Source organism: Hordeum vulgare, chromosome 6H, assembly GCF_904849725.1.
Source record: "Hordeum vulgare subsp. vulgare chromosome 6H, MorexV3_pseudomolecules_assembly, whole genome shotgun sequence".
NCBI classification, from domain to species: domain Eukaryota; kingdom Viridiplantae; phylum Streptophyta; class Magnoliopsida; order Poales; family Poaceae; genus Hordeum; species Hordeum vulgare.
The window spans coordinates 403,819,122-403,891,210 of NC_058523.1; the positions used below are offsets into that span (position 1 = coordinate 403,819,122).

The window sequence follows — 72,089 nt, forward strand, 5'->3', positions numbered from 1 at the left end:
GAACTACGGGGTCAGAGGGGATGACTGCTCCACCTATACTAAGCATATTAAAGGTACAGGACTGAAAGTACTAGTTCATCAAAAATAGGCTATGCATCAGATATAGGAGCTAACTAAAACAGTAGCAAAATACTAATGCAAGCAGTAGGAAGAAAGACATAGGCGATATAGGAATGATCAAGGGTGGTTTGCTTGCCTTGTTGCTCTGCACATAGATACAGATCCTAAACGTTGAAGTAGTCGATCACCGGATCATCATCGGTCTCGGGGTCTACCGGAAAAGAAGTAACACACGGGAAACACAATAAATAACAGAGCAATCAAGTGCATCACAAAGCAAGACATGGCTAAAGGCAGCGTTAGGCATGAGCTAACGCGGTACTAAACGTTATACACGAAGCGGGGAAACATCTAACGATATTTCCCGGGTCTTTGATTATTACCGAGCAGATAAACCTAATGCAAAATGTCCATATTCAGCATGCTTCGAGCATGTGACAGATGAACGGACACCGTATACGGATTCGTGGGATTTTTCTGAACAAATTTCATGTACAAAATATTTCCATCCGGATTATAAATTATTTTATATGAATTATTCTAAGTTCTACTGTTTTTATGAATTTTGATTTGTTTTAATGTAGGTTGACCAAGTCAATTTGACTAGTCAAAAGGATAAGGGTTGGCCCATATGTCATATATTATACCTAAACAAATAAATATATCTAACTTATTTAATTGGGGGCCCACGTGTCATCTTCTACTAGCTAAATTTGCACTAAAATAATCCTAACTATACTAAACCTAAACATAAAATAGTCTAATCATGAGGGGTTGTTGTAATTAAGGATCAACACCTAATATAAAAAAAAGGAGGCCGTCCACACACCTTGGAGTGGCACGGCCGGGGCACTCACTCACTCTCTCACGCACACCACACAACACACACGCACACATGGCCATGGCCTTGGCCATGGTCACCCACAAGTAGCAGCATAACAACCCAGCAATAGCTTTGGGCACAAGCAGCAGCTCAGCACGAGCAGCAACAGAGCAGCACGAGCAATAGTTTAGCAGGAGTAGCAGCACGCAGTCATCAGCAATGGCGCTAGCGGCAAGTAGCAGGAGCAGCCAGCAGAAACGCAATGAGCACCAGCATCGGCAGCAGAGCAAGGTAGCAGTGGCAAAGCAGCAACACGTGAGCAGTAGCCAGCAGCAGCAACAGTAAATAGCGACAGAGCAGAGCAGAGAGCAGCAGCAGCTAGCGCCCAGGAGCAGCAGTGGCTCGAGGGCCGCAACACAGGCGCAATGGCGGCCAGTGACGCATGGAGCATGGACAGCAACGAGGCGGACGCTCACGGCACGGGGAAGCAACAACCAATAGCAGTAGCAAAGAACAGCAGCCAGCGGCAGCAAACAATGCATCAGGAGCAAACGCGCGCGTACGCGTACGCGGGAGTTCGGGCACGACGGTGATGGCATCCTACGGTGTACAAATCGAAGGGGGAAAAGGGGGAAATCGGAGGAGAATCTCACCCCGGAGCTCGTGGACGAGGTTAGGGGGCGCGGGGGTGGCTGGACGCGATGAACACGACGACGAGGGGCGGCGGCCATGGTGAGTAAGACGGCTCGATCCCGACGCTCGACGGCACCCCGGCTCGAGCTGGTCCCCGGGACAGACGAAGTCAGCCACGACGGACCTCCTGGACATCCTCTCAGGCGACGAGGCGCACGGTGGCCACGACAATGGTGGTGAGGCAGCGGTCGCCGTGGAGCTCCCGAGCTCGAATTCGCGAAGAAGAGGAAGGGAACGATGGGGGAAAGAAGGGGAAATGGACGAGTGCGAGCTAGGGTTTTCAGAGGGCATATTTGTAGGTCGATGGAGGCGACGTGGTGGGCATCCATGGCCATGGTGCCGTGGATGGCTGCCACGCCATGGCTCTGCCTCCTGTAGCGAGGTGGAGGAAGAGATGGAGGTGGGCTGGGCCTAGCTCAGTCCAACTTGGGCCTCCCTCCTCTCACATTTTTTTTCTCTTTTTTTTGTGTGTGTGTGTTTAAATCTGCTTTCTTCTATTTCAGTAGTCTTTATTTCAATTAGTCATTAGTTGACTCTTAGAAAAATACGGGATCTGGTCCAATAATTCTAATGCATTATTCATCATCGGCAGTAAAAGTTTGGCAGGCATTGTAAAATGTTTTTATTTTCTATAATTAAAAAGGCATTTAATTAGTTGTTTTTGGCCGCTATTATAATTATTTCGAAGCACTAAAATGCTTTATAAAATGGTGATTCTAATTTTATAAATACCAGGTGAATATTTGTAACCTGAACATGATTTTTATTTTGAAGTTTGCAAAAACTTTTAATTCCACTTTTCAAATGAATTTGAATTGAAAGAAAATTGGGTTGGAGCTTGGTTCCAACGGTGATCAACAGTTGGATTAGCAAAATGGATTATCTTAATCTTGGCCATCACTGTAGATTAATTACAATGATTACTGTAGCATAATCCGGGGATGTCACAAGGACGCTAAACCTAGGCTAATCAGATGGGTTCTCGTGCTACAGGAATTTGATTTGCACGTTGTTGACCGTAAGGGTGCTGATAATCGTGTAGCAGATAACTTTTCGAGGCTAGAGAGTGTCCTTGATGACCCATGACCTATTGATGACAGCTTTCCTGATGAGCAATTGAATTTCATCCGTACTTCACATAGTGCACCGTGGTATGCCTATTACGCAAATTATATCGTAGCCAAATACATACCACCCAGTTTCACCTACCAGCAAAATAAGAAATTCTTGTTTGATTTGAGACACTACTTTTGGGATGATCCTCACCTTTATAAGGAAGGAGTAGGTGGTGTTATTAGACGTTGTGTGCCTGAACATGAACAAGGACAGATCCTGCAGAAGTGTCATTCTGAAGCCTACGGAGGACACCATGCTGGAGATAGAACTGCTCATAAGGTATTGCAATCAGGTTTCTATTGGCCCACTCTATTCAAGGATGTCCGTAAGTTTGTATTGTCTTGTGACGAATGCCAAAGAATAGGGAACATCAGTAAACGTCATGAAATGCCTATGAACTATTCGCTTGTCATTGAACCATTTGATGTTTGGGGCTTTGATTATATGGGACCCTTCCCGAGTTCCAATGGGTATACTCACATCTTAGTTGTTGTTGATTACATCACTAAGTGGGTAGAAGCTATCCCCACTAGAAATGCTGATCACCACACCTCTATTAAGATGCTTAAAGAAGTCATTTTCCCAAGATTTGGAGTCCCTAGATATCTGATGACTGATGGCGGTTCACACTTCATTCATGGTGTTTTCCGCAAGATGCTCGCTATGTATGATGTCAACCATAGAGTTGCATCTCCTTATCATCCTCAGTCTAGTGGTCAAGTGGAGTTGAGTAATAGGGAGATCAAATTTATCTTACAAAAGACTGTTAATAGATCTCGAAAGAATTGGTCTAGCAAACTTGACGATGCACTATGGGCTTATAGGACTGCTTATAAGAATCCCATGGGCATGTCGCCGTATAAAATTGTTTATGGTAAGGCCTGTCATTTACCTCTTGAGCTAGAACACAAAGCTTATTGGTCAATCAAAGAGCTCAACTTCGATTTCAAACTTGCCGGTGAGAAGCGGTTGTTTGATATCAGCTCATTAGATGAATGGAGGACCCACGCATATGAGAATGCCAAGTTGTTCAAGGAAAAGGTTAAGAGATGGCACGATAAAATAATACCAAAACGTGAGTTCAATGTAGGTGATTATGTCCTGCTATACAATTCTCGCTTAAGATTCTTCGCAGGCAAGCTTCTCTCTAAATGGGAAGGTCCCTACGTTGTCGAGGAAGTATGTCGTTCCGGTGCCATCAAAATCAATAACACGGAAGGTAATTTTCCCAGAGTGGTAAATGGGCAAAGAATCAAGCATTATATCTCTCGTACTCCCATAAATGTTGAGACCAATATCATCAATATCATAACTCCAAAGGAGTACATAAGGGATGTTTATCAGCTTGCTTCAGACTCTGAAAACGAAGAGGTATGTGTTTCGGTAAGTAATTGGACTCCAAAACTTTTCCAGTAGGAATTTTTCTCCGTTTTGGAATTTATGGAAAAATAGAAAAATAAAAAGCAGTCCGGAGAGCGCACGAGGCGGCCACAAGCTTGGTCGCCGCGGCCTACCCCCTGGCCGCGGCGACAGGGCTTGTGGGCACCTCGTGTGCCTCCCGGACTCCATTTTCTTGCGGAGCACTCCTTCTGGTCCAGAAAAAATAATTATATATCCGCCCGAGGGTTTTGATCTCCGTATCGCGCAGTTTTCCTCTGTTTTCGTTTCTAGCCTGTTTTCCGCCGCAGATCTAGGTCAAGATGTCTTCTCAGGATTCAGAGGGGGAGAGCTATGTGGCTGATTACCTTGCTAACCCCAAGGTCTATGGGGACTTGGAACCATATGGTTGGACCACTAACGAGGAAGAGGACTATGATCCCAAGGGGAAGGAACAAACGAGTTCCGATGAAGAGGAGGCTCCTCTACCTCAACCTGGACGCACTCATGTGGAGTTCAAGAAGTCGAGCCTCCCTGACTCAAGGAAGAAGCCTAAGAACTTGTTTATCCCTTCTCGTTTCTTGCAGGAGAGTAATAAGGAACTTTGTCAAAGGGTGTTGAAGCTTGAGGAGGAAAATGATGATCTGAGAGAGCAGAATTTTATGCTGAAGTGGAAATTAGACAAGCTCAAGACCTCTGCAACAACTCCTCCACCACCACCAAAGGAAGACAACTGAGCATTGGTATGGGCAATCCCCTTGGCTTTTGCCAAGCTTGGGGGAGTTGCCCTGGTATCGTATCACTTTTATATCTTTTGCTTTTACCTTTGTTTTAGTTCTTTCTTTTTTAGTTTTTACTTTCTTCTCTTGGTGGAATAAGTCTTTAGTGATTAGTTTGAGTCTTTTGCTTTGTGTCTCCCCCGATGTATTCGAGCTTGCGAGCTATATAATAAAGAGTATCTTAGTCAAGGTCTTTGTTTTGTGCTGTGATCAAAAGTATGAAAAGAACGATAGCATGAAAGATCATGAGATGATATTATGGAAAGTGATAGCTTCACATATAACAAGTATGATGATTTAAACTTGTTGAGAATAGACCAACATAGACCCCAGTCATTGTTGCAATTAATAAGAAGTAATAAGGAAAGAGAGGTTCACATATAGATATATCATCTTAGACACTTTCTATAATTGTGAGCACTCACTAAACTATTACATGCTTAGAAGTAGATGTTGGACAAGGAAGACAATATAATGAATTGTGTTTGCTTGATTCCAAACAATGTTATATGATTAGAGATCCCTTAGCATGTGACGATTGCTTCCACCTCATATTAGCCAAAACTCCCGCACCAGGTAGAGATACTACTTGTGCATCCATAAACCTTCAACCTAGTTCTGCCATGAGAGTCCACCATACCTACCTATGGATTGAATAAGATCCCTCAAGTAAGTTGTCATCGGTGCAAGCAATAAAAATTGCTCTCTAATATGTATGATCTACTAGTGTGTGGAAAATAAGCTTTATACGAACCTGTGGTGAGGAAGACATAAAAGCGACAGACTGCATAATAAAGTTCTTTAACACAGGAGGCAATATAAAGTGACGTTCCTTCGCACTAAGAGGACACGCATCCAAACCTCAAAAGCGCATGACAACCTATGGTTCCCTCTGCGAAGGGCCTACCTTGTACATTTACCTTTTGTCCTTGTGAAAGTCTTGGTGATCAACACCAATTCGCTATTCCGTCTTCATCTTGGTGAACCTCATATGCTAGGGAAAGATCTATATTCATATATCAACTTGGAGATGAGTACTTATGCTTTATTATTGTTGACTTTACCCTTGAGGTAAATGGTTGGGAGGAAAAATTATAAGCCCCTATCTTTCTCTTTGTCCAACTGAAACTTTGATACCATGAGTACCACGTGAGTTGTAACAATTGTGGAAAACAAAAGAGATTATTGAGTATGTGGATTTACTTTACAAGCTCTTACTTGGCTCTTTCTGATGTTATGATAAATTGCAATTGCTTCAATGACTATGGACTGTTGTTGGCTACTTCTCGGTAAGGTTTTTGTTTCATACTTTGCTTTGTGAAGGAATTGTTACTTTCCCATAAGAGTCTTTATGATATATTGATGTTCTATGTGTGATCATGATGCCTTCATGTCCATATTATGTTTTATCGACACCTTCATCCCTAAACATGTGGACGTGTTTATGGATCTTGGTTTTTGCTTGAGGACAAGCGAGGTCTAAGCTTGGGGTAGTTGATACGTCTATTTTGCATCATGCTTTCATGTTGATATTTATCACTTTATTGACTGTTATTATACTTTGTGGTACCATACTTATGCCTTTTCTCTCTTATTTTGCAAGGTTTATTTGAAGAGGGAGAATACCGGCAGCTGGAATTCTGGACTGGAAAAGGAGCAAGTTTGAGTCCTCTATTCTGCGCAACTCCAAATGCCATGAAAATCAACGTGGAATTTTTTGGGAATATATAAAAAATATTGGGCGAAAGAAGTGCCAGAGGGGAGCTTCCAGGGGCCCACAAGCCTGGTGGCCGCGGCCTGTCCCCCTGGCCGCGGCAACAGGGCTTGTGGGCACCCTCGTGGCCCACTAGCCCCCTCTTCTTCTATATGAAGGGTTTCGTCCGGAAAAAAATTAGGGCGGAGCTTTTTCGTGGATTCTCCGCCGCCACGAGGCGGAACTTGAGCAGAACCAATCTAGAGCTCCGGCAGGACGATCCTGCCGGGGAACCTTCCCTCCCGGAGGGGGAAATCATCGCCATCGTCATCACCGACACTCCTCTCATCGGAGGGTACTCGTATCCATCAACATCTTCATCAGCACCATCTCATCTCCAAACCCTAGTTCATCACTTGTAACCAATCTCTGTCTCGCGACTCCTATTGGTACTTGTAAGGTTGCTAGTAGTGTTGATTACTCTTTGTAGTTGATGCTAGTGGGATTACTTGGTGGAAGAGTTTATGTTCAGATCCTTGATGCTACTCATTACACCTCTGATCATGATTATGATTATGCTTTGTGAGTAGTTACTTTTGTTCCTCAGGACATGGGATAAATAATGCTAATAATAGTCATGTGAATTTGGTATTCGTTCGGTATTTTGATATCTTGTATGTTGTTTTTCCTCTAGTGGTGTTATGTGAACGTTGACTACGTAACACTTCACCATTATTTGGGCCTAGAGGAAGGCATTGGGGAGTAGTAAGTAGATGATGGGTTGCTAGAGTGACACAATCTTAAACCCCAGTCTATGTGTTGCTTCGTAAGGGGCTGATTTGGATCCACTAGTTTAATGCTATGGTTAGACGTTGTCTTAATTCTTCTTTCGTAGTTGCGGATGCTTGCGAGAGGGGTTAATCATAAGTGGGATGCTTGTCCAAGTAATGGCAGTACCCAAGCGCCGGTCCACCCACATATCAAACTATCAAAGTAACGAACGCGAATCATATGAACATGATGAAACTAGCATGACAGAAATTCCCGTGTGTCCTCGGGAGCGTTTTTCCTCCTATAAGGCTTTGTTCAGGCTTGTCCCTTACTACAAAAGGGATTGGGCCACTTTGTTGCACCATTGCTACTACTTGTTACTTGTTACTTTTCACCTGCTACATTTCACCTCACTACACCATCACTTGTTACCGCTACTTTCAGTGCTTGCAGTTATTACCTTGGTGAAAACCGTTTATCAGAGCCTTCTACTCCTTGTTGGTTCAACGCTCTTACTTATCGAAAGGACTACGATCGATACCCTATACTTGTGGGTCATCATATGGCTTAGAGCCGGGACTTCAACGTCGCTTTGAGCGTCATGGAGGTTCCAGGAGTTGAAGTTTATCTTTCAGAAGAACGCCCAGATCGAGAGGTATGAGACCTCTGATAAATTCTATGCTTGCAAGATGGAGGAGAATTCGGTTGTTAGTGAACGTGTGCTCAAAATGTCTGGATACTCAAACCATCTAGCTGAGCTAGGGATTGAACTCCCGCAGAGGTTATCACTAACAGAATTCTTCAATCACTGCCACTAAGCTACAAGAGCTTTGTGTTGAACTATAACATGCAAGGGATGAACAAGTCACCCGACGAGTTATTCGCGATGCTGAAAGTCGAAGAGTCAGAACTCTGGAAAGAGCATCAAGTGTTGATGGTGAATAAGACCACTAGTTTCAAGAGAAACGGCAAAGGCAAGAAGGGTAGCTCCAAGAAGAGCGGCAAGCCTGTTGCTAATCCGACGAAGAAACCCAAGGGTGGACCTAAGCCTGAAACAGTGTGTTATTATTGCAAGGGACTGGGTCACTTGAAGCGCAACTGCCCCAAGTATTTGGCTGATGAGAAGCAGGCCAGGAAAAAAATCAGGTATATTCGATATACATGTTATTGATGTGTACTTAACCAGCTCTCGTAGTGGTGCATGTGTATTCGATACCGGTTCTGTTGCTCATATTTGCAACTCAAAACAGGAACTGTGGAATAAACGAAGGCTGGCGAAGGATAAAGTAACGATGTGATACGTCTCCAACGTATCTATAATTTTTGATGGTTTCATGCTATTATCTTGTCAAACTTTGGATGTTTTGTATGGCTTTTATATATTTTTTGGGACTAACTTATTAACTCAGTGCCAACTGTCAGTTCCTATTTTTTCCATGTTTTTGACCCCTTTCAGAGGAGGATTTTGAACGGAGTCCAAACGGAATGAAACTGCCAAAAAGATTTTTTCCGAAACAGAAAAAGATCGAGAAGCCGGAGAATCAGGGCACGGGGCCACCAGGGACCCCACAAGCCCTCATGGCGCGGCCAGGGGGGCCCGCGCCCCCTGGCTTGTGGGCTCCCCGAGGCTCCTTTGCCCTAGGTTTTGCGCCTATATATTCCCTAAAATTCCATAAAAATCAGGAGATCATCGAAAGTACTTTTTCGCCGCCGCAAGCTTCTGTCTCCGCAAGATCCCATCTGGGGCACGTTTTGGAGGGGGATTCGGATATGAAGGGCTTCTTCATCAACAACATGACCTCTCCGATGATGCGTGAGTAGTTCACCATAGACCTACGGGTCCATAGCTAGTAACTAGATGGCTTCTTCTCTCTCTTGGATCTTCAATACAAAGTTCTCCATGATCTTCATGGAGATCTATCCGATGTAATCTTCTTTTGCGGTGTGTTTGCCGAGATCTGATGAATTCTGGATTTATGATCAGATTATCTATGAATTTTATTTGAGTTTCTTCTGATCTCTCTTATGCATGATTTCATATCCTTGTAATTCTCTTCAAGTTGTGGGTTTTGTTTGGCCAACTAGATCTATGATTCTTGCATTGGGAGAAGTGCTTGGTTTTGGGTTCATACCGTGCAGTGACCTCACCTAGTGACAGAAGGGGTAGCAAGGCACGCATCGTGTTGTTGCCATCAAGGGTAAAAAGATGGGGTTTTCATCATTGGTTTGGGATTATCCCTCTACATCATATCATCTTGCTTAAGGCGTTACTCTGTTCGTCATGAACTCAATACACTAGATGTATGTTGGATAGCGGTCGATGTGTGGAGTAATAGTAGTAGATGCCGAAAGTATCGGTCTACATGTCTCGGACATGATGCTTATATGTATGATCATTGCCTTAGATATCGTCATGACTTTGCGCGGTTCTATCAATTGCTCGACAGTAATTTGTTCACCCACCGTAATACTTGTTATTTTGAGAGAAGCCTTTAGTGAACACTATGGCCCCCGGGTCTACTCCACACCATATTTTCAGCCTTACACTTTTTACTTCGTTGCACATTCCGCCTTTAGATCTCACTTTGCAATCAATCTTGAAGGGATTGACAACCCCTTTATAGCGTTGGGTGCAAGCTCTTTTGTGTTTGCGCAGGTACTCTGGACTTGACGAGATTCTCCTACTGGATTGATACCTTGGTTCTCAGACTGAGGGAAATACTTAATGCTCCTGTGCTGCATCACCCTTTCCTCTTCAAGGGAAAAAACCGACGCAAGGAAGAGAAGTAGCAAGAAGAATTCCTGGCGTTGCCAGGGAAGGACTTTTGTTGCTGTAGCTGAAGAATTTCTGGCGCCGTTGCCGGGGAGGATCAAGTCAAGAACTCATCCAAGTAGGTGCCGCAAACTCATCTCTTGCATTTACTTTGTTTGCCAGTTGCCTCTCGTTTTCCTCTCCCCCACTTCACCGTTTGCCTTTTTCGTTTGCCTTTTCCGTTTGCCTTTTCGTTCGCCCTTTTTCTCGCTTGCTCTTTGTTCGCTTGTGTGCTTGCTTGCCTGCTGAAGTCACCATGAAAGAAAACACCAAACTTTATGACTTCTCAAATACAAATAATAATGATTTTATTAGTACTCCAATTGCTCCCACCACTAGTGCGGAGTCATACGAAATTAATGCCGCTTTGCTGAATCTTGTTATGAAAGAGAAATTCTCACGCCTTCCTAGTGAAGATGCCGCATCCCATCTCAATACCTTCATTGAGCTTTGCGATATGAAAAATAAGAAATATGTGGATAATGATGTGATTAAATTGAAGCTTTTTTCCTTTCTCTTTGCGAGATCGCGCAAAAACTTGGTTTTCTTCTTTGCCCAAAAATAGTATCGATTCTTGGGATAAGTGCAAAGATGCTTATATTTCCAAGTATTTTCCGCCAGCTAAGATCATCTCTCTCCATAATGATATCATGAATTTCAAGCAACTTGATCATGAACATGTTGCACAATCTTGGGAGAGAATGAAATTGATGATTAGAAATTGTCCCGCTCATGGATTGAGTCTTTGGATGATTATACAAATCTTTTTACGCTGGCTTGAATTTCGCTTCTAGAAATATCTTGGACTCCAGCTTAGGTGAAACGGTCATGGAAATCACGTTAGGGGAGGCCACAAAGCTGCTAGACAATATCATGACGAACTAGTCTCAGTGGCACAGTGAAAGGTCACCTACTAGTAAGAAGGTACACGCTATAGAAGAAATTAACTCGTTGTGTGCTAAGATGGATGAGTTAATGAATTTGGTTGCTAGTAGAAGTGCTCCTTCAGATCCTAATGATATGCCCTTGTCTTCTTTGGTTGAGAGTAGCAACGCTAGCTTGGACGTTAATTTTGTTGGTAGGAATAATTTTCGCAACAACAATGTTTTTAGAGGAAACTATGTTCGTAGGCCTTTTCCTAGTAACTCCTCTAACAACTTTGGCAACTCCTACAACAATACTCATGGAAATTACAATAGATTACCCTCTGATCTAGAGAGTAATATCAAAGAGTTTATCAACTCGCAAAAATATTTCAATGCGTCCATAGAGGAAAAACTACTCAAAATTGAAGATTTGGCTAAGAGCGTTGGTAGAATGTCTAGTGATGTTGATGCTTTGAATAGATGTGATCCTCCCAAGATCAATATGGATGAAACTTTGAAAGCTATGCGTGTTTCCATGATTGAGAGCAAAGAAAGAACCGCCCAAATTCGTGCTAGACATGAATGGCTTAAAAAGGCGTGTTCTCGTGATAAGAATCACGAAGATCTTAAAGTGCTTGGTGTGACTCCCATTGAATCTTTGTTTTCTTGTGTCAAACCTAATGATTATGGGGCTTGATATGAATCCACTTTGGTTGAAAAGTGCCCCAATGATTCGGAGTCCATCTATCTTGATGCTAAAAGCATTGAAAGTGGAGTAGAAGATATTAAAACTTTGAGTAGTAATGAAATTACTACCTTGGATTTCAAGGAATTCAATTATGATAGTTGCTCCTTGATTGAATGCATCTCCTTGATGTAATCCATGTTAAACTCTCGACACACTTATAGCCAAAACAAGGCCTTTACCGATCATATCGTCGAAGCTATGATAAAATCTCTTGAAGAGAAACTTGAATTGGAAGTCTCTATCCCTAGAAAGCTTCATGATGAGTGGGAACCTACTATCAAAATCAAAATCAAAAACTATGAATGCAATGCTTTGTGTGATTTGGGTGCTAGTGTTTCCGCGATTCCAAAGTCTTTATGTGATGTTCTGGGTTTTAATGAGATTGAAGAGTGTTCTCTTAATTTGCATCTTGCGAATTCTACTGTCAAGAAACCCATGGGAAGGATCAATGATGTTCTTATTATTGCAAATAGGAACTATGTACCTGTATATTTCATTGTGCTTGACATTGATTGCAATCCTACATGCCCTATTATTCTTGGTAGACCTTTCCTAAGGACTATCGGTGCTATCATCGATATGAAGGAAGGAAATATTAGATTTCAATTTCCTTTAAAGAAGGGCATGGAGCACATTCCTAGAAAGAAAATAAGATTGCCTTATGAATCCATGATGAGGGCCACTTATGGTTTGAGCACCAAAGACGACGATACGTGATTCTATCGCTTTTATGCCTAGCTAAGGGCGTTAAACAATAGCGCTTGTTGGGAGGCAACCCAATGAATTTATATTTTTTGTTTCTGTTTTGATGCATCCACACGTTCATAATTCTATTGTGATTGTGTTTTTGTGTTTCCTTTTGTGTTTGTGCCAAGCAAAACCTTTATGATTAGTCTTGGTAATGGTTGTTTGATCCTGCTGGAAAAAGACAGAAACTTTTCGCTCATGAGATGATTTTTCATTTTATTAAGAAAGAGCTTTTGAGTTGATTCTTTTTGCTTCTGGTTGATATTCCTTTTGCCCAGGCAGTCGTAATTTTTCAGAATTTTTGAGGTACCAGAAAGTATAAGAAGTATACAGATTGCTACAGACTAGTCTGTTTTTGACAGATTCTGTTTTGTTGAGTTGGTTGCTTGTTTTGATGAAACTATGGTTAGTATCGGGGGGTAATAGCCATGGAAAAGTGAGAATACAGTAGCCCAACACCTGTTGGGGAACGTCGCATGGGAAACAAAAAATTTCCTACGCGCACGAAGACCTATCATGGTGATGTCCATCTACGAGAGGGGATGAGTGATCTACGTACCCTTGTAGACCATACAGCAGAAGCGTTAGAGAACGCGGTTGATGTAGTGGAACGTCCTCACGTCCCTCGATCCGCCCCGCGAACAATCCCGCGATCAGTCCCACGATCTAGTACCGAACGGACGGCACCTCCGCGTTCAGCACACGTACAGCTCGACGATGATCTCGGCCTTCTTGATCCAGCAAGAGAGACGGAGAGGTAGAAGAGTTCTCCGGCAGCGTGACGGCGCTCCGGAGGTTGGTGATGACCTTGTCTCAGCAGGGCTCCGCCCGAGCTCCGCAGAAACGCGATCTAGAGGAAAAACTGTGGAGGTATGTGGTCGGGCTGTCGTGGAAAAGTCGTCTCAAATCAGCCCTAAAACCTCCGTATATATAGGTGGGAGGGAGGGGACCTTGCCTTGGGGCTCCAGGAGCCCCAAGGGGGTCGGCCGAGTCCAAGGGGGAGGACTCTCCCCCCCCCCCCAAACCGAGTTGGACTAGGTTTGGTGGGAGGGAGTCCCCCTTCCTTCCCACCTCCTCCTTTTTTTTTCTTTCTCTCTTGATTTTCTTCTCCTTGGCGCATAGAGCCTTTTGGGCTGTCCCACCAGCCCACTAAGGGCTGGTGTGCCACCCTCAAGGCCTATGGCTTCCCCGGGGTGGGTTGCCCCCCCCCCCGGTGAACTCCCGGAACCCATTCGTCATTCCCGGTACATTCCCGGTAACTCCGAAAACCTTCCGGTAATCAAATGAGGTCATCCTATATATCAATCTTCGTTTCCGGACCATTCCGGAAACCCTCGTGACGTCTGTGATCTCATCAGGGACTCCGAACAACATTCGGTAACCAACCATATAACTCTAATACGCATAAAACAACGTCGAACCTTAAGTGTGCAGACCCTGCGGGTTTGAGAACTATGTAGACATGACCCGAGAGACTCCTCGGTCAATATCCAATAGTGGGACCTGGATGCCCATATTGGATCCTACATATTCTACGAAGATCTTATCGTTTGAACCTCAGTGCCAAGGATTCATATAATCCCGTATGTCATTCCCTTTGTCCTTCGGTATGTTACTTGCCCGAGATTCGATCGTCAGTATCCGTATACCTATTCCAATCTCGTTTACCGGCAAGTCTCTTTACTCGTTCCGTAATACAAGATCCCGCAACTTACACTAAGTCACATTGCTTGCAAGGCTTGTGTGTGATGTTGTATTACCGAGTGGGCCCCGAGATACCTCTCCATCACACGGAGTGACAAATCCCAGTCTTGATCCATACTAACTCAACTAACACCTTCGGAGATACCTATAGAGCACCTTTATAGTCACCCAGTTACGTTGCGACGTTTAATACACACAAAGCATTCCTCCGGTGTCAGTGAGTTATAGGATCTCATGGTCATAGGAATAAATACTTGACATGCAGAAAACAGTAGCAACAAAATGACACGATCAACATGCTACGTCTATTAGTTTGGGTCTAGTCCATCACGTGATTCTCCTAATGACGTGATCCAGTTATCAATCAACAACACCTTGTTCATAATCAGAAGACACTAACTATCTTTGATCAACTGGCTAGCCAACTAGAGGCTTGCTAGGGACGGTGTTTTGTCTATGTATCCACACATGTAAATGAGTCTTCATTCAATACAATTATAGCATGGATAATAAACGATTATCTTGATACAGGAATTATAACAATAACTATATTTATTATTGCCTCTAGGGCATAATTCCAACAGTCTCCCACTTGCACTAGAGTCAATAATCTAGCCCTCACATCACCATGTGAATTACATTGTAATAAATCTAACACCCATACAGTTCTGGTGTCGATCATGTTTTGGCCGTGGAAGAGGTTTAGTCAGCGGGTCTGCTACATTCAGATCCGTGTGCACTTTGCATATATTTACGTCCTCTTCCTCAACGCAGTCGCGGATGAGGTTGAAGCGTCGTTTGATGTGTCTGGTCTTCTTGTGAAACCGTGGTTCCTTTGCTACGGCAATGGCACCCGTGTTGTCACAGAACAAGGTTATTGGATTTAGTGCGCTTGGCACCACTCCAAGATCCGTCATGAACTGCTTCATCCAGACACCCTCCTTAGCCACCTCCGAGGCAGCCATGTACTCCGCTTCACATGTAGAATCTGCTACGACGCTTTGCTTGGAACTGCACCAGCTTACTGCACCCCCATTAAGAATAAATACGTATCCGGTTTGCGATTTAGAGTCGTCCGGATCTGTGTCAAAGCTTCCATCGACGTAACCTTTTACGGCGAGCTCTTCGTCACCTCCATATATGAGAAACATCTCCTTAGTCCTTTTCAGGTACTTCAGGATATTCTTGACCGCTGTCCAGTGATCCACTCCTGGATTACTGTGGAACCTACCTGCCATACTTATGGCCAGGCTAACATCCGGTCTAGTGCACAACATCGCATACATGATAGAACCTATGGCTGAAGCATAGGGGACGGAGCGCATATGCTCTCTATCTTCATCAGTTGCTGGGCACTGAGTCTTACTCAATCTCGTACCTCGTAAAACTGGCAAGAACCCTTTCTTGACTGTTCCATTTTGAACCTCTTCAAAACTTTATCAATGTATGTGCTTTGTGAAAGTCCTATCAGGCGTTTTGATCTATCCCTATAGATCTTAATGCCTAGAATGTAAGCAGCTTCTCCTAGGTCCTTCATAGAGGAACTTTTATTCAAGTAACCTTTTATGCTCTCCAAAAGCTCTACGTTGTTCCCAATCAGTAATATGTCATCCACATATAATATTAGAAACGCCACAGAGCTCCCACTCACTTTCTTGCAAATACAAGATTCTCCAACCACTTGTATAAACCCAAATGCTTTGATCACCTCATCAAAGCGTTTGTTCCAACTCCGAGATGCTTGCACCAGTCCGTAAATGGATCGCTGGAGCTTGCACACCTTGTTAGCATTCTTAGGATCGACAAAACCTTCGGGTTGCATCATATACAACTCTTCCTTAAGGAAACCGTTAAGGAACGCCGTTTTGACATCCATCTGCCAGATTTCATAATCGAAAAATGCAGCTATTGCTAACATGATTCTGACGGACTTAAGCATTGCTACGGGTGAGAAAGTCTCATCGTAGTCAACTCCTGGAACTTGTGAAAAACCCTTTGCCACAAGTCGAGCTTTATAAACGGTCACATTGCCGTCAGCGTCCGTCTTCTTCTTAAAGATCCATTTGTTCTGAATAGCCTTGCGGCCCTCAGGTAGTATCTCCAAAGTCCACACTTTGTTCTCATACATGGATCCTATCTCGGACTTCATGGCTTCTAACCATTTGTTGGAATCTGGGCCCACCATTGCTTCTTCATAATTTGCAGGTTCGTTGTTGTCTAACAACATGATTGATAAGACGGGATTACCGTACCACTCTGGAGCAGCACGTGATCTCGTCGACCTGCGTGGTTCAACAAAAACTTGAACTGGAGTTTCATGATCATCATCACTAACTTCCTCCTCAACCGGCGTCGCAACGACAGAGGTTTCCCCTTGCCCTGCGCCACCATCCAGAGGGATGAGAGGTTCGACAACCTCGTCAAGTTCTATCTTCCTCCCACTCAATTCTCTCGAGAGAAACTCCTTCTCGAGAAAAGCTCCGTTTTTAGCAACAAACACTTTGCCCTCGGATTTGAGATAGAAGGTGTACCCAACTGTCTCTTTTGGGTAACCTATGAAGACGCACTTTTCCGCTTTGGGTTCCAGCTTTTCAGGCTGAAGCTTTTTGACATAAGCATCACATCCCCAAACTTTAAGAAACGACAACTTTGGCCTTTTTCCATACCACAGTTCGTATGGTGTCGTCTCAACGGATTTTGATGGTGCCCTATTTAAAGTGAATGCAGCTGTTTCTAATGCATAACCCCAAAATGATAACGGCAAATCAGTAAGAGACATCATAGATCGCACCATCTCTAACAAAGTACGATTACGACGTTCGGACACACCATTACGCTGTGGTGTTCCAGGCGGTGTCAACTGTGAAACAATTCCACATTTTCTTAAGTGATCACCAAACTCGAAACTCAGATATTCACCCCCACGATCAGACCATAGGAACTTGATCTTCTTGTTACGATGATTTTCCACTTCACTCTGAAATTGCTTGAACTTTTCAAATGTTTCAGACTTGTGCTTCATCAAGTAGACATAGCCATACCTACTCAAATCGTCAGTGAAGGTGAGAAAATAACGATATCCGCCGCGTGCCTCCACGCTCATCGGACCACACACATCGGTATGTATGATTTCCAATAAGTCACTTGCACGCTCCATTGTTCCGGAGAACGTAGTCTTAGTCATCTTGCCCATGAGGCATGGTTCGCACGTGTCAAGTGAATCAAAGTCAAGTGACTCCAAAAGTCCATCAGCATGGAGTTTCTTCATGCGCTTTACACCAATATGACCTAAGCGGCGGTGCCACAAAAATATGGCGCTATCATTGTTTACTCTAACTCTTTTGGTCTCAATGTTATGTATATGCGTATCGCTATCAAGATTCAATATGAACAATCCTCTCACATTCGGTGCATGACCATAAAAGATGTTACTCATAGAAATAGAACAACCATTATTCTCTGATTTAAAAGAGTAACCGTCTCGCAATAAACAAGATCCAGATATAATGTTCATGCTCAACGCAGGCACTAAATAACAATGATTTAAGTTCATCACTAAGCCCGACGGTAGCTGAAGTGACACAGTGCCGACGGCGATTGCATCAACCTTGGAACCATTTCCTACGTGCATCGTCACTTCATCTTTCGCCAGCCTTCGTCTATTCCGCAGTTCCTGTTTCGAGTTGCAAATATGAGCAACAGAACCGGTATCGAATACCCAGGCACTACTACGAGAGCCGGTTAAGTACACATCAATAACATGTATATCAAATATACCTGATTTTTCTTTGCCCGCCTTCTTATCTGCCAGATACTTGGGGCAATTGCGCTTCCAGTGACCCATACCCTTGCAATAGTAACACTCCGTTTCAGGCTTAGGTCCAGCTTTGGGTTTCTTCGGCGGATTGGCAACAGGCTTGCCGCTCTTCTTCGAATTGCCCTTCTTGCCTTTGCCGTTTCTCTTGAAACTAGTGGTCTTATTCACCATCAACACTTGATGCTCTTTACGGAGTTCAAATTCTGCGACTTTCAGCATCGCAAACAACTAGCCGGGAGACTTGTTCATCCCTTGCATGGTTGTAGTTCAACACAAAGCCTTTATAGCTTGGCGGCAGTGATTGAAGGATTCTGTCAGTGATAGCCTCTTGCGGGAGTTCAATCCCCAGCTCAGCTAGACGGTTTGAGTACCCAGACATTTTGAGCACATGTTCACTGACAGACGAGTTTTCCTCCATCTTGCAAGCATAGAATTTATCGGAGGTCTCATACCTCTCGATCCGGGCGTACTTCTGGAAGATAAACTTCAACTCCTGGAACATCTCAAATGCTTCATGACGCTCAAAGCGACGTTGAAGTCCCGGTTCTAAGCCATACAAGACTGCACATTGAACTATTGAGTAGTCCTCCTTACGTGCTAACCAAGCGTTCTTAACATCCTGATCAGCCGTAGCGGGTGGTTCATCTCCTAGCGCAGCATTAAGGACATAATCCTTCTTCCCAGCTTGTAAGATTAGCTTAAGATTACGAGCCCAGTCTACAAAGTTGCTTCCATCATCTTTCAACTTAGCTTTCTCTAGGAACGTATTAAAATTCACGATGACTGTCGCGTGAGCCAAGATCTACAACACAAATATATTCAAAGTGGACTTTAGACTATGTTCAAGATGATTAGAGTTTAACTTAATCAAATTATATGCTAAACTCCCACTCAAAAAGTACATCTCTCTAGTCATTTGAGTGGTTCATGATCCACTTACACTATCCCAAGTCCGATCATCACGTGAGTTGAGTATAGTTTCAGTGGTAAGCATCCCTATGCTAATCATATCATCTATATGATTCATGATCGACCTTTCGGTCTCATGTGTTCCGAGGCCATGTCTGCACATGCTAGGCTCGTCAAGCTTAACCCGAGTGTTCCACGTGCGCAACTGTTTTGCACCCGTTGTATGTGAACGTTGAGTCTATCACACCCGATCATCACGTGGTGTCTCGAAACGACGAACTGTAGCAACGGTGCACGGTCGGGGAGAACACAATTTCATCTTGAAATTTTAGTGAGAGATCACCTCATAATGCTACCGTCGTTCTAAGCAAAATAAGGTGCATAAAAGGATTAACATCACATGCAATTCATAAGTGACATGATATGGCCATCATCACGTGCTTATTGATCTCCATCACCAAAGCACCGGCACGATCTTCTTGTCACCGGCGCCACACCATGATCATCCATCAACGTGTTGCCATCGGGGTTGTCGTGCTACTCATGCTATTACTACTAAAGCTACATCCTAGCAAAATAGTAAACGCATCTGCAAGCACAAACGTTAGTATAAAGACAACCCTATGGCTCCTACCGGTTGCCGTACCATCGACGTGCAAGTCGATATTTCTATTACAACATGATCATCTCATACATCCAATATATCACATCACATCGTTGGCCATATCACATCACAAGCATACCCTGCAAAAACAAGTTAGACGTCCTCTAATTTTGTTGTTGCATGTTTTACGTGGTGACCAAGGGTATCTAGTAGGATCGCATCTTACTTACGCAAACACCACAACGGAGATATATGAGTTGCTATTTAACCTCATCCAAGGACCTCCTCGGTCAAATCCGATTCAACTAAAGTTGGAGAAACCGACACTTGCCAGTCATCTTTGAGCAAAGGGGGTTACTCGTAACGATGAAACCAGTCTCTCGTAAGCATACGAGTAATGTCGGTCCAAGCCGCTTCAATCCAACAATACCGCGGAATCAAGAAAAGACTAAGGAGGGCAGCAAAACACACATCACCGCCCACAAAAACTTTTGTGATCTACTCGAGAAGACATCTACGCATGAACCTAGCTCTGATACCACTGTTGGGGAACGTCGCATGGGAAACAAAAAATTTCCTACGCGCACGAAGACCTATCATGGTGATGTCCATCTACGAGAGGGGATGAGTGATCTACGTACCCTTGTAGACCGTACAGCAGAAGTGTTAGAGAACGCGGTTGATGTAGTGGAACGTCCTCACGTCCCTCGATCCGCCCCGCGAACAATCCCGCGATCAGTCCCACGATCTAGTACCGAACGGACAGCACCTCCGCGTTCAGCACACGTACAGCTCGACGATGATCTCGGCCTTCTTGATCCATCAAGAGAGACGGAGAGGTAGAAGAGTTCTCCGGCAGCGTGATGGCGCTCCGGAGGTTGGTGATGACCTTGTCTCAGCAGGGCTCCGCCCGAGCTCCGCAGAAACGCGATCTAGAGGAAAAACTGTGGAGGTATGTGGTCGGGCTGTCGTGGAAAAGTCGTCTCAAATCAGCCCTAAAACCTCCGTATATATAGGTGGGAGGGAGGGGACCTTGCCTTGGGGCTCAAGGAGCCCCAAGGGGGTCGGCCGAGTCCAAGGGGGAGGACTCTCCCCCCCCCCCAAACCGAGTTGGACTAGGTTTGGTGGGAGGGAGTCCCCCTTCCTTCCCACCTCCTCCTTTTTTTTCTTTCTCTCTTGATTTTCTTCTCCTTGGCGCACAGAGCCTTTTGGGCTGTCCCACCAGCCCACTAAGGGCTGGTGTGCCACCCTCAAGGCCTATGGCTTCCCCGGGGTGGGTTGCCCCCCCCCCGGTGAACTCCCGGAACCCATTCGTCATTCCCGGTACATTCCCGGTAACTCCGAAAACCTTCCGGTAATCAAATGAGGTCATCCTATATATCAATCTTCGTTTCCGGACCATTTCGAAAACCCTCGTGACGTCCGTGATCTCATCCGGGACTCCGAACAACATTCGGTAACCAACCATATAACTCTAATACGCATAAAACAACGTCGAACCTTAAGTGTGCAGACCCTGCGGGTTCGAGAACTATGTAGACATGACCCGAGAGACTCCTCGGTCAATATCCAATAGCGGGACCTGGATGCCCATATTGGATCCTACATATTCTACGAAGATCTTATCGTTTGAACCTCAGTGCCAAGGATTCATATAATCCCGTATGTCATTCCCTTTGTCCTTCGGTATGTTACTTGCCCGAGATTCGATCGTCCGTATCCGTATACCTATTCCAATCTCGTTTACCGGGAAGTCTCTTTACTCATTCCGTAATACAAGATCCCGCAACTTACACTAAGTTACATTGCTTGCAAGGCTTGTGTGTGATGTTGTATTACCGAGTGGGCCCCGAGATACCTCTCCGTCACACGGAGTGACAAATCCCAGTCTTGATCCATACTAACTCAACTAACACCTTCGGAGATACCTGTAGAGCACCTTTATAGTCACCCAGTTACGTTGCGACGTTTGATACACACAAAGCATTCCTCCGGTGTCAGTGAGTTATAGGATCTCATGGTCATAGGAATAAATACTTGACATGGAGAAAACAGTAGCAACAAAATGACACGATCAACATGCTACGTCTATTAGTTTGGGTCTAGTCCATCACGTGATTCTCCTAATGACGTGATGCAGTTATCAATCAACAACACCTTGTTCACAATCAGAAGACACTAACTATCTTTGATCAACTGGCTAGCCAACTAGAGGCTTGCTAGGGACGGTGTTTTGTCTATGTATCCACACATGTAAATGAGTCTTCATTCAATACAATTATAGCATGGATAATAAACGATTATCTTGATACAGGAATTATAACAATAACTATATTTATTATTGCCTCTAGGGCATAATTCCAACAACACCAATATAGATAGAATTCAAGTTTGCTACAGTACCAAAAGAGGTGGTAGTTTGTTTTCTTGTGCTAATGTTATCACTAGTTTCTCTTTAAGTTTTGTGTTGTGAAGTTTTCGAGTTTTGGGTGATGTTATCATGGACAAAGAGATAAGGAGTGGAAAGAGCTCAAGCTTGGGGATGCCCAAGGCATCCCAAGCCAAATTCAAGGACACCACAAAGCCTAAGCTTGGGGATGCCCCGGGAAGGCATCCCCTCTTTCGTCTTCAATCCATCGGTAACATTACTTGGAGCTATATTTTTATTCACCACATGATATGTGTTTTGCTTGGAGCGTCTTGTATCGTAGGAGTCTTTTCTTTTTGTTATGTCACAATCATCCTTGCTGCACACTTTTTTGAGATAGAGAGAGACATGCACTCATCGTGATTTTGCTAGAATGCTCATAGTGCTTCACTTATATCTTTTGAGCTAGATAATTTTGCTCTACGTGCTTCACTTATATCTTTTAAAGCACGGTGGTGCGTGACTTGGTAGTTGGCTTATGCTATGAAAGTAGTCCCAAAGGTGATATGTACCCCAAGAGAATACAAAAACCTCCATCTTCATGTGCATTGAGTAGAGAGAGAAGTCTTGATTCCTCTCAATTAGTTTTGAGACGTGGATTCGGTAATACTAAGAGTTATGTTAGTAGGGTGTTGTGAATCTAGAAATCCTTGTGTTGAAGTAAGTGATTCCCGTAGCATGCACGTATGGTGAACCGCTATGTTAACAAGTCGGAGCATAATTGATCTATTGATTGTCATCCTTTGTGTTGAGGTCGGGATCGCGCGATGGTTAACACCTACAACCCCTTCCCCTAGGAGTATGCGTTTAGCACTTTGTTTAGATTACTAATAAAAACTTTCGCCAGAAGTATGTGAGTTCTTCATGACTAATGTCAGTCCATGGTATAGATGCACTTTCACCTTTCACCTTTGCTAGCCTCTCTAGTGCCGAGCAACTTTCGCCGGTACGCTAACCCACCATATGCCTTCCTCAAAATAGCCACCATACCTACCTACTATGGCATTTTCATAGCCATTCCGAGATATATTGCCATGCAACTCCCACCGTTCCGTCTCATGACTTGTGCCGTCACTCTCATATTGCCATTGCATGATCGTAAGATAGCTAGCAAGATGTTTCAACGTCATACGCCAAGCTAGATCGTTGCACATCCCGGTACACTACCGGAGGCATTTCCTATAGAGTCATCATCGTTCTAAGCTTTGAGCTGTGAGTAAATAAAAGTGTGATGATCATCATTATTAGAGCTTTGTCCCATGTGAGTAAAAAAAGAGGCCAAAGAGCCCAAAAAAAGGGAAAGAGAAAAGAAAAAAAGAGAGGCCTAAGAGCCCAAATAAAAAAAAGATAGAGAAAAAGAGAGAAGGGACAATGCTACTATCTTTTTACACACTTGTGCTTCATAATATCACCATGTTCTTCATGATTGAGAGCTTCTTGCTTTGTCACTATCATATGCTAGTGGGAATCTTCATTATATAACTTGGCTTGTATATTCCAATGATGGGCTTCCTCAAAATTGCTCTAGGTCTTCGTGAGCAAGCAAGTTGGATGCACACCCACTAGTTCTCCTTTTGAGCTTTCACATACTTATAGCTCTAGTGCATCCCTTGTATGGCAATCCCTACTCATTCACATTGATATCTATTAATGGGCATCTCCATAGCCCTTTGATACGCCGAGTCAATGTGACCATCTCCTCCTTTTTGTCTCACAACCACCACCACACTCTATTCCACCTATAGTGATATATCCATGGCCCACGCTCATGTATTGCGTGATAGTTATAAAAAGTTTGAGAAAGTAAGAGTGCGAAAACAATTACTTGGCTAATACCGGGGTTGTGCATGATTTACATTAGTTGTGGAGGATGATGGAGCATAGCCAGACTATATGATTTTGTAGGGATAACTTTCCTTGGCCTTGTTATTTTGAAAGTTCATGATTACCTTGCTAGTTTGCTTGAAGTATTATTGTTTTCATGTCAATAGCAAACTATTGTTTTGAATCTTACGGATCTGAACATTCATGTCACGTGAAAGAAGTTGCAAAGGACAACTATGCTAGGTAGCATTCCACATCAAAAAGAGGACGAGCAGGAGTTAAGCTTGGGGATGCTTGATACGTCTCCAACATATCCATAATTTTTGATGGTTTCATGCTATTATCTTGTCAAACTTTGGATGTTTTGTATGCCTTTTATATATTTTTTGGGACTAGCTTATTAACTCAGTGCCAAGTGCCAAGTGCCAAATTCCTGTTTTTTCCATGTTTTTGACCCCTTTCAGAGGAGGATTTTGAACGGAGTCCAAACGGAATGAAACTGCCAAAAAGATTTTTTCCGGAACAGAAAAAGATCGGGAAGCCGGAGAATCAGGGCAGGGGATCACTAGCTGAAAAGATAAAATGGATCGAGGCAAACAAGGCTAAAGTCACCTCAATACCAGTCGGTTCCAAACTCCAGACATCACTTCATCGTTCCAACCCCCGATCCATTCGGGGACTAATGATGGGGTTATAGTCCCAGGGTAGGGTCATAGGTCTGCCCCATAGGTCCTACCCAAGGACTACCCTTCATAGGAGACAAGGCCCTTAGACAGTTCCGACTGAACTAAGGGCGCCCCCATCATCCAGTCGGAGACGATCCACTCGAAGCATATCAAACGTACCGACTGGAATCCACTCTGTACATCGTAACCTCCCAGGAGGGCAACGATCATACGTTTTCATACACCATTATTAGCATTTAAAGCTTACGTTACTTGTAACGTAAGCATTTACTCGCCACTATTCCACCCTTGTCCACCGGGCCATTATGAAGGGCAGCGCACTCTATATAAGCCGCCCTTCCCCACCGGTGCAAGGGTTGGCACTTGCTGTAATCCTATAATCCACTTGACACAAAGCTCCCAAGAGCACTGAGACGTAGGGCTTTTACCTCCACCGTAGAGGGGCCTGAACTCATACATCCTCGCCGTAGCTAAGGCTCTGCCCATATACTTTCGTATCCCATACTTCTACTGTCAGACTTATACCCACGACATTGATGTCATTGACTACCTGTTTAGAGTCCGCCAGAAAGAGCGCCTCCCGACACGCGATTGCTTCAACAGTCGCTACATCATAAATTCCAGGATGACTAAGGATGAACTGCCCATGTAATTTCCATTTGCATCACGACAAATGGCTACTTCAGAACCACCTCTGTTTCACCTAGCCATACCGACATCAATGTGGATCTTGGCAAAACCGTCAGGTGGCTCCCGGTGTCTTGCAATAGGGACAACCTGTTGGTTCGTTGTGTTGGTTGTTCCGTTTCTCGGCTTCATCTCGTGCACAATGTCCAATTCCTTTAGATATCTATGAACAAAAGCATGGGTGGCCTATGGGCTCTCGAAATTACCTTCATGAATAGCTTGTCTTTGTGCCCACCAGATCGCCCACAACATCAAAGAGAGCTAAACAAAAGACTCATGCAATAATGCCTCCATCACTGTAAACAACCAGGTTTTGGCCTTGGGCTCCGTCGAGATGCATATTTTTGCAATCACGGCCCCATCCGCTAGGGCCTACACACATATGAAGGATGTGCACTCAAGCAACGAGTGCCGCGAGGAGTCCGGCACATTCAACTATGTGGTTGGAGCTTGTTACCTCGAAATGAGCCGACCATTCGCAATTGGGCACTTATCTGCGACGGCGCGCCGTCTGAAACTTTCGGCCGATCGCAAGCAAGCCGTCAGATCGAATACTGTCTGACTGTTAGATCTGTCCATGCAGCAAAAACCATTGATGGTAGCAAAAACAAGCAACGATGTAGCTAATTTCGGCCACATATGCAGCAAAAACATGGTTGTATCAAAAATATCGACGTGGTTGTAGCAAAAAAACGACACTGATGATGCGTGATTGCAAACCAAAATGTGGGTTGTACCAAAACAATCCGGTAAACTCGGATTGCAACTGTGACTAACGTGTATGCAGCTTTTTTAGTGAATGGTTGTAACAAAAATTGATACCGGTTATAGCAAAAAATGATAACGGTTGTAGCAAAAATCAAACACCAGTTGTAGCGAAAAAATCCGACGAACTCGGATTGCAACCAGACGTGAATGCAATCTTTTTATGAACAAATATAACAATTTAAACGCGGATTGTAGCAAATTTGGACTCCGGCCTAATCAACTGTTGGCTGGATGCAAACGGCCGAAAGTTTCCCTTAGCAGTTTCTTTTAGGTGCCCTTAGCAGTTCGCTGCAGGCGTGCGGCGAGCAGAGGTCTCAGGTCACTCGTAGGCCGCCATTGCGCTCCGTACCCGGCCAGGGGCCTAGTGCTGCCATATGGGCTGTACTGAAAGGGTTATGCACAAATCTGTAGTTTGTTCCAAGCCCAGTTCAAACAAAAAGTTCCGTGTGAGCAGGTAGAAGTGAAATCGCGGCCCACGGCGAAGTATCCGCAGACACGCCGCCACCACCCAGCGCGAACTTCTAATCTAAACCCTAACCCAGATATTCATCCGTATATAACTGCCCGTCCATCCACAGAGATCCCATCATCGCCGCCGGAGCGGAGCTCAAGTTCCAGCCTCCTCCACCAAACCACCCAACCTATTACGGTCAGGGCTGAGAGATCTCGCAATTCGTTCGATTTTCTTTCCGACCAGTTCTTTTTCATTCAGGTGATGGCAGTGACGATTTGCAAATATTCAAGCTCAACAGACCAAATCACAGGTTTTCTCTCAGGAGTTGGTCTGTATGCCGATTATCCCGCTGAACTGAGCCATCCGATTCCTGATTTTTCAATCTGCTGTTCATTGTTCTTTCCCCCGGATTCGCGTCTGTCATGTTTGTTATTTTTGTTTTGTATTGGAGGACGTAGTTGCGATGAGGATAACAAGCTCCCTCTTCTGAAAGCATTGACGACATCGCTGGCAGAATCGAACCAATTAAATATTGCCACCACTGAGTAACTGTGTTGTACCCTCCAATTTTTCTTCACTTCTGATCTTCATTTGCTTGTTCTGTACAAGATCTCTTTGGACCGTGAGGATTTACTGATGCATAATCCAACACTTGATCCGAGGCCGGCCTGTGCCGTCCATTGATGTCATCTTTGCATCTGAGTCCATCAGAGATTAGTTTTTTTCTGTTTCATTTTTTTTGCTGATTTGCTCAGTATCAGGGGATGAAACCATGAAACAATCTTAGGACACCTTCTGACACAGTGCCTATTTTCCTGTGAATGAGAAGGCTTTATATTCTGATGATACGCCTTAACTATTTTTCGATTTTTATCTGTCAATCTGCCTTCGGCATTATATCTACAATGCAATTGACGCCTATGATGATTAGCTTTATGTTGGAATTACCGTCTGATATCAAATGACGATATTTTTGCGGCTTTCTGAGGCTTAATACCACCAGCTTCTATACTGTTTGTAGTATGAAATCTCTCTTGTAGTATCAATTTCGTTTCTTAAATTGTCCCGGTGAAGATTCTCAGACCATAGGAAGTGCCGTATGACACTGTAAACAACAGCTGGTTCTCTCCACTGCAAGTGTCCTCCGTTGACCATAGCCTTTGTGGTTTGGTCTATGCAGGAATCTCCATTTGCAGCTGGTTTGAATCATCTGTGTGCGTGATTTTAAGCGGGTCTCTGAGGGATTTAGTTTAATAGCATAAGTCAGCATTATTTGGTCAACTAGGGAGATAATATGGCAATGATGATAAATTTAAGGCTTGTTTCTCAAAACATTCGCAGATGCCGCCTAAGAGCTTTCGCCCTGCCAGGCTTGAGAGCTAATGCTGCTAATTCCTTCCTTGGATGTCTGAGCCTTGTTAATATCCCAATATTTATACTGTTTTTGTTTTATTTTGTTGAATTTCATTGCATATTTCTTTGCATTGCAAATGATGATAAATTTAAGGCTTGTTTCTCAAACATTCGCAGTTGCCGCCTAAGAGCTTTCGCCCTGCCAGGCTTGAGAGCTGATGCTGCTAGATCCTTCCTTGGATGTCTGATGCAATGCAATAGTTTAAACAATCTATCTTTTGTGCACTATGATATTTTCATTTGTATTATCTGTCTTGGTTTGTGTTTGGCTTCCCTTTTGTTGTTATTGTTTGTGCGTGTAGAGATGTAGAAATTAATTTCCTTTGTTTTGTCAATGTTGCTGCAGTTCTTTGTGAACTTACTGCAGGTTAGTAGTGGCTTAACGACCTGAAGTTTTGCTTGGTTCCATTCCTAATTACCAATTAATAGTTTCACAGGGGCTTTGTGAGGATCAGCACGAAAACGAAGGGAGGCTGATTGTGAAGAACTGGTGGCTTGGGACCTTTGGCTCTGCATGTTTTTTTTTTTGGGTAATGCATGTGGGTTAATTTGCTATAAAATGTAACTGAGACCTGAAACTGTTGTTGGCCTGTGCTAGTTTCCTTATTAAAATCCTTGGAAGTTCCCCTTAGATGTTGAATATGTTTTTTTCTTTTGCCCAACCAAGCATGTGTGGGTGATTGTATTGTGAAATCCCAAGTCAGAGAGACTTGTAAGTTCTCTATAATGCAACTAAGTGAAGTACGATAATTAAAGGTTTCAAAAAATAACTAATTCAGATGAAAATTGTAAGTTCTCTATAATGCAACTAAGAAATAACAAATAATTAATTCAGATGAAGATTTAGCCTGAAGGCCACACCCTTTGGTGTTGATAATTATTCTACTAGAGGGATTAATCCCTCTCACTTAATCTCTGTTCGGTTAATACAATGACGGTTCTAAGTATACAGCAGCAGTATACAGCAGCGCATCAGCACCGCACGAGTAATACAAGTGTTTTCAATAGTGGAAGCAATTGGTCACAATTACAAGATGGAACAATCAGCAGATGGTGCTTGTAGGCTCGGCGCCGGAATTGGAAGTGAAGGGTCGTAGAGGCATTGATGGTCCTTTGTTGCTGTTATCCCTTCTTCTCAAACATTGCCGCCGTCGCCGCCATGACATGAGAGAGGTCGAGGGAGGGAAATTGTGCCGTTTCGACAAAGAGCCGAGGTTTGGTTCTATGAAGCTGGACGTGTGGGTTGTTTCCTAGTGATTTCCACGAAGTTTGGGAGGGAACTAATCTCGGCTGGGTCTAACCGAAGGCTGTTATAAGCCAGACTGGGATTCGACCCCAATTGGGATGAAAACCATGGGGATTGGTGGGGTTTCGTCCCGATTCTGGCGGGGGTGGGGATAACCGCAACATAGCCTAAGAGATCCACACTGTAAGCATGAATTGTCCAGAGATCCCTAGGATCCCATTACTAACAAGCAACATGATGATTAGGGGGCAAACGAATATGGCTCCACAGTAGGTGTTTGGCAATTTTTGGAAGGGGAATGAAAGTTTAGATTAGGGTGTTGTATTGAGATTAGACATGGGATAAGTTTTTTTTTCTCCCAATCTCATGTTTAATGCATGATAAGAATTAATAAAAGTTTACTTTGTGGGAATTGATGAGAGACTAGATGTGGGGAAGCTACCGTGAAACAATTTCCTTTCAATTCCCAATCCATGCCATGTTAATAGACTTGAGTAGGAGTTTCAAGTCCCATGACTATCCCCTTATGAATTCTTAATCACCCTGAGCAAATGGTAAATTTAAAGTCTAGTTACTGTTCAATTTATATTCCCTGGTTATAATTAACCCCCCCCCCCCCCCAACCCACCATGAAACAAGATTGGTCGTGGGGTTGGCCCAACCAAATGTGACGCCCCGAACCAAGAGATAGAGAGTACTTGGCTAAGCTATGTGTTTCCGTATTGGCACCATGTCCTTTGAAAGTATAATTACATTAAAAACACTTGATCTAAGTTTTACTTCATTTACTATGACCCTATGCTTTCCTCTACTTCCAGATGCAATGTGGGCTATAGTTTGTTTGGAGTCTGAAGAAATGAGCAGCCGCTGCACATGTAAGTATTCCACCAAAGCGAGAGCTTCTCTACATGCGATCATCTCCAATATGGAGGGGTCCTCGACACCCGCTACCACCAATGCGGAGCTTCCCATATATTGGCCCTGATCATCACTACAGACAGACGTTGCAGAGCCACCTTTGCCTCTTCTTACACGAGCGTTGACATGGATTTTGACACATCCTGCTCGTGGAGCTCTTGGTCTCGCCACATGCGATCTCATTGCATGCGGTATTACTGCAGAACCGGCCATTACTCCCTTCTAGCAATTGCAGTTCAAATATGTAGCTATGAACAAACATGTGGGTAGCTTGTGTAGATTGAAAGATCCCTTTGTGGATAGCTTTGCGCTGTGAGGACCACCATATCAGTGAGAGAGTGACCGAGAGGAGTATACATTGTACATGTGATAATGCCTCCATAAGGGTGTAAAGCCACTGCTTGGCCTTTGGTTCCGTCGTTGTTAGCACCTGCATCGCAACTTCTTCATCCACAAGAGCCCACGTGCACGTGGCCATCGTGCAGTTTATAAGTGAGTGTCTCCATGAGTCAAGCGAATCACAAATTCCACACAGTGAGTTGTGAGTCATATGCCTATGGGACCTCACATATTTTGTTGGTAACGAGTGTTTAGAGAGCCAGCATAAGAACATCCTGACCTTCGCGGGCACCTTTGTTTTCCATAGGGTTTTCCAAGCCCCTTCGTCACATGTGCTCGAAGAACCAGGAGAGTGCTCAAGCCAAACTTTGTCTTGATTCCTCGTGGCTACCAGCATACGATAAGTAGGTTGGACCATGAAGTTTCCATTTCTTTCAAAGTTCCAACACCAAAAGTCTAGGAGATTCATCGTGTTGAGCGGTATGGATAGTATGGTATGAACATCCATTGGCATAAATACTTGCTCAACTTCCTGGCAATCCCAAGATGTTGTATGGTCAATGAGTTCAGAAACTCTAGTCGGTGGGTCTGTCACCCGAGGGCCATAAGGTTTCAACATTTCATCTCTCCACATCTATGTATCCTCCCAAATGTTGGTCGTCTCCCCATTGCCTATTCTCTTTATTAGTTCCTATTTTAGCGTATCCCTTCCCTCCACATTCGCTCGCCAGATTTGACTTGAGTGATTCCCTAGCGATGCATGCAAGATGTCTGTGTTGGGGAAGTAAATGCTCTTCAACACGCGTGCAATCACAGAGACTGGGTTCTGCAGCAATCGCCATGCGTGTCTAGCAAGCATTGCTAAGTTGAAGATCTCGAAATCCTTAAAGCCAAGGCCACCCATTCCCTTAGGTTGTTTCATATTATTCCAGATATCGAGTGAGGATTGCGCTTGCCCTCCTTGTCTCCTCTTCAGAACTTCCCGATCAACATATTTAGGTGTTCGCATAAACCCCTTGGCAGCTTGAAACAAGACATGGAGAACACATGGACCTCTTGGGCAACATATTTGACCAACACCTCTTTCCATGTGAAAGACATGGTGGTTTATAACCATCCCTGAACCTTGTTCCATAGGCGATCCTTTAGGTACTCAAAGGCCCCATTTTTTGAGTTCCAATATGTGATGGCATTCCCAATTACTTTTCATTAATAGTTTCATTTGGCACATTGAGTAACACTTGATCTCTGCCCTAGTACAACGTGGATCACCTTTGCTAAAGAATATAGAAGATTTTGACATGTTTATGCATTGCTCAAAATCTTGGCAATACCTGTCGAGAACATTGCTCACCTCATTAGCTCCCACACCGTTTTCCTTGAAGAATAGCACGCTCTCATATGCAAATAGTAGATGGTTAACTCGTAGCACCGACGGAGCCACTTGAATACCATGAAAATTGGATGACTCTTCGTGTGATTTTAAAAGGCACAAAAGGACCTCTACTGCTAGTAAGAACAAGTACGGTGTAATTGGGTCACCTTGTTAGATTCCTCGTGAAGGCTCAAATTCCTCTGATTTCTTTCCATTGATCATAACTGAGAATTTGACTGTAGTAACTAGACTCATTACAATTTGAACCCACCTCTCAAAGAAGCCTAGCTTGAGCATTATTGCTTCAAGATAGTGCCATTCCACCTTATCATAGGCCTTCATCATGTCAAGCTTCAAGGCACAATCCTCGTGTTTTTTTGCTTTATTTCTTTTCATGAAGTGGATGCATTCATAGGCTGTGATGATGTTATGTGTATTTATCCTCCCTCGCACAAACGCTGGCTGCTCCTCAGAAATTATATCAGGTAGAACTATCTTCAGGCCGTTGGATATAACTTTCGAAAGCAATCTTATAAAGCACATTACAGAAACTTATAGGACAAAATTGTGACAGGAGGTTGGCATTTTTTACCTTTGAGATCACAACGAGAATCATTTCATTAATGCACACCATTGACTCAGTACCCTCCACTATTTTGAGAACCACATTAGTAATGGCGTCACTGCATGTGCCCTAATGACATTGGAAGAAGTGTACATGATATCCATCTAGGCTAGGCGCCTTTATTGGGAACATTTGAAATAGTGCACTTTTAACCTCCTCTCCATTGTATGGAGCATTCATATTCTACATGACCTTCTTCGGGACTGTAGCGAGAACTTGTTCCATGTTGGTAGTTCCTTCTGAAGTGTAAAGATCCTTATAAAAGGATGTTGTCATCTCCTTTATCTCTTTCTCATCCTCAGTAACCTGGCCGTCCGGTTTTTGCAACATTTTATTTGGTTTTTCCTCCTTCGACGGCTCGCCCTGAGGTGGAAAATTAAGTGTTTTATCCCCATGCACTAGCCAATCAGCTCTGGCCTGCTCCCTGCAAAGAATCTCCTCCCGATGGTATGAGTCAACTTTTTTTTTTATAGAAAAGGAGTGTTACCTACGGCCTCTGCATCAGCACGATGCATACGACCCTTTTATTAAAATAAATAAACGGATGTCGGTTCATAGTTTCCAACAAAGCTGTAAAGAATAAATAGTAGATCAAAAAGTGCCACAACCGGCAAAACAGGCATAGATGCCTAACCATCTATCCTATTACTGGACCACCATCCAAACCGGTTGAAGATATCCCGTGCTACCATCTCCCATCGGGTAGACCCAGTAACCAAAGGCTCCCTGGTTTCCGCAGGAGTGAGTAACGACCATGTACGGATCAATGCCGCAGCTCTGTGAAGTACCTGCAAAAAATGTATATTCATATGTGTGTCAAAAACCACACCATTCCTACAGTTCCATATAGCCCAAAGAAGTGCACAAACTCCAATTCGAATGTGTCTAGCAATAATCATATCAACTCCATCTAGCCACGCTCCAAATAATGTGTCAATGCTATCCGGGGGTACAATGTTAAAGGCTATACGCACTATGTGCCAAAGTACTCTCCCAAGTGGACATTGGAGAAAGAGGTGTGTAATGTTCTCTTTGTTATCACGAAAGCTACATCGAGTACTACCCCCCCAATTACGTTTAGCCAAATTATCCTTAGTTAGAATCACCTTCTTGTGCACAAACCACATGAATACCTTGATCCTTGAGGGTACCTTAACTCTACAAAGATTAATTGGGATAATAGTCGTATCAATAAGATTCAGATACATCGATTTTACCGTAAATATTGCATTATTTGTAAGCTTCCAATGCACCCTATCAGGTTCATGTGATAACTGGATATCCATGAGCCTCCTAACAAGGTGTAGCCAATTCGCCCAACGATTGCAATCAATGACCGTCTGAATTGGATATTTAGAGGATTTGACTGAAGTACTGTGGCAACGTACGCCTCCTTGCGTTGCACAATATTATAAAGAGTTGGATATTGAACAACCAAGGCATCTCCCCCAACGATGCATCCTCCTAGAATCTCGTACCCTCGCCGTTTCCAATAATGAATTTGGTTCTATGGAAGAAGGTTGAACTCACTCTCATCAATCCCTTCCAGAATGGTGAATCACTGGGTCTCACTCTTACCTGGGATAAGATTTTAGAATGTAGGTACTTATTACGCAAGATTTGTACCCACATGCCTTCTGTCTGTACCAAAAGTCTAAATAACCACTTACTTAACATGCATCTATTTCTTTACCTCTAGATTCTCAATTCCGAGGCCTCCTTGGTCTTTGGGCCTACAAATAATATCCCATTTAGTTAGTCTATATTTCTTCCTTCTTCATCACTCTGCCAAAAAAATCTAGATCGATAGAAATCCAACCTTTTACGTACCCCCAACGGGTACCTCAAAGAAGGATAGAAGGAACATCGGCATACTCGTAAGCACCGAGTTTATTAGAATTAATCTCCCCCATATGAGAGGAGTGATACGTCTCCAACCTATCTATAATTTTTGATGGTTCCATGCTATTATCTTGTCAAACTTTGGATGTTTTGTATGCCTTTTGTATCTTTTTTGGTGCTAACTTATTAACTCAGTGCCAAGTGCCAGTTCCTGTTTTTTCCGTGTTTTTGACCCTTTTCAGAGGAGAATATTAAACGGAGTCCAAACGGAATAAAACTTCCGAAAAAGATTTTTTCCGGAACAGAAGATACGCACGGGACGTGAGAACCAAGGCAGAAGCCACCAGTGGAGGCCACAAGCCCCCTAGGCGCGGCCAGGGGGGCGCCTAGCAGGCTTGTGGCCCCCCTGTGGCTCGTCTGCCCTACCTCTTCCGCCTATAAATTCGCGAAAAATCGAAAACTATGGGAGAGATCCACGAAAATACTTTTCTGCCGCCACAAGCTTTTGTCTCTGCAAGATCCCATCTCGGGCACGTTCTCGTGCCCTGCCGGAGGGGGGATTCGGATACGGAGGGCTTCTTCGTCAACACAATTGTCTCTCCGATGATGCGTGAGTAGTTCGCCATAGACCTTCGGGTCCATAGCTAGTAGCTAGATGGCTTCTTCTCTCTCTTGGATCTTCAATACAAAGTTCTCCATGATCTTCATGGAGATCTATCCGATGTAATCTTCTTTGCGGTGTGTTTGTCGAGATCTGATGAATTGTGGATTTATGATCATATTATTGATACGTCTCCGTCGTATATACTTTTCTGAACTCTTTTGCCCTTGTTTGGGACTCTAACTTGCATGATTTGAATGGAACTAACCCGGATTGACGCTGTTTTCAGCAGAATTGCCATGGTGTTGTTTTTGTGCAGAAATAAAAGTTCTCGGAACGTCCTGAAAATTTACGGATACTTTTTCTGGAATAAAAGAAAAATACTTGCGCAAAGATCCACCGGAGGGGGCGTGCCAGTGGGCCACAAGCCCAGAGGCCGCGACCACCCCCTAGGTCGCGCCATGCAGGCTTATGGGGCCCACGTGGCACCACCGCCCCAAATCTCAGCTCTATATCTTCCGTTTCGCTTGGAAAAAAAATTAGAGAGAAGGTTTCATCGCGTTTTACGATACGGAGGCGTTGCCACATCCTGTTCTTCATCTGGAGGGCAGATCTGGAGTCCGTTTCGGGCTCCGGAGATGGGAAATCGTCGCCATCGTCATCATCAACCTTTCTCCATCGACAATTCCATGATGCTCTTCATCGTTCGTGAGTAATCTCATCGTAGGCTTGCTGGACGGTGATGAGTTGGATGAGATCTATCATGTAATCGAGTTAGTTCTTGACGGGGATTGATCCCTAGTATCCACTATGTTCTAGATTGATGTTGCTACTACTTGGCTATGCTTAATGCTTGTCACTAGGGCCCGAGTGCCATGATTTCAGATCTGAACCTATTATGTTGTCGCCAATATATGTGCGTTTTAGATCCTATCTTGCAAGTTGTAGTCACCTACTATGTGTTATGACCCGGCAACCCCGGAGTCACAATAGCTGGAACCACTCCCCGAGATGACAATAGTATGAGGAGTTCATGTATTCACCAAGTGTTAATGCGTTGGTCCGGTTCTTTATTAAAAGGAGAACCTTAATATCCCGTAGTTTCCATTAGGACCCCGCTGCCATGGGAGGGATGGACAATAGATGTCATGCAAGTTCTTTTCCCTAAGCACGTATGACTACATACGGAATACATGCCTACATTAGATTGACGAATGGGAGCAAGTTACACATCTCTCCGTGTTATAGCTGTTAGATGATGAATCACATCCGTTATACTCATCCATCACCGATCCACTGCCTACGAGTCTTTTACTACTGGTTCTCGCTACGTTACTTTGCCTAGGCTTGTCCCCATCTACAAAAGGGATTGGGCCACTTTGCTGCTGCTATCACTACTGCTGTTACTTGTTACTTTGTTGCTGCTGCTACTGCTGTTCCTTGCTACTCCGCTGTTACTTGTGGCAAGACATTTCTGGAGCCGTAGCCGTGGAAGCATTCTTCTCAAGAATAATCCCCCGTCAACGTGCTTTTTACTAGCGCCATTGATACAACAATTAGGAATAGTCTGTCGTGTCAACACATCGTTTCTGGCACCGTTGCTATCATACTACCTTGCTATTGATACTTTGCTTGCAGACACTAATCTTTCAGGTGTGGTTGAATCTGACACATTCAGCTGCTAATACTTGAGAATATTCTTTCGCTTCCCGTCTTGGCGAATCAATAACTTTGGGTCGAATACTCTACCCTCGAAAACTGATGCGATCCCATACGCTTGTGGGACATCAAAGGCTTTTTCTGGCACCGTTGCCGGGGAGGCACAACTATATTCTCTGAGTCACTTGGGATTTACGTCTCCTGATCACTATGATTAATCCGAAAGATTCAAGAACTAAAATCCTACCTTCCACTACGAGGAGAGGTAAGGAAGTGCCATCTAGCTCTGCACTTGATTCACCTTCAGTTTTGAGTAAGTTTGCGACTTCGCCTCCTGCTAGAAATCTTGATATGTCGCGTGTGCTTGATGATGCTACTTGTGCTGCCCATGATGCTTATGATGCCATGCTAGATACTATGCCCGATGATGCTATGCTTGATACTATGCCTGATGATGCTATGCTTGATACTATGCCTGATGATGCTATGCTTGATACTGCTTTGCCACTTGGTGCATTCCTTGATGCACAAATTGCTAGAGTTGCTGCTAGATGTGATGATGCTTCTGAAACTGCTCATACTATTGAAGTAGAACATGCTACTATGCCTGAATTGCCTGTTATGCCTGATACGCGCTATGTTATGGAGGGAGAGATAGGTGAGGATTTTCTTGCGTGCAAGGATAGCTATGATGTTGAGAAACTTCTGCGCAAGTGGAAAGAAAAATCTTTGAACGCTAGGATGAAATACGACCCGAAGTTTGCTACTTCGCCTATCTTTGTGACCGATAAGGATTATGAATTCTCTGTCGACCCTGAGTTAATCACTCTTGTCGAATCTGATCCCTTTCACGGTTATGAGTCTGAAACGGTTGTAGCCCATCTTACCAAACTGCACGATATAGCCACCCTATTCACTAGTGAGGAAAAGATCCGCCACTACTATATGCTCAAGCTGTTTCCTTTCTCGTTAAAGGATGATGCTAAGACCTGGTTCACTTCTCTTGCTCCTGGTTGTGTGCGTAGCCCCTAGGATATGGTCTACTACTTCTCTGAAAAATATTTCCCTGCCCATAAGAAGCAAGCTGCCTTGCAGGGAATATACAACTTTGCTCAAGGTGAGGAAGAGAGTCTCCCACAAGCTTGGGGGAGGCTTATCCAGCTACTGAATGCTTTGACTGATCACCCTCTTGAGAAGAATGAGATACTTGATATCTTCTATAATGGACTTACCGATGCTTCCAAAGACCATCTAGATAGTTGTGCTGGTAGTGTTTTTAGGGAACGCACCGTAGAACAAGCTGAGATTCTACTGAATAACATCCTATGCAATGAGAATGCTTGGACTATTCCCGAACCACCTCCTAAGCCAACTCTGAAGAAAAGATGTATTCTATTCCTCAGTCCTGAAGATATGCAAGAAGCCAAGAAATCTATGCGAGAGAAATGCATTAAATCTGAAGATGTCAAAAATCTACCACCTATCGAAGAGATCCATGGTCTCGATAACCCGATACAAGTAGTAGAAGTAAATTCTCTGCGTAGGTTTGATGAGAGTGACATTCCTTTTGATAAACCTACTAGCTTATGCCTGGATGAATTTGATAACTTTGTTGCCAAACAACAGAGTTTCAATGATTATGTTAGCAGACAATTGGAAAAGAATGCTCGTATGCTTAGTCATTTAAGTGCTTGTGTGGACAGAAACATCAACGATTTTAAGCTTATGAGTAAACATGCCTCTATGGTTACTACTCAGGTAGAACAAGTACTTAAAGCTCAGAATGACTTGCTCAATGAGTTGAATGACAATTCCGTCAGGGTCGTCACTAGAGGCGGTAGAATGACCCAGGAACCTATGTATCCTGAGGGTCATCCGAAGAGTATTGAACAAGATTCTCAAGGTGTTAGCACTGATGCACCTAGTCATCCTAGAAAGAAGAAGAAAGATGATAGGAACCTGCACGCTAGCAACCCTGTTGCTGCTACACCTGAGAGTCCAAACGATGCCTCTATCTCTAATGCTGAAACACAATCTGATGATGAACATGAGCCTAATGATAATATCAATAGTGATGTTCATGAAGATGCTTAGCCTAGCAATGAAAAGGATGTGGAGATTGAACCTAGTGTTGATCTTGATAACCCACAGCCTAAGAATAGAAGATACGATAAGAATGACTTCGCTGCTAGGAAGCATGGTAAAGAAAGGGAACCATGGGTTCAGAAACCCATGCCCTTTCCTCCCAAACCATCCAAGAAAAAGGATGATGAGGATTTTGAGCGATTCGTTGAGATGATCAGACCTGTCTTTCTGCAAATGCGTTTGACGGATATGCTCAAGATGTCTCCGTATGCTAAGTACATGAAAGCTATTGTGACTAATAAGAGGAGGATACCTGATCTTGAGATCTCCGCCATGCTTGCCAATTACACTTTCAAGGGTGGAACTCCTAAGAAACTAGATGATCCGAGTATGCCCACTATACCTTGCTCCATTAAAGGCAACTACGTTAGAACTGCGTTATGCGATCTTGGAGCCGGTGTTAGTGTTATGACTCTCTCTCTCTATCGTAGGCTTGAACTGGATAAGTTGACACCCACTAAAATCTCTCTACAAATGGCCGACAAATCAACTGCTTTCCCTATCGGCATTTGCGAGGATGTGCCTGTTGTGGTTGCTAACACCACTATCTTAACAGACTTTGTTATCTTGGATATTCCTGAGGACGATGCCATGGCTGTCATCCTAGGAAGACCCTTTTTAAACACTGCAGGGGCTGTTATAGATTGCAACAAAGGCAATGTCACTTTCCATGTCAACGGTAATGAGCATACGGTGCACTTTTCGAAGAAACAATATCGAGTACATTGCATCAGTGCTATCGGAAAAACTTCATCGATTCTTATTGGGAGCTTTGAATGCCCTATTCCTCGCGTCAAGATGAAGTATGATTTGCTTGTTGGGGAGATACACATCCCCATTGAGGTGACTTAGTGACTATTCGAAAATTCTCCATTCTCTTTTGCGATTCGAGAAAGTTTTGTCGAGGGGATTTGATCAAGCCGATTGATGGATTTCTTTCGATGACCATGAGATGGATGAATCGAGGAGTCACAAACCTCTGTTCCAAGCTTTCACTTTAGGTTGCTTAGAAGAAAAATGATAGATTTAGTTTAGTTTTCCCTGTTTTCTGTCTTAGCGTCCGGTGGAAAAGTACCCCGAAAATAAAAGTTCTCCGAACGCTGTGAAAATCAAGTATGATTTTTTCTGGATTTTTTGAAAAATACTGAGACAAAGAGCTTGTTTGGGGGCCACACTAGTGGGCCACAAGCACTAGGGGCGTGGGCACCCCCTGGTCGCGCCACCCAGGCTTGTGGGGCCCACAGGCACCCCCTCCACTCATTCTTGCTCTCATCCGCTTCTCCTACCTCGAGAAAAAATCGTTTTGCAGCTCAAACCCGTGTTCTTGCTCCTCTTGCTGGGATTTTCGATCTCTTTGCTCAAATCATCGTTCTCTGAATTGTTTTGGGGGAATTACTTCTTGGTAAGTGACTCCTCCATTGGTCCAATTAGTTTTTCCTCTAGCGCCTTATACTCCGCGTATTTTTGCTGCCTTGGTGACCATGTTCTTGAGCTTTGCATGCTGATTTTAGCTGGTCCCAAGTAGTTTTGATGCGTAATATGGCCTCTAGGCACTCGTTGGATTAGTTGCTACAAGTTTAGTTGAACCTTGTTCACCTTTCCTTTGGGTCACTGAAAATTTCAGAAAAGGAAGATGTTCAGGAGAAACTTTCATGGTGATTCCTCAAGCAAGAGAGGTCCCCGTCTTGCGATTCGGGAGCCTGATCCTTACCAACTTAGGGACGCGCAGGTACAACCTTGTGAATGGCCTTCTTATGAATTTATGATTGAGGCAGGTTCCAAAGATGAGTTTGATGCATTTGTTCGCAACGTCGGACTCGAAGAATTCATCTCCAATAAATGTGAACAGTATGTTGCTCTCACTGCCTCTTTTGTTCGTAGATTCAAATTCTCAGCTGGCCGTGAGCTGTCGGTACTGTTTGATCTCTATGATAAATCGTATACCATGGATTTAGAGGATTTTAGTAGAATTTGCAAAATACCTATTTGGGGTAACCTCAGTGATCCTCCTAAATCTTCGGTTAGAGATTTTTGCGCGGGTATTATGGTTGGAGAAACTAGAGACATTACGCAAGCTACCATGGGGAGTATTCGTTTTCCTGCCTTGCATTATTTTGCCCTCTTCATAAGTAGATGCATTAATGGCAAGATTGAGTATTGTCACCTCTGTGCACCCGACCTTAGTATCCTTAAGAGCGCAGTGACGGGTGACAAAAGCTTCAACATGGGAGCTATTATAGCAAGGAGGCTGAATAAGAATGCTATTGAAGGGGATTTCTTTGGTGGGATCTATGCCACTCACATAGAAAATTTTCTTGGAGTACCCATCCGCGAAGGAGATCCCCCACTCCATACAGCTTCCCTTGACCGCGTCGCTTTGACACGCTACCAGTTCCTTGAGAGGGATGATGAATCCCTCCTATACCGATTGATATTTAACCGATAGCGTGTTTTCCATATTACCCTTCCTGCTCCTGCTCTCTTTGACTTTCAGGTAAAATAGAGATATTACATAACTAGAGGAGAGGCAGAGGAGTATGAGAGGGAGGCGACGACTGCTCGTCTCCGTGAGGCAGCTATTCAGGCAGTGGCTGCAGCGCTCCCGTATAACCCCGATTATGATTTTGGGTTTCGCCAGGACCATCCTTGGGAGTAGACCAAGTTAGGCCAAAATCCTAAGCTTGGGGGAGTACGTGTTCTCACCGACTTTACATTCTTGCTTATGCTTTCACTTTGTTAGCCGGTGTTCACACTTTGCCACTTTATCATCCATGCTAGTTTATTTTATTTTTCTCGTTTTATTTTTGTGTGTCTGTCTAGTTTGAGAAAACCCAATAAGATTTTCTTTTCCTTCTTTTGCTTGTTGGGAGCTTTCCCGTGTAGATAGTTTTCTTTTTCTTTGGGTCAAGGTAGAAGATATTGGTTACAATGTTTAGTGGCTCTTGCATGCATACCTGTTTAGCTTTCAAAGAGCCATATTACTTTGTCTTCTCCTTTGTGTTTGCCTGCAGATTCCAGCTTTAGTCCAATGCACGAGCACACTTATTATTGTTCACATCGTTCGGTCGTGCAAGTGAAAGGAAATAATGACGATATATGATGAAGTGACTGAGCCTGGAAAAGCTAGTATGAACTCGATCTATTTTGTTTTTGTAAATACGACTAGCTCATCATGCCTGATTCAGCTTTGTTGTGAGAGAAAGATGTTTGCAATGACAACTTAGAGATCATAGTTGCTTATTCCATGCTTACTTAGCTAGGAGCTTATAATGGTTTGTCTTGGATGCCCACATGAATGTTGAGATGACTATGTTGTAGTATGATAGGATGGTATCCTCCTTTGAATGTTTCAAGTGGCTTGACTTGGCGCATGTTCACGCATGTAGTTGAAACAAAATCAACATAGCCTCTATGATGTTCATGTTCATGGTGATTTATGTCCTACTCACGCTTGCACTCAATGTTAGTTAATCTCAATGCATTTTGATGACTGTTGTCGCTCTCTAGTTGGTCGCTTCTCAGTCTTTTGCTAGCCTTCACTTGTACTAAGCGGGAATACTGCTTGTGCATCCACTTCCATAAACCCAAAGTTGTGCCATATGAGTCCACCATACCTACCTATGTGCGGTATCTACCTGCCGTTCTAAGTAAATTTGCATGTGCCACTCTCTAAATCTTCAAGAAATAATCTGTTTTGCATGCCCGAACCGCTCATGTGGTGACAGGGGGCTATTGGTATCTTCCATGCTAGGCGTGTTATCCTCGATATGTGTTTATTCACTATCATTCATGAGAAAGGGGACGGTAATTGGAATTCCCAGTTCCATGCTCAAATCGAAAAGATAATTGCAAACAAAACTCCCCCAGGATTGATGTTGGTATGGACGGTACCCGAGGATTCGGCTAGCCCTGGAGTGTGATTGATTGGTGGTGAGGGAGTCAAAACTTTACTTGTCTGTTTGGGAACCGCCTATAGCATGTGTAGCGTGGAAGATGTTGAGAACTCTTAGTCATTGCGTTGACAATGAAAGCATGCCACCCAAAATTATTATCTCTGTTTTCAAAGCTTGAGCTCTGGCACCTCTGCAAATCAATACTTCCCTCTGCGAAGGGCCTGTCTATTTATGTTCCTGTTGAGTCATCCTCCTCTTACAAAAGCACCAATTAGAGAGCACCTCTGTCATTTTTATGCTTTGCTTTTAACTGTGTTGAGTATGACTGGATCTTCTTTGCCTTGAGTTACAACGTTTAGTCAGCCCTTGGTCTTTGAAGGTGCTCTGCATTTATGTTTTGCGGTCTCAGAAAGAGCTAGCGAGATACCATCTATTCGTACTGCTTCATGTTGTTTTGATTGAAGTGTTGACACTTGAGGCTTATTATTATTTTGCTCGCTAGTTGATTATGCCATTGATATGAGTTTACCGTGAGACCTAGATGTCATTTGCTTATGTGGTTTGCTTGTGATCTTGCTGAAACTCTAGTTATGAGTTAGACATAGTTGCAACAACAAGATCAAACAGAGTTCGTCAAAGTTTTTCTTTTGTCTCTTTCAGTTTGTCAACTTAATTGCTTGAGGACAAGCAAGGCTTTAAGCTTGGGGGAGTTGATACGTTACCGTCGTATCTACTTTTCCGAACTCTTTTGCCCTTGTTTTGGACTCTAGCTTGCATGATTTGAATGGAACTAACCCGGATTGACGCTGTTTTCAGCAGAATTGCCATGGTGTTGTTTTTGTGCAGAAATAAAAGTTCTCAGAACGTCCTGAAAATTTACGGAGATTTTTTCCGGAATAAAATAAAAATACCCACGCAAAGATCCACCGGAGGGGGCGTGCGAGTGGGCCACAAGCCCACAGGCCGCGGCCACCCCCTAGGTCGCGCCGTGCAGGCTTGTGGGGCCCACGTGGCACCACCGCCCCCAATCTCAGCTCTATATCTTCCGTTTCGCCTGGACAAAAAATTAGAGAGAAGGTTTCATCGCGTTTTGCGATATGGAGGCGCCGCCACATCCTGTTCTTCATCTGGAGGGCAGATCTGGAGTCCGTTTCGGGCTCCCGAGAGTGGAATCGTCGCCATCGTCATCATCAACCTTTCTCCATCGACAATTCCATGATGCTCTTCATCGTTCGTGAGTAATCTCATCGTAGGCTTGCTGGACGGTGATGAGTTGGATGAGATCTATCATGTAATCGAGTTAGTTCTTGACGGGGATTGATCCCTAGTATCCACTATGTTCTAGATTGATGTTGCTACTACTTGGCTATGCTTAATGCTTGTCACTAGGGTCCAAGTGCCATGATTTCAGATCTGATCCTATTATGTTGTCACCAATATATGTGCGTTTTAGATCCTATGTTGCAAATTGTAGTCACCTACTATGTGTTATGACCTGGCAACCCCGGAGTGACAATAGCCAGAACCACTCCCGGAGATGACCATAGTATGAGGAGTTCATGTATTCACCAAGTGTTAATGTGTTGGTACGGTTCTTTATTAAAAGGAGAACCTTAATATCCCGTAGTTTCCATTAGGACCCCACTGCCACGGGAGGGATGGACAATAGATGTCATGCAAGTTCTTTTCCCTAAGCACGTATGACTACATACAGAATACATGCCTGCATTAGATTGACGAACGGGAGCTAGTTACATATCTCTCCGTGTTATAGCTGTTACATGATGAATCACATCTGTCATACTCATCCATCACCGATCCACTGCCTACGAGTCTTTTACTACTGTTTCTCGCTACATTACTTTGCCTAGGCTTGTCCCTTGCTACAAAAGGGATTGGGCCACTTTGCTGCTGCTGTCACTACTGCTGTTACTTGTTACTTTGCTGCTGCTGCTACTGCTGTTCCTTGCTACTCCGCTGTTACTTGTTGCAAGACATTTCTGGAGCCGTAGCCGGGGAAGCATTCTTCTCAAGAATAATCCCCCGTCAACGTGCTTTTTACTAGCGCCATTAATACAACAGTTAGGAATAGTCTGCCGTGTCAACACATCGTTTCTGGCACTGTTGCTATCATACTACCTTGCTACTGATACTTTGCTTGCAGACACTAATCTTTTAGGTCTGGTTGAATCTGACACATTCAGCTGCTAATACTTGAGAATATTCTTCCGCTTCCCGTCTTGGCAAATCAATAAATTTGGGTCGAATACTCTACCTCGAAAACTGCTGCGATCCCATACGCTTGTGGGACATCAATTATCTATGAATCTTATTTGAGTTTCTTCTGATCTCTTATATGCATGATTTCATATCCTTGTAATTCTCTTCGAGTTGTGGGTTTTGTTTGGCCAACTTGATCTATGATTCTTGCAATGGGAGAACTGCTTGGTTTTGGGTTCATACCATGCGGTGACCTCACCTAGTGACAGAAGGGGTAGCGAGGCACGCTTCATGTTGTTGCCATCAAGGGTAAAAAAATGGGGTTTACATCATTGATTTGAGTTTATCCCTCTACATCATGTCATCTTGCTTAAGGCGTTACTCTGTTCGTCATGAACTCAATACACTAGATGCATGCTGGATAGCGGTCGATGTGTGGAATAATAGTAGTAGATGCAGAAAGTATCGGTCTACTTGTCTCGGACGTGATGCCTATATGTATGATCATTGCTTCAGATATCGTCATGACTTTGCGCGGTTCTATCAATTGCTCGACAGTAATTTGTTCACCCACCATAATATTTGCTATTTTGAGAGAAGCCTCTAGTGAACACTATGGCCCCCGGGTCTACTCCACATCATATTTTCAGCCTTACACTTTTACTTCGTTGCACTTTCCGCCTTCAGATGTCACTTTGCAATCAATCTTGAAGGGATTGACAACCCCTCTATAGCATTGGGTGCAAGCTCGTTTGTGTTTGCGCAGGTACTCTCGACACTTGGCTTGCTTCTCCTACTAGATTGATACCTTGGTTCTCAAAACTGAGGGAAATACTTACTGCTACTGTGCTGCATCACCCTTTCCTCTTCAAGGGAAAAACCAACGCAAGCTCAAGAGGTAGCAAGAAGGATTTTTGGCGCCGTTGCCGTGGAGGATCAAGTCAAGAATAGTCTCCCATCAACGTGTCAATTTATGGCACCGGGGATTATTCTAGGTGAAGCTTATCCAAGTAAGTGAACCCATCTCTTGCGTTTACTTTTCTTGCCTCTCGTTTTCCTCTCCCCCACTTCTGAAAAACAAAAATTTACAAAAATATTTGCCTTTTTTGTTCGCCCTTTTCTCTCGTTTGCCTTTCCTTTGCTTGTGTGCTATGTGCCTTCCATATGCTTACATCTTCTCTTGCTGAAAATCTATTGATATGGATCGTCATCCACTTGCTAATCTCTTTAAGAGATCCAAGTATGTTGAACCAATTGCTAGTGAGTTGAGTGCACTTGACTTTTTCTATGGAGTTTTTCTTGAGATGCGTGAATCTGAAAATCGCGATGAAGAAATTTATGAAGTGATTCACGAGGGCTCCTTGAATGAAAAGCATGATTACAATGGTTTCACTATAAATCCTATTAGTGTCAATCATGCTAAAAATATGCAAAACCCTAAGCTTGGGGATGCTATTTTTGCTATGTCCACTACTTTTGCAATGATCGTGATTGAGGTGATAATTTTTCTTATGATCTTGAAAATTTGTTTAAGCCTCCTGATGAATATGATATTTGCATTAAGATTGAAAGTGGGTTTGGAGAAGTCATGACTTTAGTTGATGATAATCCCACTATTTTTGAAGAGCGTCAACTTTGCATGCATGTGGACCATGAAAAGAATATCCTTTGTGATAGCTATATTTTTGAATTTGATTATGATCCCACATGTAATTGCTATGAGAGAGGAAAATATTGTGGTAGAAACTTTCATGTTACCAAATCACCTCTCGTTATGTTGAGATTGATATTGTCTCTTTCTTCTTCCTTGCATATGGTAACTATTGGTTGTCTTGACAATCTGTTTTCCTATAAAATGCCTATGCATAGGAAGTATGTTAGACTTAGATGTGATTTTCACATGTTTCATGATGCTCTCTTCGTGTCCGATTGCTATCTTTTATGTGAGCATGATTGAATTATCAATGCCTAGCTAAGGGCGTTAAACAATAGCGCTTGTTGGGAGGCAACCCAATGAATTTATCTTTTGCTTTCTGTTTTGTTGCGTCCACACCATCATAATTCTGTTATGATTGTGTCTTTTGTGTTTCTTTTTGTGTTTGAGCCAAGCAAAACCTTTATGACTAGTTTGGTGTTGGTTGTTTGATCCTGCTGGAAAAAGACAGAAACTTTTCGCTCACGAAACTATTTTTCATTTTTATCCAAAAAGAGCTTTTGAGTTGATTTTTTTCTTCTGCTGGTTGATATGCCATTTTACCAGGATGTAGTAATTTTTCAGAATTTTTGAGGTACCGTATGTATACGAAGTATACAGATTGCTACAGACTGGTCTATTTTTGACAGATTCTGTTTTTGTTGTGTTGGTTGCTTGTATTGATGAAACTATGGATAGTATCGGGGGGGGGGGGGGGTACTAGCCATGGAAAAGTGAGAATACAGTAATCTAACACCAATAAATAGAAATCAAGTTTTCTACAGTACCTCAAGAGGTGGTAGTTTGTTTTCTTGTGCTAATGATATCACGAGTTTCCATTTTAAGTTTTGTGTTGTGAAGTTTTCAAGTTTTGGGTGATGTTCTCATGGACAAAGAGATAAAGACTGGAAAGAGCTCAAGCTTGGGGATGCCCAAGGCATCCCAAGCCAAATTCAAGGTCACCAAAAAGCCTAAGCTTGGGGATGCCCCGGGAAGGCATCCCCTCTTTCGTCTTCAATCCATCGGTAACATTACTTGGAGCTATATTTTTATTCACCACATGATATGTGTTTTGCTTGGAGCGTCTTGTATCATAGGAGTCTTTTCTTTTTGTTGTGTCACAATCATCCTTGCTGCACACCTTTTGAGAGAGACATGCACTCATCGTGAATTTGCTAGAATACTCGTTGAGCTTCGCTTATATCTTTTGAGTTAGGCAATTTAGCTCACATGTGCTTCACTTATATCTTTTGAGCTAGATAATTTTGCTCTATGTGCTTCACTTAGATATTTTAGAGCACGGCGGTGCGTAACTTGGTAGTTGGCTTGTGCTATGAAAGTAGTCCCAAAGGTGATAGGTACCCAAAGAGGATACAATAAAACTTCCATCTTCATGTGCATTGATTAGAAAGAGAAGTTTGATTCCTCTCAATTAGTTTTGAGACGTGGATTTGGTAATACTAAGATTTATGTTAGTAGGGTGTTGTGAATCTAGAAATACTTGTGTTTAAGTTAGTGATTCCCGTAACATGCACGTATGGTGAACCGCTATGTTAAGAAGTCAGAGCATAATTGATCTATTGATTGTCATCCTTTGTGTTGCGGTCGGGATCGCGCGATGGTTAACACCCACCAACCCTTCCCCTAGGAGTATGCGTTTAGCACTTTGTTTAGATTACTAATAAAAACTTTCGCAATAAGTATGTGATTTCTTCATGACTAATGTGAGTCCATGGTATAGATGCACTTTCACCTTCCACCATTGCTAGCCTCTCTAGTGCCGCGCAATTTTCGTCGGTGCACAAACTCACCATATGCCTTCCTCAAAACAACCACCATACCTACCTACTATGGCATTTTCATAGCCATTCCGAGATATATTGCCATGCAACTCCCACCGTTCCGTCTCATGACTTGTGCTGTCACTCTCATATTGCCATTGCATGATCGTAAGATAGCTAGCGAGATGTTTCAACGTCATACGCCAAGCTAGATCGTTGCACATCCCGGTACACTGCCGAAGGCATTTCCTATAGAGTTATCATCGTTCTAAGCTTTGATCTATGAGTAAATAAAAGTGTGATGATCATCATTATTAGAGCATTGTCCCATGTGAGGAAATAAAAAAGAGGCCAAAGTTGCCCACACACACAAAAAAGAAAGATATGGAAAGAGGCCAAAGAGCCCAAACAAAAGAAAAAGAGAGAAGGGACAATGCTACTATCTCTTTCCACACTTGTGCTTCATAATAGCACCATGTTCTTCATGATTGAGAGCCTCTCGTTTTGTCACCACCATATGCTAGTGGGAATCTTCATTATGCAACTTGGCTTGTATATTCCAATGATGGGCTTCCTCAAAATTTCCCTAGGTCGTCGTGAGCAAGCAAGTTGGATGCACACCCACTAGTTCTCCTTTTGAGCTTTCACATACTTATAGCTCTAGTGCATCTGTTGTATGGCAATCCCTACTCATTCACATTGATATCTATTAATGGGCATCTCCATAGCCCTTTGATACGCCGACTCGATGTGACAATCTCCTCCTTTTTATCTTACAACCTCCACCACACTCTATTCCACTCATAGTGCTACATCCATGGCTCACTCTCATGTATTGCATGAGAGTTGAAAAAGGTTTGAGAAAGTAAGAGTGCGAAAACAATTACTTGGCCAATACCGGGGTTGTGCATGATTTAAATTAGTTGTGTGGGGATGATGGAGCATAGCTAGACTATATGATTTTGTAGGGATAACTTTCTTTGGCCTTGTTATTTCGAAAGTTCATGATTACCTTGCTAGTTTGCTTGAAGTATTATTGTTTTCAGGTCAATAGCAAACTGTTGTTTTGAATCTTACGGATCTGAACATTCATGTCACATGAAAGAAGTTACAAAGGACAACTATGCTAGGTAGCATTCCACATCAAAAATTCAGTCTTTATCACTTCCCTACTTGAGGACGAGCAGGAGTTAAGCTTGGGGATGCTTGATACTTCTCCAACGTATCAATAATTTTTGATGGTTCGATGCTATTATCTTGTCAAACTTTGGATGTTTTGTATGCCTTTTGTATCTTTTTTGGGACTAACTTATTAACTCAGTGCCAAGTGCTAGTTCTTGTTTTTTCCGTGTTTTTGACCCTTTTCAGAGGAGAATATTAAACAGAGTCCAAACAGAATAAAACTTCCGAAAAGATTTTTTCCGGAACAGAAGATACGCAGGGGACGTGAGAACCAAGGCAGAGGCCACCAGGGGAGTCCACAAGCCCCCTAGGCGCGGCCAGGGGGGGGGGGGGCGCCTAGCAGGCTTGTGGGCCCCGTGTGGCTCGTCTGCCCTACCTCTTCTGCCTATAAATTCCCAAAAAATCCAAAACTACGGGAGAGATCCACGAAAATACTTTTCCACCGTCGCAAGCTTCTGTCTCCGCAAGATCCCATCTGGGGCATGTTCTGTTGCCCTGCCGGAGGGGGGATTCGGATACGGAGGGCTTCTTCATCAACACCATTGCCTCTCCGATGATGCATGAGTAGTTCACCATAGACCTTCGGGTCCATAGCTACTAGCTAGATGGTTTCTTCTCTCTCTTGGATCTTCAATACAAAGTTCTCCATGATCTTGATGGAGATCTATCCGATGTAATCTTGTTTGTGGTGTGTTTGTCGAGATCCGATGAATTGTGGATTTATCATCAGATTATCTATGAATCTTATTTGAGTGTCTTCTGATCTCTTATATGCATGATTTCATATCCTTGTAATTCTCTTTGAGTTGTGGGTTTTGTTTGGCCAACTAGATCTATGATTCTTGCATTGGGAGAAGTGCTTGGTTTTGGGTTCATACCGTGCGGTGACCTCACACAGTGACAGAAGGGGTAGCGAGGCACGCATCGTGTTGTTGCCATCAAGGGTAAAAATATGGGGTTTACATCATTGGTTTCAGTTTATCCCTCTACATCATATCATCTTGCTTAAGGCGTTACTCTGTTTGTCATGAGCTCAATACACTAGATGCATGCTGGATAGCGGTCGATGTGTGGAGTAATAGTAGTAGATGCAGAAAGTATCGGTCTACTTGTCTCGGACGTGATGCCTATATGTATGATCATTGCCTTAGATATTGTCATGACTTTGCGCAGTTCTATCAATTGCTCGACAGTAATTTGTTCACCTACCGTAATATTTTCTGTTTTGAGAGAAGCCTCTAGTGAACACTATGGCCCCCGGGTCTACTTCACATCATATTTTCAGCCTTACACTTTTACTTCGTTGCACTTTCCGCCTTCAGATCTCACTTTGCAATCAATCTTGAAGGGATTGACAACCCCTTTATAGGATTGGGTGCAAGCTCGTTTGTGTTTGCGCAGGTACTCTGGACACTTGGCTTGATTCTCCTACTGGATTGATACCTTGGTTCTCAAAACTGAGGGAAATACTTACTGCTACTGTGCTGCATCACCCTTTCCTCTTCAAGGGAAAAACCAACGCAAGCTCAAGAGGTAGTAAGGAGCTTGACCTTCCAACAACTTAGCTTTTTCTCAAATCTATCCTCTTTGGCTTTCCCAAAACAAAACAACTCACTCTTATGAAAATTGATCTTCAAGCCTGACAGTTGTTCGAAGAGGCAGAGTATAAGCTTCATATTCCTGGATTTTGCTACATCATGTTCCATAAACAATATGGTATCATCAGCATATTGCAAGATGGACACGCCACCATCCACAAGGTGCGGCACTAGTCCACCTACCTGGCCTCCTAGTTTAGCCCTTCCTATTAGAATTGCCAACATGTGTGTAACTATGTTAAATAGGATAGGTGACATTGAATCTCCCTGTCTGAGACCTTTGAAAGTTTGGAAGAAATGGCCAATGTCATCATTGACTTTAATTCCAACACTCCCTTTTTGTATGAGTGATTCAACATGTTTCCTCCAAATTTCGTCAAACCCCTTCATACGTAATGCCTGTTGTAGGAATGGCCATTTGACCTTATCATACACCTTCTCGAAATCCACCTTGAAGATAACCCCGTCTAATTTCTTTGAGTGAATTTAATGCAGCGTTTCATGCAGGACCACCACACCCTCTAGTATGTTCCGTCCCGACATGAAAGCCGTCTGACTAGATTGCACTACCTCATGTGAAATCTTGGTCAACCTATTCGTTCCTACCTTTGTAAATATTTTGAAGCTGACATTCAGAAGACAAATAGGTCTAAATTATTCTACACGTATTGCACCCTCCTTGTTTGGCAACAGTTTCAGTGTTCCGAAATTCAGGTGAATAATTGTAAGTTTCCGTCAAAAAGGTCTTGGAACATAGGTAAGAAGTCACCTTTGATAATGTGCCGATACTTCTTGTAAAACTCAGCCGGAAATCCATCCGGGCCTGGTGCCTTATTGTTTTTCATTTGTGATATGGCTTCAAACACCTCTTTCTTCGTGAAAGGCGCGGTTAATAGCTCATTCTCGTCCGTCCCAAGCTGAGGTCTGTCACCAGCCATTTTTTCATTCATGGATACAAAATTGTCTTCCGGAGCCCTGAAGAGTTTTTTGTATTACTCAGAGATATACAATTTCAGATTTTCGTGTCCAACAATTGTACCCTCATCCTGCTCAAGCTGATGTATTTTTTTCTTTCTATGTTTTCCATTAGCTATCAAATGGAAGTACTGTGTATTGTCATCACCTTGCACAACATGGCGAACCTTTGCCCTCAGTGCCCACTTCAACTCCTCCTCTTTGAGCAGTTGTTTTAAGTTTAATTCAAGCTCCGCTTTTAATGACCTCTCATTGTCATTTAATAACGAATTTTCGGCTTTTAAGTTTAGCATATTTATAAGTTCGAGAAGCCTCTGTTTATCTTTTTGATAAATTCCACTTTCATGCATGGTACGACTCAACTAGCCGTCAGTGATATTAATCTCATCGTGTCTAGGGCCATCTCGTCCTGGAACTCCGCGCATGATCTGCATTTATGGTTTTACGACGGAAATTTCTTGATGAACATTTCCAAAGTGTTACCAATCCCAAGTGGATAGCTTGCCAGACAGTGACTAGAGCTTGTCCCGTACATCGATGATAGAATACCCGAGTATCACCCCCATGCAACTTGTATTACCAACGAAAGCGATGGATCCCTTTCCCAGCATAGCTCATATTTAAACGCCCATGGGCCCCCCGTGCATGCATGCGCTTCGTGCCATCGTAGAAGAGCTGGTACGTGATCTAAGGTTGTGGCATTCAGGTGCTCCAATATCGCCAGGGAAACACCATAGTCCAAGCAGGGTTAGCCGCACACGTGTCCAACCTTACTCGAGTATAAGTGCCCCGACCACTTTTCTCTCAAAAGACCATGAATTTCCTTTGTAACCTATGTCACACAATCCGTAGATGTCCAAAGTGTCTCGGAAGACATACATTTGAACTTGGCTACGAGCACATACACATTCATGTTCATGACCATGACACACTTCATTAAAATCACCAATTACCACCCAGGGATGATTAGCAAGCCCCACTATTCCTTTGAGCATATCCCATGTTTTTGTCTTTCTGCCACTTGCGCCTCTCCATAGATGAAAGTAATCTCGACTGAATCTCTACCATCTCATCAACAAGAACATCTGTTAGGGCATATTTCTCCTAAGTGGTTTTAGTGATTGATGACAATTGTTGTGCGGACTAATCTTGTGTCCTGAGCATTTCAGAATATTCTCCTTTAGGCACAAGATGACTCGACGCCCCTCGGAGGATCTCGAAGACGGATTTTGTTCTGCATTTCTCTTCCTAGTTTGAGTCATAGGAAAGTCTTCGTACCAAGAGGGGGTCCGCGTCGGAAAGGTTTGGGTGGAATCTTCACGCACACACCTCATGCACCCACCCATATTTTAGCCTCAATGGAGCACCATTGTATTTTCCTTGCCTATGTGAAAAAGGGTAAGCAGTAGTACCGCTGTCCCAGCGGTAGTACCGCCGGCACAGCGGTAGCACCGCTCTCAGAGCAGTAGTAAATTTTTACTACCGCTCCAGGAGCGGTACTACCGTCCCAGGTGTGGTAGTAAACTTTTACTACCGCTCCAGGAGCGGTACTACCGCCCGAAGAAAGGTAGTAGTTTTTTACTACCGCTCCAAGGGCGGTACTACCGCCCTCAGCGTGGTAGTACTATTTTACTACCGCACCGATGGAGCTTTTCTCGCATACTTTCCGATGGAGGGGGTGGCGCGGTAGTACCCCCCGGTACTACCGTGGTTGGTGAGGAGGTGAGCGGTAGTACTGCTCCCAGGAGCGGTAGTACCGCTCTGGGAAGCGGTAGTACCGCTTGAGGAGCGGTAGTACCGCTCGTGCATTTATGTGGTAGGTGGGTAACGGTTGGATCTGCCCCACCTACTATACAAATGCATCTCCTTCTTCCTTGAGCTCACCTTTGACCTCTCTAAGCTCCATTGTTGCTCCACAAGCTCATTTTAGCCTGATCTCTCTCCCTGGCCAATCAACCTTGTTGATTTTCTAGGGATTGCTTGAGAAGGCCTTGATCCACACTTCCACCAAAGGATATTTGATTCCCCCTAGTAATCCCTTGCGGATCTTGTTACTCTTGGGTGGTTGAGCACCCTAGACGGTTGAGGTCACATCGGAGCCACATTCCATTGTGGTGAAGCTCCGTGGTCTTGTTGGGAGCCTCCAAGCTTTGTGTGGAGATTGCCCCAACCTTGTTTGTAAAGGTTCGGTCGCCGCCTTCAAGAGTACCTATAGTGGAATCACGGTACCTTGCATTGTGCAAGGGCGTGAGAAGAATACGGTGGCCCTAGTGGCTTATCGGGGAGCATTGTGCCTCCACACCGCTCCAACGGAGACGTACTTCGTGTCAAAGGGAAGGAACTTCGGTAACACATCCTCGTCTTCATAGGTTCCACTTGTGGTTATCTCTTACCTTTACTTTGTATATGTTGGTGTTGTAGAGTATCTCCTACGTGCTTCGTTACTCGTTACTAAGTAGCATCATATAGGTTGTCCTCCGAGTGCCATGTTAGTGAACCTTTATGATTGCTACTCCATATTTATTTAGAAAAGCTAAAAATTGGTAGTTGCCTATTCACCCCCCTCTAGTCAACCATATCGATCCTTTCAATTGGTATCAGAGCCACGTCTCTTTATTAAGGGTTTCACCACCCGAAGAGTATGGAAGGCGAAGAGGGAGTTCCCCATGGGCAACCCGAGGCCATGGACTTGACTTCGGTCACAAGGGACGACTTGAATACGGCTATGGCCGCCCTCAAGACGTCCTTGACGAACGAAGTCAAGACCATGCTTAAAGAATTAATTGAGGGATTTAAAAGTCCACCCGAACCGGCGTTAGTGGTTAAACCCACCATCACCGATTCGGAGGCCAATTCCTCTAAGGAAGCGGCTAAAGGTATGCGACCTTCCTCATCTCACGAAAAGGATGGGACTGGAACCTATGCCTCAGTTCCACCTCCCATGGTCTATGGAGGACCTGTTCCCACACCGCGTCTTAATCCTGTTGGTCCTCCTCCTAAGCTTGTTAAGGGTGATTTTGGTAACTGGGTGATTTCTATTAAGTCTCATTTGAATCACAACTCAACAAACTTAATCATCGAGCAAGGCTACTATCCTCATGACCCAAGCAACCTCACTCCAAGAGAAGAAGCAGACAATCAATATAATCACTCCGCATTGTTCATTTTACAGTCCGCAGTACCGCCTGAAGATCTTCCTCACTTGCGCCCCTTCTCTCTGGCCAATGACTCTTGGGAGCACATTATGGTGCTATACAAGGGAAGCTCTAGCATTCAACGGTCAAACTATGAAGTGATACTTGATCAGGCTGATGAGTTTGTAATGAAGGAAGATGAGGACCCTCGTGATCTCTATCGGAGGGTGAGTGCTATTGCTATTGCTCTCAAGGATCATGGGAGCAAGGATGTGGATGACACATGGGTCAAGCGCAAGTTTCTTAAGGCCATCATGCCTTTCAACAAAGCCATGTCATCAGTCATTCACCAACGACCAGATTTCCACTCGTTGTCTTTCGGTGAGGTGTTGGATGAATTCATTGCAATGTCAATCATGAATGAGACCGCTGACAATGCACTTGCTCGAGTTCGATCAAAGACAACTTCACCTAACCTTGCTTTGAAGGCAAAGGCTGCTTCTGAAGAAGAAGAGGAGGATGAAGAAGAGGAGAGCTGCCCTGAAGACACTAAGTATGCTTATCACGAGCACATGGCTCTTGCGTCAAGGCAATTCTGGGGCAACACGAGGAACTCAAGACCCAACTTCACCAAGAACAACTCAAGTGGGTTCAAACCCAAGCAACGAGTGAGGACATGCTATAACTGTGGTAATGTGAGACATTTCATGGCGGAATGTCCTTATGAGAAGAGGGAAGACAACAGAGGCAAGCTCATTCGCAAGGACAAAACAAAGTCTTTCCCAAGCAAGAACAACTTTGTCAAGAAACCCCATCCAAAGGGTATGGTGGCACTTGAAGAGTACCCCTCCGATGATGATGATGATGATGATATGGTGGAAACTGCGACTGTCGCCATTGCCACTCCTTCCAAGAAGGTGTCCCTCTTCAACGCCCCCAACGGTAATCACATCGCCAAGTGCCTCATGGATAAAGGTATCACTCAGGTAACACCCAACATTAAGACCAACATCACTAGTGCTCCCTCTTGTTGAACTGTGTTGATGATAGTGATGTTGTGGAACTTAATGAGCATGATCTTGACAAATTTATGTGTACTATCAAAGGAGAAACCAAGAGGCACTTTGTTGCCCTTTTAGAACAATTGGGTGAGGCTAATGACCTCATCGAGTCTCATGAGGAGACCATCTCCGAGATGCAAGGTCATAGTCGTGACTATTCCGATGAGATTGCTGAACTTTTTATTGCTCTAGAAACAGAGCGCACTCTTCGTTTGGCTCCTGAGGAGTCATACAATGATGAATGCGCTAAATTGCAAAAGAAACTAGATCATGCTACTGTTCTTACTCGTATGCTTAAGTATGAAAAGGATGCTCTTGGGGTTGACCATGACAGACTCAAAATGGAGTTTGACACACTTGACAAGGCTCACAAGGCCTTGAAAGGTAGTCATTTCTCCCTGGAAGAGTCTCATGATCAACTTCAAGCAGAGCTTACCAAGGAAATATCTACTTGTCCTCCTTTTGTTTTAATTGATAATGCTTGTACAACTAACCCTTGTTGTGAGCATGTACATCTTGTGGAGGAAAATGCCAAGTTGAAGGCTAAACTTGAGAAGGGCCTTGTGTCATGCATCCAAGGCAAGAAGAGCTTGAACGACCTTTTGAGCAATCAAAAGGGTGTGGTAGGAAAAGAGGGGCTTGGACTTAAATCTAAGTCTAAGAGAAAAAGAAAGAACAGGAACAACAGATCCCCCACCCTCATGGACATCTTTGTCAAAGAGGGCGAAGGGACTCAGGAGGTGAACAGGAACAAGGTGGAAAATGGGAGCATCAAGAAGGGCAAAACCATTCCTACCAACACGGCCGGCAAACTAAATCTTTCCTATGTTTTATGTCATGCTGGTGATGGGCATGTTTATGCCAGATTTATTGGTTCTTACTATGAGTACATTGAATGTGCTATTTGGGTTCCTAAGACCCTTGTCTCTAACGTTAAAGGATCCATTCAAAAATGGGTACCTAAAACCAAGCCTTGATCTATTGGAGGAGTTTGCTTCCGGAGGGGTGTCATGGTTGCTCGATAGTGGAGCAACAAATCATATGACCGGAAGCAAGTACTTAGTGGTGGATGTGCATCCTTCCCCATCTATGCCCACCCATGTCCAATTCGCCGATGCATCATTGTCAAAGGTATTGGGATTTGGTAAGGTGGTCATCTCTCAATAGTTATCTATTGAGAAGGTCATGCTTGTTGAGTCCCTTGCTTATAATTTACTTTCGGTTCGTCAACTTGCAATCATGGGCTTCTCCACATTATTTAATCTTGATACTGTGCTCCTTTTGTGGAGCAAGACTCTTAAAGTAGCCTATGTTGGACATGTCGAAAATGGTCTCTATGTGGTGAACTTTTCAAAAGCGACCCACTAAGACTACGACATGTCTAATGGCTAAAGTTGACGTGGGCTGGCTTTGGCATCGCCGACTAGCCCATGTCAATATGAGATCTTTGCAAAGTCTCCTTAAAGGAGACCATATTCGTGGACTAACAAATGTGAGTTTTGCCAAAGATCGTGCTTGCAGTGTCTGCATTGAAGAAAAAATCCATGAGACTGCTCATCGTCCAACGACTCTCATTTACACTAAGAGACCGTTGGAGCTCCTTCATATGGATCTCTTCGGTCCTCCATCATTTGATAGTCTTGGGGGCAGAAAGTACTGCTTGGTGATTGTTGATGATTACTCAAGGTACACTTGGGTATATTTCTTCAAGAGGAAGAGTGAGACTCAACAGACTGTTATCAACTTTTCTAATGAAGCTCAACGTCAACATGAAGCAAAGATTTTGATGATCAGAAGTGACAACGGCACCGAGTTCAAGAACTACACCTTGGATGAGTTTCTAGGTGATGAGGGAATAAGACATCAATATTTGGCACCATATACCCCTCAACAAAATGGTGTGGCGGAAAGGAAGAACCGGACACTGATAGACGCTGCAAGAAGTATGATGGCGGAATACAAATCTCCATATAACTTTTGGGCCGAAGCCATCAACACAGCATGTCATGCATCAAATCGGCTCTATATCCGCAAAGGCTTGAACAAGACCCCATATGAGATTCTCACCGGAAACAAACCCAATCTCAAGTACTTCCGGGGTATTCGGGTGTAAGTGTTTCATTCTCAAGAAAGGTGCACGTTTAGCTAAATTTGATTCTAGAGCACATGAGGGCATCTTTGTTGGTTATGCTACAAACTCTCATGCTTACCGTGTCCTTAACAAGTCCACTGGACTCATTGAGGAGACGTGTAACGTGGAGTTTGATGAAAATAATGGCTCTCAAGTGGAGCAAAGTGGTCTATGTGATGTAGGTGATGAAATTCCTCCCAAGGCATAAGAAGAATGGGGATTGGTCAAATACTTCCCATTGAGGAACCCCTTGTGGCCGAAGGAGAAGGACAATGCTCTACTCAAGTGGAGCCATCATACTCACAAGTCCCACACGCTTTCGATGAACAAAGAGAAGACCCTCAACGGGTTGAACAAACTCAAGTTCAAGACCAAGTGCCTAAAGATGGTGATGTGCCCCATGAAGTACAAGCACTCACCCAAGGTTCCGAACCGGCTCAAGATCAAGATCAAGTGCAACCACATGATCCAGACCAAATAGAAGCACAAGATCAAGATCAAGAGCAACCACAAGAACAAGGACAAACTAGTGAACCTGCTCAAGACGAAGATCAAGTTGATCAGGATGCTGTCTCTCAATTCCCTTCCGCGGCGCCTAAACGGGGTACTGGTGCCAAGGGAAGATCAAAACGCAAGGGCATGCAAAGCAATCAAGTCGATGTTCCCCTGTTATCCAATGAAGAACTCTTGGAGCGTCGCGCAGCCAAGATTGCGAACAAGCTGAGAGTCAAGTCACATCTTATGAAGAATGTACTTGGTAGTTTGAAAAAGGGAGTATCCACTCGTCAACAAATTTGGAATTATTGTGAGCATCACGCGTTTGTTTCGTATTGTGAACATCAACAGGTACAGGAAGTGCTCGATGATGAGGATTGGCTTATGGCCATGCATGAAGAACTCAACAATTTCGAGCGCAATCAAGTCTGGGATTTAGTGCCAAGGCCAAAGGAGGAACATAATGTCATCGGGACCAAATGGATCTTCAAAAACAAGCAAGATGCCAATGGGATTGTGATTCAAAACAAGGCAAGATTGGTGGCTCAAGGCTACTCCCAAGTCGAGGGTATCGACTACGGTGAAACCTTTGCCCCTGTTGCTCGTTTAGAATCTATTCGCATGATGCTTGAATTTGCTTCAAATCATAATTTCAAATTACAACAAATGGATGTGAAAAGTGCCTTTCTTAATGGTCCTTTAAATGAGTTGGTATATGTCAAACAACCCCCGGGGTTGGAACATCCCAAGCTCCCCAATCATGTGTACAAACTTAATAAGGCACTCTATGGCCTTAAACAAGCCCCACGTGCGTGGTATGAGTATCTTACTGAGTTATTACAAGATCGTGGGTTTGAAATTGGGAAGATTGATCCCACTCTTTTACTAAGAGGGTCAAAGGGGATTTGTTCATATGCCAACTATATGTTGATGACATCATTTTTGGTTCTCCTAACGAATCTTTCCATGAAGAATTTGTTGCACTGATGACCGAGAAATTTGAGATGTCTATGATGTGTGAGTTGAAGTTCTTCCTTGGGTTCGAGATCAAACAAGGCTTAGAAGGGACTTTCATTAAACAAGCCAAGTACACTCAAGACATGCTCAAGAGGTTTGAGCTAGAGGATGTCAAGCCGGTCAAGTTTCCCATGCCAACACGATGCAAGCTTGACAGTGATCCCAATGGTAAAGCAGTGGATAAAAAGGTATATCGCTCCATGATTGGATCCCTCCTTTATCTTTGTGCATTTAGACCTGATATCATGTTGATTGTAGGGATTTGTGCACGGTTTCAATCCGCACCAAAGGAAAGTCATTACATGGCTGTCAAACGAATCTTTTGATATTTGGCTCATACCCCAAACTTTGGTCTATGGTATCCCAAAGGAATAAACTTTAACCTAGTAGGCTATTCTGACTCAGATTGGGTAGGCGACTGTGTGGAGAGGAGGTCAACCTCTGGAGGATGCCAATTCCTTTGTCGTTCACTGGTAAGTTGGTCTTCCAAGAAGCAGAACTGTGTATCACTATCCTCCACCGAAGCTGAGTATGTAGCAGCTGCAAGTTGTTGTGCCCAGTTGCTATGGATGAGGCAAACTTTAAAGGACTACGGTGTCACCTGTGACAAAGTGCCTCTCCTATGTGACAATCAAAGTGCTATCAAGATTTCTCTCAATCCGGTTCAACACAGCAAGACCAAGCACATTGATATTCACCATCACTTCATTCGTGAACATATCAAGCTAGGTGATATTGAGATTCACTTCATCAACACTGAAGAGCAACTTGCAGATATTTTCACTAAGCCCCTAGAGGAAGCAAGGTTCCGGGAATTAAGGCATGAGCTAATATCATTGATTCAAGTAATGTGGATTGAAACTAGGAACTTTGCACCTCACTCTACATTACATCTTGCTCTAGATGTAGGCATGGACATAGGGGTTGTGTTGTTCTCTCAATGAACTTTCCCTCCCCCCATTATGCATAAATCGATCAAGTCTTTCACTTTGGCCATCACCAAATGGCACTTGTGCTTCAAAGACGAGATATGGTCATGAACCCAAGGATAATTCTTCGCGGTGTCATACCATTTGTCTCAAACATTGGTGGCCGAGGCCACTGCCCTCTCCCCTGGAGTCTCTGTGTTGTTTCTCTCTCTTCGGTGTGTCTTTCTTGTTTCCGTGTTTTGTTTTCTCTTGGCTTGATCAAGTTTTTTCACCACCTAAGGAGTAGAGAGCTCTTTTTGGCCATTTTTGTGACTTCATGCACGGTACTACCGCCCCCAGCACGGTAGTAAAAGTTTACTACCACTGGGGGAGCGGTCCTACCGCTCACCATGCGGTACTACCGCCCCCAGCACGGTACTAATTTTTTACTACCGTTGTGGGCGCGGTACTACCGCACGTAGAGCGACACGACCGCGATGACTGCGGTACTACCGCGCTGCCCCGCCCAGGGGACTATTTAAAGGCCCGGGAGGCCTTTCTTTTTCCCCATCTGCCCCGAGTTCTTCCGTGTCTTTCTCTCTCTCCTCTCCTCAAAAACTGCCCTAGGGCATCGCCGGATCTCCCTATCCGGCCATCGTCCTCCAATTCCGACCGGTGGGACTCTTCCCCACGCGCCATGGACATCGGTACTGCCCTTCATCTGCAATCTTATGCTTTGTTCGTTGATTCCTTCTAGGGATAGGGCATATGGTCTCATGGCATCATGATTGGGAGTTCATGGTTGCTTTTTGGGTAATATGATTCCTTGCATAGGTGGTGTGTGTGCCTAGGCCTGCTTAGGATCCAGATCTATGGTTTTCAATGTCTACTCCACAAGTTTTTCCGTGTAAAAATTGATTAGATCTGAGATTAGGCCGTCCCGTGCGGTACTAATGGCCCTTGTGGCGCGGTACTACCGCTCGAGGAGCGGTACTACCGCTTGTAGAACGGTAGTAAAATTTTACTACCGCTCCCGAAGCGGTACTACCGCCCTCTGGGCGGTACTACCGCTCCCAAAGCGGTACTACCGCCCTCTGGGCGGTACTACCGCTCCCAAAGCGGTAGTAAAATTTTACTACCGCTCCACCTGCGGTACTACAGCTCCCCTTTGTGCACACCCACTGATCTATTGTGTTTTATGAGGTTTTGGGTCGTTCTTGTTCATTGCCTTGACTTGTTTATCCCTTCTTTCGTGTTTTGTGTGTTGTTTTGCGTATCCCAAGTGGTGGTTCCCGTCGTTCCAACCCGTCTCGCACTGCCAGCTCCAAGCGACCTTCCTCTGATCCGTTTGAAGGCTCCAATGCCCCCAAGCGCTTGTTCAAGAAGCCTGCTCCAAAGAAGCCCTCAGTCAACTGGAACACTATGCCGCTTGCCGAGTTCCAACACCGTCGCAAGCTCAACCCATATGCTAGCAATAGGGAGGAGTTCCCTGGCGGTGAACAGTTTTGGACTCGCGATCAATTCTTAATCTATGAAGACGTGCTCAGATCAAAGAAGAACCTCTATGTCCTGGTGCAGTGGATAGATCTTGAACATTTGAGGAAGGACATGACTTATTTTGGGGAGGCCATTGCTATGGTGGAGCAACTTCAGATTGCAGACCTCATTTTGTTCCACCAGGATTTTGATATTTCCATTGTAGCTCACTTCTTTGCTATAGTGCACTTTCACCATGATGACGCCCGTACTATGACTTGGATGACAAATGGAATGCAGCTGACTGCTACCTGGAAAGACTTCATGGATCTTCTTCAGGTCAGGGATGAGGGCCTCACTACTGCTATTGGCTTGCGCCCCCATGCCAAGGCCCAAGCCGCTCCCAAGGAGAAGCTGCTCCCGTACCTCTCTATGAAGCACACCCCCACTGGTGAGGTATCCTATGTGATGAACCCCTTCTTGGATGTGATGCACCGGATCTTTCGCAACACACTGTTTCCTAGGGTTGGCAACAAGGACCAGGTGCACTCCTACCTGGTAGACATGCTCCTCTTGTGTCAGAAAGCGAAGAATCGTTAGTGTCAGCCCCTTGATGTTTCTCATGTCATGTGGACTGAACTCTACTCTGCAGTCATTAACCGTAAGGTCCCAATCTACGGTCCCTACCTATTCTACTTTATCAAGGCTACTTGGACCAAGCTCTTCCCCAGGGCTGAGTTTGTTGCTCCTGATTGGGTCCGCCATGAGCCCATCAAGCTGCGTCAGAAAGACAAATGGGCCAACACCTCCTCTCGTCAGGCTGCCCCCAGGGATTCTGATGACGATCTGCCAGGCGCTGAGGATGAGGCCCCTCCAGAGGCTCCTAGACAGGGTGAGGGTTCCCACAGAGCTGTGGCACCGTCTTGGGCCACACAGCTCACTGACAGGATGAAGACCCTGTTCTGTATGCAGGCCAAGGGCCAGTACAACACACATGTTGCTCAGAAGGAGAGTCGCTAGCGCGACAAGTTGATCATGAGGAAGCTTGACATACCCTTCTCCAGCGGTTCTGAGACTAAGATCACCCCCGAGGCGACATGGATGGAGAAGCATCATCTTCAGTGGGCTGCATCTGAGGAGGAGGAGGACACTGATGATGGCTCCGATGAGGAGTATCGTGATGAGGAGGACACCGACTGATGTTTCTACCACCTGGGTGTTAGGGATCCTCTCTGCCTTTTTGGTGTTTCAATGCCAAAGGGGGAGAGACCGTAGGATTTTCTCGTTCTCTAGTTTTTCTGGTCTGTTGGTTTGAGAGAACTTTGTTGCTTTCGTTCGCTACTTTCGCTTTATGGTTGAGACTGAGTCGTCAGATCCTATCTTATTGTGAGATATATGTTTTATCTTTCTTATCTTCTGTCTCAGTATTATCAATTTTATCATTTTATTTTTAACCTGTGAGACATAGTATCTTGTGCCAGTATTCCTTTGCTATAATGCTTTGCCATGCTTCAATATTCTTCATCTCTCGTATGTATGTAGTAAGGATGGCTTAGTCTATATAATATAGGGGGAGTGTTCTCTCTGTGGTTAGTTGTTGGTATGCACATACCCAGAGGAAACTAGCCCCCTTGTGATATCTTTGAAGTTTGCATATGCCTATCTCTATTTTTTTGTGCAAATCCAACATTGTCATCAATCCACCAAAAAGGGGGAGATTGTTAGGGCATATTTCTCCTAAGTGGTTTTAGTGATTGATGACAATTGTTGTGCAGACTAATCTTGTGTCCTCAGCATTTCAGAATATTCTCCTTTAGGAACAAGATGACTCGACGCCCCTCGGAGGATCTCGAAGACGGATTTTGTTCTGCATTTCTCTTCCTAGTTTTAGTCATAGGAAAGTCATCGTACCAAGAGGGGGTCCGCGTCGGAAAGGTTTGGGTGGAATCTTCATGCACACACCTCATGCACCCACCCATATTTTAGCCTCAATGGAGCACCATTGTATTTTCCTTGCCTATGTGAAAAAGGGTAAGCGGTAGTACCGCTCTCAGAGCGGTAGTAAATTTTTACTACCGCTCCAGGAGCGGTACTACCGTCCCAGGTGCGGTAGTAAACTTTTACTACCGCCCGAAGAACGGTAGTAGTTTTTTACTACCGTTCCAAGGGCGGTACTACCGCCCTCAGTGCGGTAGTATTATTTTACTACCGCACCGACGGACCTTTTCTCGCATACTTTCCCAGAGAGGGGGTGGCGCGGTAGTACCCCCCGGTACTACCGTGGTTGGTGAGGAGCTGAGCGGTAGTACCGCTCCCAGGAGCGGTAGTACCGCTCTGGGAAGCGGTAGTACCGCTCGAGGAGCGGTAGTACCGCTCGTGCATTTATGTGGTAGGTGGGTAACGGTTGGATCTGCCCGACCTACTATATAAATGCATCTCCTTCTTCCTTGAGCTCACCTTTGACCTCTCTAAGCTCCATTGTTGCTCCACAAGCTCATTTTAGCCCGATCTCTCTCCCTAGCCAATCAACCTTGTTGATTTTCTAGGGATTGCTTGAGAAGGCCTTGATCCACACTTCCACCAAAGGATATTTGATTCCCCCTACTAATCCCTTGCGGATCTTGTTACTCTTGGGTGGTTGAGGACCCTAGACGGCTGAGGTCACCTCGAAGCCACATTCCATTGTGGTGAAGCTCCGTGGTCTTGTTGGGAGCCTCCAAGCTTTGTGTGGAGATTGCCCCAACCTTGTTTGTAAAGGTTCGGTCGCCGCCTTCAAGAGCACCTATAGTGGAATCACGGTACCTTGCATTGTGCGAGGGCGTGAGGAGAATACGGTGGCCCTAGTGGCTTATTGGGGAGCATTGTGCCTCCACACCGCTCCAACGGAGACGTACTTCCTGTCAAAGGGAAGGAACTTCGGTAACACATCCTCGTCTTCATCGGTTTCACTTGTGGTTATCTCTTACCTTTACTTTGTATATGTTGGTGTTGTAGAGTATCTCCTACGTGCTTCGTTACTCGTTACTAAGTAGCATCATATAGGTTGTCCTCCGAGTGCCATGTTAGTGAACCTTTATGATTGCTACTCCATATTTATTTAGAAAAGCTAAAAATTGGTAGTTGCCTATTCACCCCCCTCTAGTCAACCATATCGATCCTTTCAACATCAATGTGATATTTTGAGTAGCCAATAACTTATAACTTTATTTCATCATTCCAGAAAATGCCTAACCCCCACTTCTACCAGAACTGCTTACAACGAAGCTTTTATTGTACCCTAAGGTTCTTACCAAACTTTCCACTCGTGAACCCTCTATTTAAGTTTCTAACATACAGACTATAGAGGGGGCACCTTGCTTCGAGAGGTATCAAAGCTCTCGAACTATTGCGGGCTTGCGAGCACCACGACAGTTCCATACCAGGCAACTCATTATGCTAGGCGCGAGCCCACTAGGAACCTGCCAAACGCATCAGTGTGTTTTGTTGCAGTAGTGTTTTTGCCCATGTTCTGTTCCATGTGATTGTGAGTCGACCTTTCTCTCTTTGGTGCCTCCTTAAGCGGAGGTCTCATAGCCACCTCCCTTGGTAATGAGGGAGGCATGTTCCCCCTCTCCTTGACGACTGATTTTTCTGGCCCTCTAAGCATAGGGAGAGTCTCCTGAGGGCCCCTCTTCCTGGTGCCATCCGCCTCTTCCATGGTCTCATCCCCAAATATTGTATCCTCGTGACCCATTGAGGGCCCTTCATACTATGCATGCTGGCCAAAGACTCTCCTACCTCGACCAGAATGTCCTCTACCTCTGTTTCATCCATTACCGTGCCCTGCATTTAGCCCTCGGCCTTCGCCTGGCCCCCGACCTAGCCCTTCTGAGCCATGTCACTCGCAGGTCCTTAAACACCATGACTTTAGGAGGCTCTACTCCATCGCCACATTCCTTGAACATGTGACAAATATGCACACACACATCCCACACACAACATACCAATCAGATAGTCTCTCGTACTTCACCATGAAGATTTATCTTCTTTTGTTCTTAACAAGTGAGAGTATGTTCTTTAGAGGTTTCGTGACATTGATTTTCACACAGACTCGATAGAAGTTACCCTTGAAGTCCTGCCGCTTTGGTTCTACAAAGAAGAACTTGCTGATGGTGGCTATCAAGGACTTGATCAGAGGAAATTATCCTTCAAGCAAACCATGGATTGGTGCCTGATGACGAGGTGATGTATATACTTCTCGCCCCTCGTTGGTTACCCTAGGTGGAAGGTGGAGATGTAGTCAGCAACAAATTTCCCTCACACAGAGACTGTAAGGTTTATCGAACCAGGAGGACTCCTAGGCTCAACAAGTAGGTGTCTTCCACCCTAGCGCTAGCAGAAGACGTGGACCTGCACACGCAGCAAATAACTTTGCTCCCAACGAGTACAGATAGGTTGTCAATCTCTCCGGCCTTGTAGTTTGCAAAGGATCAAAACAAAAGCGGGAAGGTAATAGTGATTGCAACGGGAAAGTAAATAAAGCGGTAAATGATGGAGGTGTAAGCAATGGTGGTGTTATGGACCGGAGTCACATGACGTTCACTAGTGATGTCTCTCTCCCAAAAGACGATAAAGATCTATGCTAGGGTAAACAAATCACAGTTGGGCAATTGACACAATTATGATCGCACCGCAATGCTAATTATGCTCCTTGATAGTTAGAGGTTCAATAGTAATGGGCAATACGCCGAGACAAGTAGACCGTTTATTCATCAACATCTACTTACTAATCATCCACCTTGAAATATCTATCCAGACCATCTCTCCGGTATTAAGTTGCGAGCCCCACCCTAAGTGTAAGCTCAAAGCAACGGACAACTGCATTAACGAACTATGCGTAAGGTAAACAATCCTTGCAATCTTGGTCACAAGCACCGTTGTTTTCTCCGTGGTGGCTACAAGCACATCCTCTAGTCTCATGTTTTTGTCACTCAAGCTAGACATCGAGGGGCCGGAACCCACAATCATGCATAACGCTCCCTCTTGGAGTTACGGTCTACTACTTGGCCAAAGCAATAAAAAGCAACGGAGAACATGCAAGATTCACTAAGGAACATAATATAAAAGGATAATCAAATATATAACTCATAACAATCTGAACATAATCTCATAATCCATTGGATCCTAACAAACCGAGCATAGCAATAGCAAGAGAATTACATAGATGCCTTGATCATTTAGGGCAGCTCACAAGGACTAACCATTGAAGCACAAGATTGGAGAGAAGACATCACATAGATACTGGTCATGGACTCATGGTCCAAGGGAAAGTACTCATGGCACATCTGGGAGGTGTCCATGGTGGTGGAGAAGCTCCCGGAGGTCAATCCTCCCTCCAGCAGGGTGTCGGGAAGAGGTCTCGTGACACTCCCAATCTTGGAAGCGTTGCGGCGGCGGAATGATGGAGAAATTTGCGATTCCAGAAAGTCTGCGAGGGTTTCCTCATGGAACACTAAATATAGACCAAAGGAGGGCACCGGAGGAGGTGGGGCCCACCCAGGCGACCTCATGGCGCGACTTGGGTCCTAGCCGCGCGAGCAGGATGCCTGGGAGGCCCTTGCCCTCTCTGGCCCTCCTTCGATGATCCCGAAGCTTCTATTTCGCTGATTTTTAATATATTTTTTGGAATTTTTTCGGGCTTCAAAAAATTGGGTAAAAGCCCCTGCAAAAAAAGACATCAGCAGACAGAAACTAGCACTGGGTGCACTGAGTTAGTAGGTTAGTACAAATATGTGTAAAATGATATAAAAGTGTAGCAAACCATGTAGCAATGTCACCCAAAAGATCATGGAACAACCAGAAATTATAGAAACGTTTCGGACGTATCAACATCCACAAGCTTAATTTCTGCTCGTCCTCGAGTAGATAAATGATAACACAATAATTTGTGTGGTGACATGCTAACACACATATAATAACTTCAAAGTAAAGCAAGTGAGATATGCAATTCAAGTTAAGACAATAACAAGCAAGAGTATATCTAGTATTGAATTTAGCAAAGTAAGAACGTAATGGTGCAAGAGCTCTCGCTGTCCGTGACTCGAATGTCTCCAATTGGTGTTTGCGTGCAAGAAGTGGGAGATGGGTTCAGAGATAAAATATTTTTTTAATTGAGAACTCAGTCTACTAAACCTCACACTTAGTCTCCTTTGGAATATTATTTTGACTCATCCCCAGACCACTTGCCAGGCAGAAGTCAAAATGATCCTCTCCCTTTTGACTTTGAGCACTCATGCAATGGATGAGCGTAAGCAAGATATGTTGGCACTTAGGATGGAAATAGAATATTGATGGGGAAGGAAGACAAAAAGGTGTGAAAGGCTCACATCAATGAGGACAACCATAGGCGAGAGAAAGCCAAATGATAGATATGATATGAGGAGTAGGGATTGCCGCACATATGAGCTAATGTAAGCTCTCCAATGGAACTACTGGGGGTGCATCCAACTTGTTTGCTCATGAAGATCTAGAGATCATTTGAGGAGGCTCATCATTGGAATATGCAAACCAAGTTATATAGTGTAAGGATCCCCACATAGTTATGCATGAATGATAATCTCTATGTAGTACCAATATAGCAATGGAGTACGAGTGGATCTTTCAAAAGAAATAGTAGTGTTGCCCCTTCTCTCTTTTTATTTCTTTTTCTTTTTCTCTAATTTTTTATTTTTTTGTGGCCTCTTTGGCTCTTTCTTTTATCTCTCATTTGTCCTATTTGGGATCTTTTGTTTGTCCTCTTTGGGATATTTTCCTCACTTAAGGGCAACACTCCATATTTTACATGAATAGAAAGAAAAATCATCACACTTTATGAGAAGTACTCAACATAAAGACAAGTGAAAACTATCATGATGTATGCAAACGTATGCCTCTGCCAATGTAGCAGGATATGCAATGATACTAGCGCGTCATGTAGCGGTAATGAGGGCAAGGCCCAACTAGCATGTGGCTCTATGATCAAGCAAAAACATGTATGGCATGAAGATCAAGTCATGAGACGATGGATGTTACATGGCAATGTATCTCGGAAAGGCTATGGAAATACCTTAGTAGGTAGGTATGGTGGCTGTTTTGAGGAAAGATATAATGAGGCTTATGTATGACAGAGCATATCATGTCGTGGGTTTGGATGCACCAGCGGAATTTGCACGAACTCTCAATGTGAGAAAGGGCAATGCACAGTACCGAAGAGGCTAGCAGAATATGGATGGTGGAAGTGCCAACAATCGAATACTCACATTAGTCCGAAGAACTCATACACTTATTATCGGTAACTCTCTATCTAGTTAGGAAATTCACAAAGAGACAAGTACCCCGAGGAGGAATGTTTGGGGGTTTGGTTATCCTTGCGCATCCCCGACTCATGGCAACGTGAGGGTACTCTATATATTCCTACCCCTCGAGATGTTAGCGATCAATTTAGTAGCTAGAGTTCTCAACTAATTTTTAGTTTTTGAAAAACACACGGATTTCCCAAAATACGACACCTATAACTAATAGTCTCAAGCTCTTGGCACCAATAGTGCAAACATTGCTCAAATCAATACCTCAAAACTATTGCAAGTTACTACTATACTTAAATAGCAACCTCAGTTACCTACTTATGCAAGACACACAAATCAGTGCAACAAGCCAACTCTCTAAACAATATAAGCATGATAACTCAAGACAGTTCCAAAATCAACCTAAATAAAAGCTCTTAAGAAGATAATCATGAAAGATAAGAGCTAAGCATGACAATAGCTACGAAAAGATGAAGAACACACAAAAAGAATAAGCATGAAAACCTATGTTGTGTTCTAGAGTTGAATGGAGCATGTTTCTCTCCCAAACAAGGTAGGCTAGGTTCCGACTTGTTATGACCAGCAAAGTAAACTAAAACAAAACTAAAAAGCAAATAGAAGGACGCTCCAAGCATAGCACATAACATATGAAGTGATAAAAATATAGTATGGGGATGGACGACCTGATGATTGTTGATAGAGAAGGGGATGCACGGGGGCATCCCCAAGCTTAGACGGCCGAGTATCCTTTGAATATTTCTTGGGATGCATGGGGGCATCCCCAAGATTGAGCGTTTGACACTCCTTTATCTTCTTTCATCATCTCTCCCATCGCAATACTTGAAAATTCCCTTCATACAAAACTCATCATAAGCTGATTAGAGTAGTTAGTTCCCTTAATAAAATAATTCAATACCTGCTGGAAATAAAGATTCTCATGAAAATCTACTGCTTATCATGAATTCCAAAAGGTTTTTGCAAATAAAAAGCAAGCTTAGGATTCGCAAAACAATGAAAACACAAAACATGGCAGAATCTGTGAAAACATAACATCAGGTAGTAATAATTTATTCGGGGCACTTCTGCAACTCAAATAAAAAAACTCAGAACAGATGCGAGAAAGACAATTATATAAAGCATGTTTTCAAAAGTAATTTAGCTCCAAAAAAATGATCTGGTGATTTTTGGCGATTTTTTCCGTCAAGCAGGCAGAATCTGTTTCTGGAGAGCATGTCACAATTTTTGAACTTTCTTGCAATCGGAGGCTATAACTTGGTACAAAGCTTAAAAATAAAGATACAATGATGTTGCTACAGTAGTAACACACATCAAGACCACTAAACAGAAAGTAAAAACATATTGATTTGCCTCCCAAGAAGAGGTTTCTTTTATGCCTTTGAGCTAGGCATAATGCAAGAAGATCAAGTGTTATCAACTCCAAAAGATCAAGTGTAACGGACTCATAAGGTAACTTAATATTCTTTCTAGGGAAGTGTTCCATTCCCTTTTTAAAAGGAAATTGGAATTTTAATAATTCCCTCTTTCATGTCAATGATAGCACCAACGGTGCGGAGAAAAGGACGTCCCAAAATAATTGGACATGAAGGATCACATTCAATGTCCATAATAAGAAAATCAACGGGCACATAATTATCATTGACAATAATAAGGACATCATCAATTCTCCCTAAAGGTTTCCTTATGGAACAATCAACAAGACGAACACCAAAATAACATGGATCATAAGGTTTCCAATCAAGCATATCATACATTCTTTTGGGCATAACGGAGGCACTGGCTCCAACATCACACAAAGCAAAGCAAGAGGTATTATTCAATTTAATTTTGACCACAGGATCCCAACCACCATCTAGCTTCCTAGGAATAGAAGTCTCTAGCTTGGGCTTCTCCTCCCTAGCTTTGATAAGATCATTGGTAATATGCTCGGTGAAGGCAATATTCAGTGTACTAGTGCGGGGGTTTTTTAGCCATTCTTCGCAAAAAGGTGATGACTTCGGAGAGACTACAATTGTCAAAATCAAGGTTGCTACCATTAATTAAAGTGGTAGTAATGTCATCTAAGCTCATTCTTTTGGTAGTCTCTAAATTCATAGGACCTTCTTGTCCTATAGTTGAGGTATTAGCATCACCATTAATAGGTCCACTTGGACTAGGAGTGCGATGGGTGCTAAAAGTTTTGAGATCATCAACAAGTTGTATAGTAGAAATGGTAGTGTGTGTAGGAAGGCTCTTAATTCTCTCTTACTCTTCCTTTTCTCTAGCCATCTCTCTTTAAGTTTGGCTAGAATTCTTATGTTCTCATTAATTTGGACTTGGATAACATTCATGGGTGTGGTGTTCCTTTCCTCAAGTGGGGAAGTTCTAATTTTAAGCATCTCTACATCATGAGCTATGTTGTCCACCTTCAAAGAGAGACTATCTAATTTCTCTTCTACACTCTTGTCGAAGGCTTTTTGAGAAGTGATAAAATCTTTAAGCATGCTCTCTAATTCAGAAGTGGAGTTTTTGGTGCTAGGATAATTGTTGTTGTTCCCATAGTTGTTGGATGGGAACGGTCTAGGATTGCTACCAAAATTACTCTTATAGGCATTGTTACTGAAGTTGTTCCTAGAAATAAAATTAACATCCACTTGCTCTATTTCTTGAGCAACCA

General features: G+C 43.8%; 8 non-coding genes across 8 annotated transcripts; all 8 read left to right on the forward strand.

The window, feature by feature from the left end:
• The first annotated feature begins 26,626 nt into the window (after positions 1-26,626).
• LOC123406657 lies at positions 26,627-26,730 on the forward strand. The gene has a single exon (XR_006612317.1). It is a non-coding gene; the product is annotated as a small nucleolar RNA Z107/R87 (small nucleolar RNA).
• An 89-nt stretch (positions 26,731-26,819) lies between these two features.
• LOC123406482 lies at positions 26,820-26,915 on the forward strand. Its single transcript, XR_006612179.1, has one exon. It is a non-coding gene; the product is annotated as a small nucleolar RNA R30/Z108 (small nucleolar RNA).
• A 67-nt stretch (positions 26,916-26,982) lies between these two features.
• Positions 26,983-27,074, forward strand: LOC123406672. Its single transcript, XR_006612331.1, has one exon. It is a non-coding gene; the product is annotated as a small nucleolar RNA snoR31 (small nucleolar RNA).
• A 45-nt stretch (positions 27,075-27,119) lies between these two features.
• On the forward strand, positions 27,120-27,216 carry LOC123406645. Its single transcript, XR_006612306.1, has one exon. It is a non-coding gene; the product is annotated as a small nucleolar RNA snoR31/Z110/Z27 (small nucleolar RNA).
• Positions 27,217-27,280: 64 nt separating this feature from the next.
• LOC123406665 lies at positions 27,281-27,361 on the forward strand. The gene has a single exon (XR_006612325.1). It is a non-coding gene; the product is annotated as a small nucleolar RNA snoR77Y (small nucleolar RNA).
• A 67-nt stretch (positions 27,362-27,428) lies between these two features.
• On the forward strand, positions 27,429-27,611 carry LOC123406633. The gene has a single exon (XR_006612295.1). It is a non-coding gene; the product is annotated as a small nucleolar RNA Z112 (small nucleolar RNA).
• A 50-nt stretch (positions 27,612-27,661) lies between these two features.
• LOC123406472 lies at positions 27,662-27,782 on the forward strand. The gene has a single exon (XR_006612170.1). It is a non-coding gene; the product is annotated as a small nucleolar RNA SNORD14 (small nucleolar RNA).
• A 69-nt stretch (positions 27,783-27,851) lies between these two features.
• Positions 27,852-27,971, forward strand: LOC123406468. Its single transcript, XR_006612167.1, has one exon. It is a non-coding gene; the product is annotated as a small nucleolar RNA SNORD14 (small nucleolar RNA).
• The last annotated feature ends 44,118 nt before the right edge of the window (positions 27,972-72,089 follow it).